This window comes from Periophthalmus magnuspinnatus, chromosome 17 (genome assembly GCF_009829125.3).
Source record: "Periophthalmus magnuspinnatus isolate fPerMag1 chromosome 17, fPerMag1.2.pri, whole genome shotgun sequence".
In the NCBI taxonomy this organism is placed as follows: Eukaryota; Metazoa; Chordata; class Actinopteri; order Gobiiformes; family Gobiidae; genus Periophthalmus; species Periophthalmus magnuspinnatus.
Window position 1 is genome coordinate 12932166 of NC_047142.1, and position 70443 is coordinate 13002608.

Sequence of the window (70443 nt, forward strand, 5' to 3'; positions counted from 1 at the left end):
TCCAAAGACTTTGATTCAGCCACTGTAAAAAGCTGTACACTGAAAAGGTTTTAGCATTTAAAAAAAAGTTAATAAATAAAAAAAAAAAATTAAATTAAAAATGATATTATATTATATTTTATGTTATACAGACATCGTCATAAGTATGAATACTGATGCAAACTGGTTTGTGAAGATCTAGGCTCAGGGGTTCAAACATTTACCCACAAATGATTGTCCTGGTCAGACAGTTCCACAGTCTGAATCCTTGGACTTCACCCCTTTGCCTCTGTCTGTGCTGTGTGATTCATGATGGTGCAGATTAGCATCCTTTAGCATTAGCATGTTAGCATGTGAGTAACATGCCATAACATAAACGTGGACAGAGAATAACTATGTCATCCATCTTTAAGTGTCCAAAAACACCATTTAAACCAAATGTATTTTTAAAGGTGCATTATGTAACCTTTCCACTGTCTGCTCGTCTCCATGGAGATGTTATTGCTTTGTGTGGAATGGTCTACTCTATAGCATGACATTAACCTTGAATATCTCTATGGAAACAAGCAGGTGAGTCTACAGTTACAGGTTAGATCAGTGGAGAGGCAAGCCTGCTAAGAATTTATTTTTTTTCAAGTGGTAATATTAATATTAATGAAGTAACCATGGAGATAAGAGGACCACTCCTGAAAATTTACATAATGCACCTTTAATAATTTGATCTCATCAAGATCTAACACTTCCAAAACACTGATAAATACTATTATAAAATGTAAATGTTCTCATAGATCCATCCTTCATCGCCTCCCGACCATCAGGAGATCATTATATATTGTCCTCTGCATTTGACCCATCCTTCATCGCCTCCCGACCATCAGGAGATCATTAGAATGAATGTTCATCCAGTCTGTCTGCAGCACATTTCTCCTGATCAAGACTTTGGTTTGTCAGAGGTAAAAGTACATCCTTGCAGACCTCCACTATCAGGACCAATACTCTCTCATCCCTACAGAAGAGCCACAGCAGAGGGGGGAGGACTCTTGGACTGTCCTTACAGAAGAGCCACAGCAGAGGGGGGAGGACTCTTGGACTGTCCTTACAGAAGAGCCACAGCAGAGGGGGGAGGACTCTTGGACTGTCCTTACAGAAGAGCCACAGCAGAGGGGGGAGGACTCTTGGTTCGTCCTTACAGAAGAGCCACAGCAGAGGGGGAAGGACTCTTGGACTGTCCTTACAGAAGAGCCACAGCAGAGGGGGGAGGACTTCTGGACCGTCCTTACAGAAGATCCACAGCAGAGGGGGGAGGTGCTACCACCTTCAACATGTGGACTTTCTCCTGGGGCTCCTTTTGTATCTGAGGTAAAATGTCCTTGTCCTCCTGAAAATGCTGGCAAACAACAGAATTTTAATTTAATGAAGTAAGTGATACTTAAAACAGAGCTGTTCTGCAAATTCAACTTTTTAGATCTTTTGACCATGTTATTGTTGGTTCCTTCTCATTTACCTTTTGAAGTTGTATTTAGAGTGATTCATGTATGTTCTTTAATCTCTTGTACTCAAGACCAGTACACGCTCACTGTCATGTACTTACTTGATAGTGTGATTTTAATTTGTTAATCTGTGATACATACGGAATACAACAGTGTTGCATTGTCATTTTAGTACAAATTTGGTACAAAAAAATCTGCTGCTCGCTAGTGTGATGTGCAGCTATCTATGGGAGGTGCCGACAGCTACTTAGCTCTTTGTTGTGATAACGTTTACGGCGATGCTGGCTTCGGTTGGACTCCGCAATTATGTGACATGCCAGACAATGTAATACAATCACCATGGAATTAAGTAACATTTCTGTTGGTGCACTATAGAAACTGCCAACTGTCTCCATGGAGATGTTATTACTTTGCCGCATCTATCCACTATTTGATTTGTTATGGATATATTTTTTTTAAACCTATAACTTTACACATGCAGTCTTACGGTGCCTGGGGTTGCCTTTCCATAGATCTGATTTGATACTTGTCCTGATAGTACTGCTTGCTAGTTTCCATGGAGATAGATAAGCTAAATACCATAATGAGAAAGACCTAGGCAAAGCAACAAAATCTCCTTGCAAAAAAGCAGGTAGCCACACTCCACCAGAAAAGTTACATAATGAGACTTGAAATAAATAGCACAGGATTTGACCGGGCCTTATTGTGAGGCGGGATATTTTGAAGGCACTGGCATTTTAAAATGATGCTGTGATTATTTAGAAATTTAGAAATGAAATGAAAGGTCTTGTACCAGATTTTTTTTCCATGTATGTGTCTTGTCCCTGCACAGATATAGTGTGTAAGCAGCTCTTGAGGTCTAAATAAGCCCACTGTGTGTTGTCTGTATCTAATTATAAAGACTTTTATTGTCCAATAATCAGGAAGTGTGTGTTAGCATGCTAGTTGTTGCACACTTAAAAACATTTGAACTAGTTCAGACAAATCCAGAAATCTTACTTTGGTCTAAACATGATATGAGAAGCTACTGACCAGGGAATGTGGCAGCTCCACTTTGTGGAACAACCTAAGGCAGGTCTGAGGCAGGCCACGGACACTGAACCAGACGACAGTACATAGAATTCCTGCAGACAAGAGGACACCGAACACCACAGTGACCCGCTTCTCCAACGACCAGCTTTCAGGACCTGGGGAGACAATCCAGAGTTAAAATACCAATCCTGTGTTAAAGACTCAGTTTGGACTACAGTCCAATGTCCATTGGCTCAACCAGGACTGATTTAAAGTAGACCTACTGTGCTCGTGTCTGATGTATAGTTATACTGCCTGGGCAAAAAAAAAAAGCCGCCACCAAAAAAAAAAGTTAAAATCCCAAAGATTCTCAATGGGGTTATGGTCTGGACTCTGTGGTGGACAATGCACGTGTGAAAATGATGTCTCATGCTCCTGAACCACTCTTTCACAATTTGAGCCAGATGAATCTTGGCATTGTCATCTTGGAATATGCCCGTGCCATCAGGGAAGAAAAAATCCACTGATGGAATAACCTGGTCATTCAGTATAATCAGGTGTCAGCTGACCTCATTCTTTGAGCACAGACTGTTGCTGAACCTAGACCTGACCAACTGCAGGAGGCTCGTATCTATTTGCTTAGTTAAATCCAGGTGGCGATTTTTTTTTTTTTTTTTTTGACCAGGCAGTGTCTAATCTATATTGAAATGACAGTGCACACAATGGGAGTGCACTTCCACTCCCATTGTGAGCTTTGCATGAGAGCCAATCGCACAGCATGAGTATGGAAATAATTTGTAATGTCTTGAAATCATACGCAGTCGAACAGGGTAAACCCAGCTTAAAGCAAGTGTGAGTGCAGACCTGGGATAGGGACACACTGTGGTGCTGTGGGGCTGCTCCTGGGGCCAGAGGGCAGCTCAATCTGTGCTTGGACGCAGTACTCCTCTCCCTCCAGCAGAGGAGGGCTGTCAAACAGGACCTGCTTTAAGCGAACCACCTTCTCCTGCACCTGAACAAGAAAACAGGTATTAGGCCTCAGGATATTAAGAGAATATATGAGCCACAAAAGCACAGAAATGAGGTACCTGGTCCCGGAGACCCCTTCTCCACAGAGACACTCGCACGAAACAGATCTGAGGTACATCCTCCAGAGACACAAGCACACTGTCCCCCAGCACGTCAAGCTTCATCCTCGGGGACAATAGCACCGCTGCACCGCAGAGGACAAATGTCACACGGGGAGATTTGAGTTCATATAAACAGCAGGTTAAGCCCCATTCACACACAGATCCCACAAAATTGCCAGGTAGAAAATGCCAGATCATAACCTGCATTTGGCTCTCTGTGCTCACACAGTAGCTCAGTGTAACAAAGGAATCCAAGCTCGTAACCAAGGAAACTAAGTGGTGATCCTTGGAATGTTCTGCCTTTATTCACACATAAGCCTTCTTTGCATATTTGGGGACACTGGGATATATATATATATATATATATGCAAAATGCAGGTACATCAGTAACTGATTTTAATAGGCTACTACATATAGAATCATATAAATAACACACTAAATGACATGTACAATCATATAGGCAGCAGGCTAATGGACATTTCAAATGTGGCATTAGTCACACCAGAGTTGCTTACTATCAATGCGATTGAAAGGCGGGACCAGCTGTTGCCATGGTGACCGGTCACGCCCACAGTGTGCACAGACCCTAAGGTTGTAGTCTGAGTCTGAGGCCAGCTCTAAGCTTAGATCACACTGGCACAGAGAGGTCAGCTGGCAGCGGGCAGCATTCAACCAGGTCCTGTTCAAGACCAGCCGCTCAAAGTCCCTGCAAAACAGACCGGATTTAGTCCAGGGTCTATGGTCTGACCAGGTTTAGTACTGGGGTCATAATTCAGATCTGGTTTAATCCCAAGTCCATAGCTCAAAACTTGTTTAGTCTTGGTTTAGTCCTGGGTCGTAGTTCTGACTCGGTTTAATCCTGGTTTTGTTGTAGGTTGTGGTTCAGACCTAGTTTAGTCCTAGTTTTGTCCTGTTTTGTGGTACGGACCTGGTTTACGCCTCAGTTATGGTTTACACCTGGTTTAACCTTGGTTTAGTAGTGGGTTGTGGTTCAGAGTTTAATCCTGGTTTATTCCAGGTTTAGGTCTGGTTCAGACCTGGTTTAGTCCTGACTTATGGTTCAGACCTCCTGATTTAGTCTTAGGTTGTGGTTCAGACCTGGTTTAGTCCTGGTTTAGTCCTGGTTTAGTCCTGGTTTAGTCCTGGTTTAGTCCTGGTTTAGTCCTGTTTTAGTCCTGGGTTAGTCCTGGTTTAGTCCTGGCTTAGTCCTGTTTTAGTCCTGGGTTAGTCCTGGTTTACTCACCCTTGGTACTGGACTGAATACTGCACTGTAGTGTTGCACTTGTCCTCTAGGGGGAGCCAGGTCAGAGTGTGTCTCATGTTGATGGACTTCATGAAGAGGCCAGAAGGAGCAGGAACTGCACACACATCTACAGGACAGAGAGAGGAAGGGAAAAAGAGAGAGGGGAAAGGGGTGGGGGCCAGACAAATAGAGAAAGAGAAAGAGGATGGTGTGAGGGAGAGAGAAAGGAGAACAAGAGAAGGAGAAAGAGATGAGAGAAAGAGAGAGAGAAATGGGAGTGAGAGGAGAAAAAGAAAGATGACAAATGGAGGGAGAGAGAGGAAAGAGAGAGAGAGGAGGCACGGGAGAGAGAGGGGGAGGATAGGGTGGGAGAGAGAGAGAGAGGAGAGAGAAAGGAAGTAACAGAAGAGAGAGGAGGAGAGGGAGAGGGGAAAGAGAAAGAGAGAGGAGAAAAAGATAGAAAGAAAGAAAAGAGAAAAAGAGAAAAAAAAGAAGAGAAAGCGAGGGGGAGAGAGAGGAGGAGGAGAGAGGGACAGAAAAGCAGAAAGAATGAAAGAAAGGGATATAAAAAATAGAGGGAGAAAGAGAGAACTTTACTGAAATGAAACTGTTTATTGATGGGCACCTGCTTATCCAAAGTGTGGAACATATTACAGCTGCATGACCCAACACACTCACAGACTCAAAGTATTTTGTATTGTTCTACACATGACATATTGCCTGGCCAGCTAGACAACAAGCTTTTTCTGTTGTAAAGTCTGTTAAAGCAGGTCCAGTACAAAGTGTGGGCCTTGTCATATGTCCACAAGTTCAGATGGACATGATGGACAGTCAGGAACATGCATGGACCTTCTGTCTCACAACAAACATGGACACTACCAAATACAAAAAGACCATATAAAACAGAGGACAGAGAGATAATTCTTCTTCAGAACCAATGAGTTAAGCACTGAACTGTTCACCTGAGGTATGTCATTGAAATAAACAAACCTGATTGTGCAGCTCTGTCTGAGTTTGACCTGAGACAGGAGGTGACCAGACTGACATGCTCTGTATGCAGAATACACACAGGGCTTCATAAACCATGCATTTATTGTGTATGGATTCTAAATTGTCTTTCTTGATATGGGAATCCAGAGCTAGGCCTCTGGATAAGTAATGATGTTAAAGCAGACCTATTCTGCAAAATCGACTTTCAGAGCTGTTGTAGTTTTTTTCCCTCAGGATTTACTCACCCGAAGTTGTATTTGTATTTGATATGTGCATGTTTAAGTGACCTTTAATCACTTATTTTCAAGACACCATATTGCCATTGGTATGTACCCACTGCTGTCTACTTACTTTGTTGTCTAATTTTATTTAATATTAATGAGTGATACACATAGGATTCACGCAGAGTCACGTAGTCATTTTGTTATAAATGTAAAATATCTGTGACTCACTAGGGTGACGTGCAGCTATTCACAGGAGGTGAGTCAGCAGCCCTGCTTTTTTTGTCATGATGTTTACAGCGACATCAGCAGACTTGTTTTTTTTATTAAGTTGTTATAGATCAATATTATGATTTGAAAAGCCCAACTTATACCACAATAATGCACGAGTGTCATAGATTATAACTATACAAACTATACAACTATACAAAAAGTAGTTCGGCCTATTGTCTTCAGGAAGCCTATATACACTGATTCACACCATCCACTGCAGCACAAAAGAGTTATTCAAACAACAACATAGGGCTAGGGACATAGGGAAAGTCCTCTCTGATTGTGGATATCCAAAATCGGCCTTCAATAGATCTAAGAGAGCTAAAAAACAGGACATCAGAGAATCAGCACCTAGAAGAAAAGGTGTAACCACTCCTTACGCAGGTAGTGTGTCTAAAAAGCTTCAGAGGATTTTCAGGCAGTATGAGATTCCTGTCTATTTCAATCCTGGAAAAAACACTTGACAGAAACTGGTCCTCCCATAGGACAAAACTCTGAACCACAAACAAGCAATGTGGTCTACTCCGTTCAGTGTAGTGAAGACTGCAGTGAGTGCTATGTAGGAGAAACTAAACAGCCACTCCATAATAGAATGTATCAAAACCGTCGAAGAGCTCCACTGGACCCCAGTCCGCCGTACATCTCCATCTCAAAGCCACTAACCACTCCTCTGAAGACAGTGAGGTTCAGACCTTAGCTAAAGAAAAGAAATGGTTTGAGAGGGGATCTGTTTGGAAAGACAATCCTTCTTTGAACTGGAATGTGGGGTCTTAGACATCATTTATCTCCTATTTAGAACTGCATCTTCAGATCTAAATCAAACCAGGGAAAACAATAATGATAGCCAACGTGCTAATAGGTGTGAGAGCACCCATTAGGGGCCTGAACGATTATAAAAATATGACTCAGGGACAGGCCACGCTTATAATAATAGCCAACAAACAGAAACAAACAAGTGTGTTAGTTTCAGTATATTTAGCTCTTCCCTTCAAATAAAATTGAAACCAGAAGTTTACATATGCCGTATAAAAAGGCACACACCCTAAACTTTTCCTGTTTCAGGTCAATTACCAAAAATTATTTCTATTTGCTAAATGCCAGAATAATGAGAGAAGGATTTTTAAGACAATTTATCAGCACCTTCTTCAAAGTCAGAGGTTTACAGACATTTCATTAGTATTTGGTACCATTGCCTTTAAACTGTATGACTTGGTTCAAATATTCTTGTTACACAACAGTTGGTTTGGTTATCTTTCACATTCCTGACAGAACTGTTCTAACTGAGCCAAGTTTGTAGGGTGCCTTGCTCACACATGTCTTTCAGGTCTGCCCCTTTCAATAGGACTGAGGTCAGGGCTTTGTGATGGTCACTCCAAAACGTTGATTTTGTTGTCCTTAAGTCACTTTGTAATCGGTTTGACAGTAAGCTTTGGGTCATTGTCCATTTGGAAGATCCATTTACCCTCAAGCTTTAACTTCTTTGCTGATGTCTTGAGATGTTGCTTCAGTATTTCCACATAATGTTCTTTCCTCATGATGCCATCTATTTTGTGAAGTGCATCAGTTCCTCCTGCAGCAAAACAACCCCAGAACATGCTGCTGCCACCCCCGTAGTTCACAGTTGGGACGGTGTTCTCAGGCTTGCAAGCTTCCCCCTTTTCCCCAAAAAATATGATCATTATGGCAAACAGTAAAATTGTAGTTCAATCAGACGACAGGACATGTTTCCAAAATTTAAGGTGTTTGTCCCTGTGTGCATTTGCAAATTGTACTCTGCCTTTCTTACGTTTCTTTTGGAGTAATGGCTTCTTCCTCACAGAGTGGCCTTTCAGCCCATGTTTGTACAGTACTTTTTTCACTGTGGATAATTACAAAGTATTTTGTTTTTGTTCTTGCTTTAATACACACATTTCATACCTAAGCACGTTCATCTCTGAGACACAACACCGTGTCCTGAGCAGTATGATGGCTGGACATTCTCAAACTTCAGTTTTTTATGCTCTTTTTAAACGGGCAGTATAATACATACCCCCTCTTTAAGGTATTTATGATGTTTAATAATAATAACAAAAAACACCTTTATTTGAATATAGGCCAGATAGATTACCTAATACTACACTAATCAGTCTCCTGTGGAATGTTGAGCTCTGTACCTTTAACACAGTCATTTCAGGTGACGTCAGAAAGTGCTTCTGATTCACGAGAAATGAACCACACCACCCATATAATAGCTTAAATATAATTGATATGACGATTAATAACATGAAGACGGAGGCACTCCTCACATTTACTAAAGACGATTGATGTGTGTAACTTTTCAATAGAATTATACTTCTCCATATTTTTACTCAAAAGAAAAAAAAGAACCATCCATAGTAACAGTATGTAACTTTCTGGAGGTGGCATGTCGCCTGCATGATTGCATGGAAATAGACAGTTAAAACATTATTTATAAACTACTTTTAGGGTCTGTACTACTTAAAGATGAACAGTTTGGCCACATCTTTACATTTAGGTTTCTTCTTTATTTCCATGATTATTTACATTGTGGATTTAAAACTGAATGACACATGTGGAATGTAGTAAACAAAAAAAATAAAATAAATAAATAAGGAGGCCAAGGGTTTGCAGTGCTGTTGATAAAGCAAAGAAAGTAGAAAAACATAAAAAATAAAATAAAAAAACACTGAATGAGAGGATGTGTCTGAGCTTTTGCCTGGTTGTGTATGAGTGTATGAGCAGTTGTACATTATAGCAGTATGGACACGGTTCAGCAGACTCACCGTCAAACAGTCCCAGCAGTAACATCAACAAGAGCAGTGCACCTAGGGCCATGTCAACCGCCACCTCCGGTCATCCCCGCTTATCCCAGGTCATAGGGTCAACAGCATCTTTAGTCCAGACTATTCCAGACTATTTCAGTCCAAAGAAACAGCATGCAACGGTGGTGTAAACACTGCTAACTCCTCTTAGCTAAACTAGTCTAAAATGTCAGGTCATGGGTTTGAGGTGGAATGTGTTGGTGCGTACTTTCTGTCATTTTGGACTCGTAGAACTGGTACTACTAGTTATAATTACATTTGGCAATGCACTGGAGTGTACTCATACTAGAGGATAAATACTTAAGTGTCACTATTTCTTTTATACAGAAGTGTGTTGCATTTACTTGAATAAAATTGTTTCTGCTTGTATGAGAAAACTTTCTGTTTATATGAGGAAAAAGTTTTTGTTTTTTTTCTGAGAAACCTTCTGTTTTTATGATTTCTGTTTTTTTTATATATATATAAATCCTGTTTTAACACATAAAATAAATCCTGTTTTTATGACTTTTTTATATTCATAGACCAATCATTAATAGGTCTACAGATAGCACTCATCAATCATCAGTTGAATGATTTATGAGACGTTATCAGATCTGACTCGCTCCAGTTACTCCCTAACATGGGTGTTTAAGAATGAACATGGCCTCCACAGACAGCTCAGGCTTAACAGAATGTTCAGCCTAACTTTTCCCATAAAAACAAGTGAATTCAATGAGCTGCTGTACAATTATTTTTAAAAAGTAAATCACATAAAAATATTGGCCTATATATGATATTTTCGCTGACTAACAAGCACAAAAAGGAACACTACATGAGACGCTGTTATGGCAAAACATGTTGTCAACAGACTCAAACTTCAGGTCATTTAAAGGTGCATTGTGTAACTTTTCTGAAACTTTTTTGTATTTATAATTTATACAGATTACAAAAGATGCAGAATTTCTGATATTATTTACTGAAATAAATAAATAAATATAAAATAAATCAATGAATGTACTTGTTTCAGGGGGTTTAATACATGTTCAATAAAGTGCTGCTGACTCAGCAGCAGCTGTAGTGCGTGTTTATTATAATGATCAGTGTATATATATATATATATACTTATACCTCTAGAGGGCGCCATAACCTGCCCTGAGAGAGACTAGAGAACAGACAGCTGTCATTTTGACCTCTATAGACTTTAATACAGGGTGTCCAAACTGTGGCCCGGGGACCAAATACAGCCCTCAGACCAATTTGTGTTGGCCCTAAGGCCTCCTGCTGAATTGGCAAACCAAAAATATTTTTATGAAAATTTAAGTATTTGTGTACCACTATAATGTCTGAATCCCTTGCAGATGATGCCATCAACATTCCCTAAGGGTGTGATGTTAACTGTAGGCACTGCTCTGTCTGAACCTTTGTTACTCAAGTTAGACTTTAATCTGAGCTTTGTTTTAAGACAATCTGGCCAGAAAGAACTGAAGTACAACAGGTGTGCTGATTTGTGCTGTTAAACAAGCCTTTCGCACACAAAAATTGCAGTCAGTAGTTAGCTAATATTTGCTTCAGTTTTTGCAGTTTGTCACTCTCCCCTGTTTTGTTGAAAGTCAAGCACATGAACAGGATCATGAACAGCTGCATTGATCACTGTCTGCTGAAAATCTGTTGTTTATATCCATTTTATACTTTTTCATGTGCTTTCTAATGTGCGCATAGTGTATCTGCTGAACATTCCACCATAGAGGTACATGGAGAACACCCCCAGCATGATGTCACTGCAAAGTATGGCTGGCAAGGGAGGTTATTTGAATTGAGCATAACTTCTATACAAAGTAATTCCAATTGATGCTTCTAGGTTTTCTACTATTGCTACTAATACCACCAGCTGCAACTACAACTACATGTAACCTGCTACTGCTACTATACTTCCCAGTGACAGTGTGAGGGCCGTGTTGAGCAGGAGACACACTCACATCTGAGATCAGAGTGAAACACAGTGACTCACCAAAACAGGAAGTGAAAGGACGCACAGATAATGCCCAAATATGGACAGTTTCATGTGTACTAGAGCAGGTGACCACTACAGAGGAAGTAACATTATGGTCTCTCTGTGACTTCTGTTGTTGTGGGGGGATGAGGGAGCAGGAGAAGTCATTTGTGATAGTTTTGTTGTTTGTTTTTAGGATCAAGAAATACCAAAAGTACAATAAAAGTACAATTAAGTGATCAAAGCAAAGGGTGGATTTTTTTTTGTTTTGAGTTTTATGTTTTGTTTTGTTTTTTAAACTACATTCCCCATGTGTCATTTGTCGTTTCGTTGAGAATCTACAATGTAAATAATCATGGAAATAAAGAAGAAACATAAATGAAAACGTATGTCTAAACTTTTTACTGGTTGTGTATTTGAGCATGAAGTTAACAACATTTCATACATTAAAGTCCACCATCTGCTTATCTACACGGAGATGTTATTGCTTCGCCTGGAATGTTACACAGTATGACATTAAACACATATATCTTGTATTTATTAAAAAAACAAAAAACAAAAGAAAAAAAAAACGCACATTCACACGGCTCATCTCTCCAAAGATCCGACCTGTAACTTGGCCTATAGCTTATTATGATTGTCTCCATGGAGATATTTAATGTGCAACATACCTGAAAAAGCAGCCATAACATCTCCATGGAGACAAGCAATCATTATTTTAAATCAATTCTGTGCTCGTTAAAATAATCTAAGTGAATGTATCTGTGCCATAATGTTTGCTAAATGTTTAGAATCAGAAGATGACACAAGGAAATTAAGTGAATTTAATCACATTAAAACATGTTAGTCTGAAGAGAAGGGACTTTTCCAAATCAGTGCCTGATGATGTCATGGGGGTGACAAAGACTAGATATTCAAGATTACTCAAATACTTATGTATATGTGAAAAAAACACACACTTTCTGATCAGGGAGCAATATAGTTATAACTAAGGTAGTTTGGAGTTTGACTGTGTCAATGTGGTGAATACAATGTTTTAGTCTTGGTAGACCTGGTTCGGTCCAGGGCTGGACCTGGTTCAGTCCTGTGTAAAACTTTGTAAATGAAACTCATGGAGTAAATGGAGCTTACAATCCATTTTCAATTTAAAATCAAAAATGAAAAAATAAATAAAAATCATCAGTCATTTTAACTAATTCTTACCGGAAAACACCTGACAACATTATAATATTACTTTCATAGTAATATGTAATAATAATAGTATGCATTATCCTGGCTGTATCCAAATGAGTACAGACTATCAAGCCTTTCCCTAGATATTGAAACTGAGTTTGTCATCTTTTTATTGTGACAATGCTAATCCTGGGAAAGACCACGCTTAGTCATAGGTTAGACCCAGGTTAGACCTGGGTTAGACCTGGGTTAGACCTGAGTTAGACCTGAGTTACACCTGAGTTACACCTGAGTTAGCCCGGGTCAGTTCTTGGTTTCAGTCTGCTGGTCAGTATCTACAGAGCCGTACACCGGACATGTGGACAGACCTGCTGCTGGTGTGAAAGCCGCATTAGTTTTATTGTTTTATGATGAGCCATGTTAATGTTTGAACGCGCTCAGTCCAAAGTCCTGTCTGTCCCTCCACATTCAGATCCATCTAACCCAGTGCACTTCGTTCTGTTCTCTTTTCACCCATTAGCACTATTTTAACAGAATCATATGAATTAGTCAGGTATGTGAGTAATGTTTTTAAGTCATTATTTAAAAAACAAATAATGACTTAGTTTCAAACACACTCAGTTAGTTGGCCTAATTTATTATAATTATATAGTTGCTCTTAGGCAATGGAGTGACTACATATCTCATCACACATAAACATAACCCTCTGAGAGGGAAGGTGAAGTGCAATACTGATATATATATATATATTTTTAATCCATAGTAATCAAATATGAATAGTATAGACTTAGATAAATGAATATTTTCTTATTTCCTTGACTTTTCTGATGTGTTTAATATAATTTAGCTTTAAAAAAGAACAAAGAAAGAAAAAATGTCATCTCGGATTATTCAAATAAACTTTGCTCAATGAGTAAAATAATGTAATATTAGTATTCTGAAAACAAGTATCAGTTCATTGAGAGATTCATGTTTGTTGTGCGTACATATATACATACATACACTCAGAGGACAAACACATAAATAGCCAAGGCAACAAAAGGCAAGTTTATTTGTATAGTACAATTTGTACACAAAGTAATTCAAAGTTCTTTACAGAATAAAAGACAATAAAATCACAATACAACAATCATACATAAACAATCATCATAACATTTACATTAAATGAGAAGAGTGCAGAAAAAAAAGCAAACAAAAACTTTCAGTCATATTTACATCTAAACAGAACTGTTCTGAGCCTGGATTTAAACATTGTAGAGGCCTGTCTCACATCTTCAGGAAGACTGTTCCAGGTTTTAGCTGCATAAAACTGAAAATACCAGATACAAGTTGTTCATTTAGCCCAGTTTCTCTGCAGTGTAATAATTCTCCGATAGAACCGAAGTAAAGAGAGAGAGAGTGTCCAAGGCGTGTCCTGATCATCTCCATCTACACTTTATGGTTTTATTGTGGCTAAAGTCCTCTGTCTCCCGCCTCACACCCACATTCAGCTCAGCTCCTCTGTCTGACCACAGCTCTTGTGCTGTTTCTTTTCTTCATACTCATCGTGATTCTTCAGTAAAGATGTCGACGGCAGTAGAGGCTGCGGGGTTCATCATGTGCCTGGTCAGTTGGCTCATCACCGGGGCAGCTTTGACTAATGACTACTGGAAGATCTCCTCAGTGTCGGGCAGTGTGATCATCTCCCAGAGACAGTTTGAGAACCTGTGGCACGCCTGCGCCGAGAACAGCGCTGGGATTGCAGAATGCCGTGACTTTGAGTCCCTACTCGGCCTGCCAGGTGAGTCTCAACCAAAGCAGTAAGTGTAGGCTTAAGAGTTACTCATGTTTGAACTGGAGTAATGTCATGGGGCGACAGTAGCTCAGTTGGTAAAGCGTTTGTCCACTGACGATGGTTCGAAAACATAAATGTCATTGGTTAATTGCTCAGATCCAGGTTGGCGGTGCGATTCCAGCTCCCACAGATGAATGCTACCGTTGTGGCCTTGGGCAAACATTTAACCCACCTTGCCCCTAGTGTCTGTGTACACTGGTGTATGAATGTGTGTGTGAATGGGTGAGTGGGTCCCTGATGTAAAGCACTTTGAAGGTGGAAAAGCGCTATATAAAAAAATGACCATTTACAATTTACCATAAGAAAGCCCTGTGTCCTTCTTGACCACTGACCACTTGCGTCCATCAAAATGCACTAACACAATTCTTAATACAAGTGTTTGATAGAGTTGAGTGTGATTTGGGCGCAAACATATGAGATCAAACTTGATATAGTGACCCAGAAGAAGAAAAATAATTTTGCTCTAATAAGAGGATGCCGTGAGGGATGTCTCTTATCTCCTCTTTTATTTTATTTAAACTGATTATCACCACAGACATGTAGGATAAGATGTTTTTATCTGTGTCTTAGTCTTGGCCTTCTTTACGTAACATCGGAAGATTGAAAATAACTGATTACTCATCCCATCAAAACAGCAAAGCACAACTCGAACACTTAACACCTAATGAAGACAAATTGTTTTAGAATATTGTAAACCATTGCTTTAAACAGAGGATGCATTCAAGCTTGTCCACTAGTTCCTCTTTTGTTCAGTTTAATAATAAATCCTTTTGCTTATACCCAAAAGAAACTATAGAAACAGGAAGTAAACAGCTGAAGTTTTTTACATGGTCCTGTTTAACCAAAGCCTCAGTAACGTCAGAGTGAAGTCATTAGAAATCCTGTGTCCTGTCCGGTTCAAAGTCCACCACTGCAGGCATGATACCGAAGAGAGACACTATCAGAGCCGGCGGCCATTTTGGCTCAGCTCAACAAAGAAACATGGTATTAATATCCATGTAAAGTGCATATGACAAGTTAGACTGGGCATTTTTTGAATACATAGTTAATATCATCATAATTAAGATTTTACAACAAATCTTGATTAAAAAAAATATAAAAAAATAAAAATAATAATAATAATAATAATAATAATAATAATAATAATAATAATAATAATAATAATAATAATAATAATTGGTTTTGGTTTATAATTTTTCTTCCTGGTTTGATGAGCAGCAGATATGTATGTTGAGTAAAAGAAAAATTTAGATCTGTCAGTCTGTGTTTTGTCCAGTTGACAGATTTTAATTTTACTTTCACCATGGATCACACCTGGACGACTGATGGATTACACAGATATGTACGTAGAGTTAATTCCATCCATGCTGTTAATAAGCACCAAAACATGCCCAAATAACACAATGGTTATGGTAAGACTAATAAAAAATAAATGAATGCCTTTATTTTGTTAAATGAATGTTTAAATTGACAAAAAAAATGCATTCCTTGTTTGTAATTTGTCTGTGCATTTTGGATGGGATTTTCGATGTTCTTCTAGGCCAACTATGTAACAGTATTGATGCTTTCAAATGGAGTTGTATATCAAAACTACTTCCATCTAATGACAACTTCCTCAAAAAGAGACTGAGCCCATGACTACCCAGTTAGTTTTGGACCGATTATTGATTTTTGGTTTACTAATGAGGCATGATTACACTGAGGCAATGACCCTCAATTAACTGATCCTTTAATTTGATTACTATGTTTGGACTGCATTTCCTTGGTATTCAACATGTTACAATTCAGAGAAATGGTGATTGCTTTGCTTTGGCTGAGTGGTTTCAGTTCAGTGTTTTTGTGTCATTAGGCGGGACACCCTAACCAATATGTGACTGTGGTGTGTGAGTTAGTGATTGGTGGTGGCCTGAGTGTCTATGGGTGCAGAAAGAATACTGGTATAAAGTTGTTTCATTATAAAAACATACCTGGATTTGTTTTGTACTTGTGCATGTTTGTACTGTGTTGGGCTGTCTCCTGCTCCATGTTTCAAACTGCTGCCTTACCTCTGGTTTAAGCTCCTTTGTGCTTTCAATTCTATTTAAACCTTAAGACACTTACTATATAACCAAGTGAGAATTAGCCCGTGTATTACTGATTGGTAAAGTTCACGTAAGGCCATAGTAAGACCACTGAAAAGAGACACCATGTTCTATTTGTTGGTCTTTATTTCGCAGTTGTCATTTATCTTAGGTTTAGGAAGTATATCGATTAGGTTTAGTCTGACAAATTAAAATAATCATTTCAATATTTTCACGTTGAAAATTATCAGAGCAGTTCTGTTAGTTAGTTCTGTTCCAAAATGATTTGCCTCTGTTGTGGATAAATGTATGCAATTTAACATATTTTACAGTCATTTTGTCGAGTTCTACTGTGAACAAACTGAGCTTTAAACAGTCTGAGTAACATAACAGTGGCTTCTGCAGGTTTAAACCAGGCTCACACTGGGCACGGGCCTTCCCTACAGTTAAATAGACAATTACACTAACACACATGCTATGACTGTAAGCGACGACACAACCCCTAACACACCTCAATATGATACCTCAAGACCCAGACCACCGGCACCACCAGCCTACAGGGACATTACACAGTGATACACTCCCAGGACCATGGCGCATATGGGAAAACTTTGGTCTGGACCAGTCAAATATTACTCATGTAAAACTACATCATTCTCTCATCAACCAACTGCAAACTAACAACACAGATGTAAAAGAGGCCACCAAGTGGAAACAGCTGAGGGCTGCTTTTATCTCTTGGGGCTGCACATAAACCTGTCACAATATTAAATGTTGAAGTGTGTTATATAGCTGAAGTAAAGTATTGTTAAAAAATATGAGCTGCAATAAATAAATAACAGAGCGTAACACTTAAGTATAGTCATAGAGTCATAGTTTTCAAGTTTATAACTCCACCATCTACACCTTAAATTTCATCATGGTACAGAAAAATAACCAAACATTTTACACCAATGTAAAGAAAAAGTACCACAAAAATACTGACCCCCAAAAATCACTGTTCCATTAATGAATGATAAGTCGTTATAGTATTTATGGTGACAGGTCCAGTAGATTGCCTCCAGCTACTGTCACCATAAATACTAATGCAAATAAACACCATAAATACACCATAGAAACTACTGTGATCTGCTCATTCATACTAGCACACATTCTCTTCTTGTGTTGAAGCCTGGTTTAGCTGTTCTAACCTGTGTGTACCATCCCCACAGCCCACATCCAAGCCTGCAGGGCTCTCATGATCATCGCTTTAATCTTGGGGCTGGGTGCCATGGTCGTGGCTCTGCTCGGAGTCAAGTGCATCAAGATTGGCTCGGCTACAGACCAGTCCAAGGCCAAGATGGCTGTGATCGGAGGCATAGTGAGCGCGATTGGAGGTAAAGTGCATTTGACTTGCTGTATGTCAAACACAAACTGTTGTAGTAAAGTTCCCAAATGTAGTTTTCATTTTTGTTGCAAAATGCTTTTTTCTCTGATATAAACTAGGACTGCAAGATTAATCACCATCAAATCTAAATCGCAATTTGAATTGATGCAATTGGCAAAATGCAAAGGCTGCAATTTTTTAAGTACCATACTTTACTCAACAAATAACAAAAGATCTGTACAAACATAAACAAGTATGAGATTAATTTTTCAATGATTCAGTTTTTCATATTTCAGTTATTTTGTCTTTTCTTTTGGATGTGTTGAAAATGTGAATTTTGAACAGAATCCTATTATTATAACATTATTGGAAATCTAATTGGAAAGAAAAAATCCAATTACATAATTTTCCCAAATTGTTGAGCCCTAATATAATCTAATAATGTACCGTGCTCATTAGACTCCAGTCCCATTCCAGTCCCATGCAGTGTCCTCCTCAGATGTTCTGCAGGAGACATGTTCAGGAGCGTATCTTATAACTGTGTTTGCTCTTACAGGTCTGTGCACGCTGATCGCCGCCTCGTGGTACGCCTTTAGAGTGGTCCAGGACTTCCACGACCCCTTCCAGGGTGGAATTCGGTACAGCTGAAACACACACATGTTGGATTTTGATGTTACATTCATTTTCTAACTTTAACCACAGTCACTACTTGCTTAACCTTTAGCTTTACATCAGTCGAAGACAAGACAGGAAGTAGCAATGAGTTCTAAACAAAATACCTCTACCCACCAGGAAGTAAAATTATAAACTTCACCAAAATAAAAATAAAAAACAAACAGGAAAAACCCATAAGATTTTCAGTAAATCTTGAACATATTTATCTTAATGATGTAAAATTAGTAATCTAACCTGTCACATGCAGTTTAGCCATAGTCACTAGTTTAACCTACTAACCCCTTAACCTATTTCAACCCAGATCTGAACTTTAAACTATGTCATTGATCTAATAATAATAAGTGTGTCTAAATGCTGAGTGGTGATTGGTTGAGCAGTAAAGATGGAGGGCTGTCATAGGCTCAGTAACATTAAATACTGTATTGTCAGTAAGATGAATCCTAATCCAAATTTTCTGTATTGTGTGTGCAGGTTTGAGCTGGGGACGGGGCTGTACATGGCTTGGGGCGGAGCTTCCCTGGCAGTGCTCGGTGGCGCCCTTCTGTGTTCCGCCTGTAAGAGAGCCTCCCCAAAGAAAGGGTCAGTATGACAATGGGTGACATGCACTAAGGTCAAACAGGGGTGGCCAGCGTTCAGATGGTTTTATATTTGAATTCTTGTTTGCAATACTGATTAGTATGGAGTCCATTTCCACCCATAAATAAAAAAAATAAAAGTCTTACAGGATGTCATAAGTATGAGTTATGAGTTGTTTAATAACTTCAAGATATGAGTTTTAATGACATTGCATTTACTAGAGCATTCAAATGGAATCACAATGAGCAAATGCACCCCTGAACTAATTTTAAGCAGTACATGTCTGTGGAGGTGTAAAAATAAAATGGATGTGGCTGAAGTGGCAGTGTTCATGGAACAACATCTGGAGACTCTGGTCAGTACCACTGCTGTCGGTGGATGTATCAAACATACTGACTGAACAATATTGTAACAGAGTGTTCATACTCAATTACAGAACAGTAAAGGTATTGATTTGTGTACATACTATGAAGACGAATATGCCACAGTGGGGGTTCCAACTATGTCGGCTTATAGACGGCTATGACAAGATGAAGCCATTTAAATTGCAATCAGTGGATGTATAGACAGTTTCTTCAAAATATGTTATGTCTCCAAGCCCACACAACAGTGACCCAAAGGTTATCGCCAACTACCTCACGGATGTTGTTGAGGTCCAGTCTTTGCCACTTTTTGCATTATTCTGAAACCCAAGCTGACACAGACCCAGTATCTTTACGTCCAAGCACTGGAAACCAGTGGACTGAACGATGGCCTGTGCAGTGAATCTGTTTGAAAAACTCACAAAAGATGGAAACTTTTAGATCACTTTTTGGTCATTAATCCAGTTCTGTTTCCTATGTAGTTATTAGGGATGCACGTTTAAATTTTTTCCCTTTAATCATTAATTAAAGCCCTTAGTGGTCAATAGTCAGTAGACCACAATGCACTACGAGAGAAAATGCAGGGCAATGGGACAGTAACAGGTCTTTATGCATAACACCGCTGAAAGACTGAAGATAGAAGTGCTGTTTAAAGCAAATCTTAATCATCTTGCATATTTCGTTATCGTAATACCAACTTAAAGGGGCAGTATTGACTGTTTCAACATGACATCATGGACATCCTTGTAGGCGCTTCCACACCTCTGTGGTGGGAGACACTAATTGCACACTGTAGTCGTGGATAAAATCAGTATGGACTCGATGCCTGAGCATAATTTGTACTTTTCATGATGTGTATCAAAAGGTTGACCTTCTAAATCCCTTTGAGAGAAACTAATGAATTACACCAGTGATAATGTTGTCCAGTGGATCAAACATGCACAGCCTAATAATAAATGAACAAAACACGCTTGTTACCTCATGATTCACTATCTCGCCATAGTAACTACATAGGTTCTATCTATTTCTATGGAAATTTGTTGTAAAAATTGATATTAGAATGAACTTTTTTTCATTTGGGTGAAAATCATACAATATCCATAACCCAGATGCTGTGCTCCTACACGCTGTTCATTTCATGTCAAAAATCAGGGTAACTTTCATAGGTAATGGGCAGCTAACCACATGTGTGTGTAATAGGTCTTCTCTTCTCTGACTGGAGGATTCCATTTCCAATTGACCTTCAGTGCACAATCCCACTAATGATACTTTGTAATGACATCACACTGGGGGTGTTCAGCATGTGTCTCTATGGTGGAATGTTCAGTAGTTATCATGTAGACACAATGCACACATTAGCAAACATAGACCAAAAAATTTGATTTAAACAGCACATTTTCAATAAGCTGTGATAAATAGGAGCATTTATGGTCCTGTTTAGGTGTCTGTAACTGACTAACTGAAGAACTGCTGGCTAATGCTAGTTAGCTTGTGACTATAATTTTATGTGTGAGAGACTTGTAATGCTGATCAACCACCATTTTCAGCACCACCAGCATACGCCCACTGCTCTATACTCATTTCATCACCCATGCTCCCACACAACAATTCTCCACAAATATACAAAAACATGATACAAAACTGCACACAACTTCACAAACCTGATGCGATGTGCAGTAGTTTCATTAGTGGGATGCACGCTCTGAAGGGGGAGTGACTTTGCACAGGAAGCAAAGGGAGGGCAGGTTCAGAGCGTCAAAAACAAAAGTGATTATTATTATATTATTATTAAAAGGCAACATGGTGATCTAAAGATGTTATGTGTTAACTGTTAATACCTCACAGAAGTAAAATACCCCCTCTTTAAAAACTTTTTAAAAAGCTTTGTCAGACCCAAGAGGGAGAAACATGAACTGACTTCCTGGTTTGTGTCTTTTCCAGGGGCTACATGGGAAATCCCCCTAAGAAGGTGTACACGGCCACAGCCAAGTCAGATCCAGACTCCGGGCGTGCGTACGTCTGAGCCTCCTGTCTGCTCCACTATCACCGCTGTATCTGTTTACTCCAAAGCTTTGTACTCACCTGTGTTATGTTTTATGAATAAAGTTTGTTATGATTTTCTCTTGTCTCTGTCTCATTGCCCCTTTATCCCTTTATGACCTGATCCCTCAGGAACTCCGAAGTTCCTATTTCATTCTATATGTTTAGCAATGTGTAGAAAAGACATAAATGCAAATAGAGCAATTTGCACATAAAAGTGGACAAAAGGAGCTTTACAAAGAACATATTCATGATTCTGCACTGGTTTCTGTTGCATAATGTAAAAAAAAAGACAAAAAATAAAACAAAGAGGACTGCAGTTGTTATGTACTTTTTCATAAATGTTTCATAAATAAACATGTTTGAACAAATGACAAATGTTTATTCTTTTGAGGATTTTAAGATTTCACCAACTCAGAATTGTATTACATTTTTTGTTTCAATATTTTTAATCAGCTTTTTAAGATTAACAATGTCAATTCTTGTCATATTTATAAAGTTCTATCTCAAAAGTATAACAGGTAGAAATATCTAATAACCTTTATTTAGTCTGAAACTTTTAGTTATTTACATTTGTAAAAAATATGTATAAATATTATACTTCTTTTTTGTGATTTTTGGGCTTTTAAGTTAATTAAAATATTTAATATGGTCTTGACTGTAACATACTTGAAATTTGAAGAGCAAAGATTGTACAAGTGTATAACAAAACTAAATAGTCCTCACAATGACACCACAGCATGTGCAGTAATGTTTAGGTGGACTGGTTCTGTGGCAGGTCATAAAGGGACATGCTGCCACAGAGACACTACACACACATGAACTCAATCTTCTACAGAGATCAAATGAATCCTACATTTACCTTGTTTTTGAGAAGTTTTGGCAGACTAGTTTATGTTTATTTACGAATATTACCTTAATGCTGCACTATGTTACTTTTCAGTGGGTACGTCACATGCTTGTCTCCATGAAGATACTATTTATTCCGTTCTACAATATGGCATTGGACTTATCTATCCTGCACTTATTCAGTTACAGGTATGTCACTGCCAAAAATGCCTTGGAAAAACATGCATTCTTACTGTGAGCGGTCTCGCCTCTTCACAGATCTGACCTGTCACTTGATCTGGTGTTGTCAGTCACGTAGGGACACATGGAGGGCGGGACAGACAGGGACATGTGGAAAAGGGGGATACAATAAGAGGCAGAGAGACAGTGGGACTGATAAAGAAACAGAAGGACTATAGACACAAGGACACATGAGGACACATGGGGACACAGAAGTGGAGAGAAAGAGGACAGGAGGTCAGATAAGGACTGAGAAATGGGGGTTAGTGGGACAGATAAGGACACAGAACAGTCGGGAACGCAGAGGATACGGGACATAGAGGACACAGGGGACATGGGGAATGCAGAGGACACAGGAGACACAGGCTACGCACAGGACACGGGGACGCAGACGACACAGGGGACATGGGGAACGCAGAGAACATGGGACTCAAATTACACAGGGGATATAGGGGACGCAGAGAACACGGGGGAAAGAGATGACATGGGGGCACGGGGGACACAGAGGGACAGTGGACAAGGACACGTGCAGTAGCAGGTGTAGTGAGTGCATTAGTGAATGAGGAGCATATATAAGCCTTAGTAATCTGCTGCTGACTCAGAGGCCCCTGCATTACTCTGTCTGTACTCCTCTGTAGTACTGTAGCTCTGAGAGGGACAGCACAAACACTTGCGTTTTATCAGTGCAACGATTCTTCGACACGTCCAGGCCAAAGTTGCTCTACAGAATTACTGCTACTAATGCTCCACAGCTTCAGCCCACAGGCACTCTGACTGGACTCTGTATTTTACTTTCACTACATCTACTGTTGCACTGAATTTCTTTCTATGTAACATAAAAATAAGAAATAAAGTCATATTAAATGCTGACCCCACAATAGTTTCTTCATTGTATGTACAGATATACCATAAAAAACTATATATATATATATATATATATATATACTTTAAATATTATGATTTAGATCTGACTGAACATATACTTTGGTTGACTTTATTTTACTTCCAGTCGCCTCCATTCTTGAACTGAACATTCACAGAGTCAAATGTATTCTACAGTTCTTCTTTGAAAGATGCTTCACTAAATTCTGGCCTTGCATAAGTCTTCAGGTAAACATGTCCCCTATACCACCGCAGTCCACCCCCACTGACCATTTAAACGCATTAGGACAGTCCCGGGCCAGGCACAGGCACTTTGATCAGTGAATGAGGCGAACAGTATAATCTGGTGTGCTGCTGATCAAGGGGAAAGCACAATCCTCTCAGCCTCATCACAGGAAGTGGAGCCACGCCCTGATTGGCTGTGAGGGAGTGGGGGGCGGGGCTTCAGGGCAGGTGTTTATAGCAGGGAACTGTAACATTCTTCACAGAGACCTCTAGAATCATCCCGACACACAGGTAAGTGCACATGACGTATAAGCAGTAGTAGTTGTAGTAGTAATAGTAGTACATTGTTTCCAACAGTGCATATTGTTATATCTTATGCGTGATTACTTGACTAATCGTGACTAGTCAAAAAAAGGTTGAGAACCACTGGCTTAATGTAAAGTGCCAACTGGAGATAGATGAGCATTATGTCAGTGTGTTGTATACACATATGTACATGTATTTAGTCACTTACTGTAGCATCTGAAATATGTGGACATGGTGAAAAGGCTTAATCCGGGCCTGCCTGTGATTGTGAGTAATTTCATATATGTATTTCCACAAGTAACAACACAACACAATACAACACACATTTGCACATTACATCATGTTAGTATTTATAAAAACAAAACAAGTTAATTTGTGAATTTACTTTTGTGATTTTACTTCCATTTGTGTACCTTGCTATGCTTTGGTTCACTTAGCCGACCAGCGTAGTCTCCAGGATGAGCCCCAAAAATGTGGTCTTCAAGAAGGTCTGCAAGGACAAGTCGGTGAGTGCTGCTCCTCTGTGTGGCCAAAGTGTGTCTCCCAACCAGAGGTGAACAGGGAGTACATGTACTACAGAGGCTACTTACTACAGACGTTACTTGTACTACAGGGGGTACTTTATTACATGCCTTTTCTTATTTGTTTAGTAGTTTCCTCTAACACTTTTTCAATCTTACTTGTGTAGTTTCTTGGTCCACCGTATATCAGACACACAGAGCAGGTTAAGAGAATCCCTCAGGGACTAGACTTTGGTGCAGTCATGTTCTTCATATGGACCTCAGTGTGACTGGAGCCTGGGGGAGGTACAGATCTGCTCCTCAGTGTTCCTTTAACAACATCAACAATAATTGAAATCCTCTTTTGGGATGTTTAAGTATTAAAGTATTCAACTTTGTTCATAAGTTTGGTCTTGAGTTCCCTCACATGCTGTACAGATTTGACTTCAGTTTACCGTCCTCTCTCATCCTCTCTCTGTCCTCTCTGCTTTCTGTCTCACCTCTTGTCCCCTCTTGTCATCTTTTATCCTCACTGATTTCTGTTCTCTCTGTCTCTCCTGTCCTTGCTCACCCTCTCTTGTCCTCTCCCACTGTCTCTGATCCTCTCTCACCCTTTCTCACCATCCCTCAACCCCTCTAACCTCTCTCATCCTCTCTCACCTTCTCCCATCCTTTCATTCTCTCCCATACTCCCTCACCCTCTCTCTCATCCTCTCTCACCCTCTCTTGTTTGCTCATCCTCTCTCACCCTCTCCCATCCTCTCTCATACTCTCACCGTCTCCCATCCTCTCTCATACTCTCACCCACTCTCATTGTCTCTCATGTTCTCATTCTCTCCCATACTCCCTCACCATCTCTTGTCCACTCATCTTCTCTCACCCTCTCTCATCCTATCTCACCCTCTCTCATTCTTCACCCTCATACTCTTTCATTCACTCTCATCCTCTCTCACCCTCTCTTGTCCTCTCATCCTCTCCCATCCTCTTTCATCTTCTCTCATCCTGTCTTCTCTCTTGTCCTCGTTGTCTCTCTGTCTTCTCTGTCCTCTGTCCTCTTTTGTCTTTCTGTCCTCTCCCACCCTCTCTCATCCTCCTTCTCCCTCTCTCCTCCTCTCACCCTCTCTCATCCCCTCTCGTCCTCTCTTGTCCCTATTGTCTCTCTGTCTTCTCCTCTTTCTTGTCACTCTGTCCTCTCTCCTCTCTTTCTGCCCTCTCCCACCCTCTCTCATCCTCCTTCTCCTCTCCTCCTCTCACCCTCTCTCATCGTCTCTCATCCACTCTCGTCCTCTCTTGTCCCTATTGTCTCTCTGTCTTCTCTTCTCTCTTGTCTCTCTGTCTCTGTCCTCTCTCCTCTCTTTCTGTCCTCTCTCACCCTCTCTCACCCTGTTTCGTCCTCTCATCCTCTCTCATCGTCTCACATCCTCTCTCCTCCTCTCTTGTCCTCATTGTCTCGCTATCTTCTCTCCTCTCTTATCTTCCTGTCTCTGTCGTCTCTTCTCTCTTGTCTTTCTGTCCTCTCTAACCCTCTCTCATCCTCTCTCATACTCTTTCATACTCTCATTCTCTCTCATACTCTGTCACCCTCTCTGACACTCTCTTGTCCTCTTACCCTCTCTCATCATCCCTCACCCTCTCTTGTCTACTCATCCTCTCTCATACTCTTTCATACTCTCTTCTCCTCTCTTGTCCTCATTGTCTCGCTATCTTCTCTCCTCTCTTATCTGCCTGTCTCTGTCCTCTCTTGTCTTTCTGTCCTCTCTCATCCTCTCTCACCCTCTCTCTGTTCTCTCCTCTCTTGTCTTTCTATCCTCTCTCATCCTCTCTTGTCCCTGTGTCCCAGGTGACAGTGTACATGGGTAAGCGGGACTTTGTGGACCGCGTGGACTCAGTGGACCCTGTGGGTGAGTCCTGTCTCTCTGAGCTCCAGTGAGTGAAATGCTGCATATTTATAACAGGTCTTATGTGGTCCTCTAGATGGCGTCATTTCTGTGGACACTGAAGCTTTGCAGGGAAGGAAAGGTGAGTGACACAGGTCTCTACAGCTGTACTCAAATGTACACACTGCAACAAAACCATTATTAAATACGACTTGAATTCTACTGCTAATATTAATTGGTGATGTAATTTCTAATCTCAGAGAAGGACATCAGCTCATTCTAAAATTAGAAAGTAATGACTTTTTAAAGGCACTATGATCGATTTCACCAATGTATTTCATCAAAAAGTTTATTGTCTCAGTACAGATTGTATAAGCAGCTCTTGAGGTCAAAATCATTTTCAATAATTTCACATATAAGTCTCATCTGAGTATAAGTCGCCCCCCGGCCAAACTATGAAAAAAGTGCTTATAGTCCAGAAAATACTTATACTTTTGAAGTAACAGTAGCCTACTCCTAAACATACTGGCCCTACCCTCAGTCTGAGAAGGCTCTATACAAGTATGATCATTCACCGATCATTCTTCTGTGCCCCCTAGTGTTCGTCACCCTGTCCTGCGTGTTTCGGTATGGCCGGGATGACATGGACGTGATGGGGATTGCATTCCGACGGGAGCTGTACCTCTCAACGCGGCAGGTGTACCCCCCTCTGCAGGATCGGGACAAGGCCGTGCACACCAAGACCCAGGCCAAGCTACTGCGCAAGCTTGGAGACAATGCCTATCCATTCTTCTTCGAGGTCAGGGGGTAGACTGGGTTTGGTACTTTGGTTTGATTTAGTCTGGATTTAACTGGTCTAGAATTGTTTTAGTCCTGGTTTAGTTTTGGTAATTTAACTTTTGTTTATTTATGCTAACAGAGAAGACACTGCCATTTATTTATTTATTTTTTTAATATCATCAAAAACATGCCTGAAGAGGTTTTATACGTCATCCATGCATGTTTACGTAATCTAGCGATCTCTCCCAGGCCCTATTTGAACCCTCCTTAGGGTTAGCAATACGATCCTGTACAAGGCTCCGCCCACAAGTCTACATCACTCATGCTCCCACATAGCCTTTTGTTTAATGAATACTGTATACAAAAGCATGATGCAAACAATACAGTACAACTTCACAAACCTGAAGCAATGTGCAGTAGTTTCATTAGCGGGATGCATGCTGATTGCGTTGTGATAGCAAGACAAATGACATGATGTATGACCTCCTACCTAGTGCAAACTGTTGTTGTGTCTTTGAGCAAAACACTTTCATGCCCCCTACTTTAACGTTGTCTTGTCTTTATCAGTTTCCAGATAACCTGCCCTGCTCTGTGGCCATGCAACCGGCCCCCTCTGACGTTGGAAAGGTAAGCCCCACCCCTTCCCCTCTCCCTGGGTTTGGTTGTGGTCTCTGGTGGGTGTTGAGGATGGTGTGGGTGTGGGTCCAGTTGTGGCCCTGGGTTTGGTTATGAGATCGGGTGGGTTGTGAGGATGGGGTGGTTCCGGTTGTGCTCAGATCCTCTGTGTCTTTGCAGCAATGTGCCGTGGAGTTTGAAATCAAAGCCTTCAGCGCAGAGAGGCAGGACGCCAAGATCAAGAAGAGGTGAGAAAATCACTATGGAAACCAGATTTGGAAACTGTCTCTTTTGTGTATGTTAAAAGATTAATATTCTTTTCTACATTAAAACCTCAAGTCTCTTCATCTACTTCTACTCTACTCATACATGTACAGACTTAATATATTTGGTGCATATTTTTTTTGTCATAAAAGTACCTGTAGTAAACTATGAAAAAAAGTCTAGAGCCTACTATATGTCAATAATGAGGTGCATTATTGTGTGAGGTTTATACATAAAAAAAAAAATATCCATTATAATCGTACGCAATGATTAAAACATTGTAATAAGATGAATTTGAAGACGTATATATATATATATATATATATATATATATATATATATATATATATATATATATATATATATATGTAGGTCTACCAGAGGCCTGGGAGCTTGAGGGTTCTGCGCAGTATCTTTGCTGTTCCTAGTACTGCACTTTTCTGGACTGAGATGTCTGATGTTTTTCCTGGGATCTGCTGTAGCCACTCCTCCGGTTTGGGGGTCACTGCCCTGGCCTGCTCCTGTGCAGCCAGGATGAGTGCCGCTGTCCTGTATTTCAGTCCAGCTTTCTCAAGCTATTGGTAGGATTTCTTGATATCAGCCACTTCAGTTATGTTCCGGTGGTACATCCCGTGCAGGGGCTTGTCCTTCCATGATGGTTCCTCTTCCTCTGCGCTCCACTGTCTGTGACATTCGTTGAGCACATCATTTGCACATCATCTGCCTTGTCCTTGATGTACTTATGGATCTTGGATGTTTCATCCTGGACTGTGGCTCTCACACTCACTAGTCCTCGGCCTCCTTTCTTACAGCTCGTGTTCAGTCTCAGGGTGCTGGATGTCACCCATGTAGAGGAGATGACTCATGGTGGCCCCATTCCTGAGTCAGTATCCATAGCCAGTGCTGTTGATGATTTGGCTGAGGGGGTTCAGGCCTATGTAGAACAGCAGTGGGGACAGTGCATCTCCTTGGTCTATGCCACATTTGATGGTCACTTGTGCAAGTGGCTTGCCATTGGCCTCAAGGGTGTTTTTTCTACAACCTCATCGAGTTTCCCCTTGAAGGCTCTTAGAGTCCTTTTGATGTTGAACAGCTCCAGGCATTCAGTGATGCATGTGTGTGGCATTGAGTCGTAGGCTTTCTTGTAATCAATCCAGGCAGTGCACAGGTTGGTCTTATGGGTTATGCAGGTCTACCAGGAGCTAGCCTTTGGCTCCCCTGGTATCTTTATCGATGCCCTTCTGCGCTGTGCTCATGTATTGATTCATGTGCTATCTTAGTCGTAATGATGCCTGACATGAGCTTCCATGTTGTGGAGACTCAGGTTATTGGACGATAGTTGGATGGAACTGTACCCTTTGAGGGATCGCCGCCGGGGATAGAGGGATAGAGTATTGTAACAGCCACTGTCATAAAGATTGTTGTTGCATATTATGCTCCCCTTAACTATAAATATTAATTCAATGTATATTTAAATGTTCACAAACAGAAGTCCACACAGCCGGAGGGACAGTCCTGTTTAACAAGTCAGTCCATTGTGTCTGTGTGTGTCAGGAGTGCGGTTCGTCTGATGCTGAGGAAGGTCCAGTATGCTCCAGAGAGCCAGGGCCCTGCTCCATCTGTGGAGGCCACCCGTGAGTTCACCATGTCTGACCGCCCACTGCATGCCAAGGCCAGTCTGGACAAGGAGGTGAGACCACAACTCTAAACTAACCCTAACCTCAGCTAACCCCTCTGTGCAAAGAGACCAGAGTATCGCAGATATTAAATTGATCAAAACTGCCTCATCAGGCAAACAAGTCAAACAGCAGCTCTGCAGCACCAAATACACCTGATCCGAGCCCAATTCTTTTACTTGCACCATGGACTGTGCAGGTTGGCCTGTGGTCAGCTGTGTTTACACTCACCCCATTCCAGAATGTGGTGGAGCCGGTCCGAGACCTCCTGTTCCTGCAAATCAGAATGCAACTGTTGGGTTCACACCTGCCCAAGCTCACTGCTTTCAGAGTAAATGCTCTTTTATTTTGACCCAAATAGTGGCAGTGTGAAAACTACCTTATTTATCTCAGGTAAAAGAAGTTAGATATTTTGTTCGGGATGATACGAGAATTTTGTAGACGAGGTGTCTTCCACATTTGAGACACATGTGATACAAATGAGCAGGTGTGGTTGGAGCATCTTTAAACAGGACAGAGGTTTGTCACACTCTATGGTTCTGTTCCAGATCTTTCTATTCTAACAGAATTCTAACAGAATGTAGAAATAACCAGCCGCTCTGGCAAGATTACAGCCAAGTGTTTCTGATTACAAACACCTGGCTGAAGGGGTGGACTTTGAATTGTGGAGACCTGCTAGACCAATCACACTGTTCTTTATACCTCTAGAACTTGTCTCATCACTCTCCCCTTTAGTGCTCAAGACCCCGCCCCTCGTCCTTTAGTCCTTCAGACCTTGCCCATCTTCCCCCCTCTTTCTACCCTTTAGTCCTCTAGTCTAGCCCCTCCCCCTCACTCTCCCCCTTTAGTCTTTCAACTGTTGTACTCTAGACAAAAGCTTATATTTCTTATTGAGTGAGTGTATTAGTCTTATTAGCTGCTATATAAACACCTTATCCTTGCTCTGCTCAGGTCTACTACCACGGAGAGCCCATCAAATTGCACCTGCAGGTCACCAACAACTCCAGCAAGAACATTAAGAACATCATTGTTTCTGGTAGGTTCCTGTGTCCTCCTCTGACCTTCACTATAGCCCTGCTCCTCTCTTGTGACTGAGACCTTCTGCTGTGCTTTCAGTGGACCAGGTGGCCAACGTGGTGCTCTACTCCAACGACAGCTACACCAAGTCCGTGGACATCGAGGAATGTGGGTAAGTCAATTCTGAATGGACAAGGGCTGTGAAATGACTACAGTGAACTAGCCACAGCTGTTTAAAGTGAGACAGAACTCTTACAATTTGAACATGGTGTTATAGTAGAGTTTTTTATTGCTCCAAGTTCATGTTGTAGTGCAAACAATAAAGCTCAGCAGTGGCCACCCACCCCCTGGTTCCGGAAGTAAATTTCTCACAATTTTTTGCTATAGACTTTCCAAAAAAAAAAAAAAGATATTAAAATAAATATTAAATGGCTGCTATGTAGAAACTTAAAGCAGTTTGCCAAATCTTAAACGTGCTTTTTGGACTTAAAACAACCACATTATTAGTTAGCACAGGGCTGGTCTCGAAATCACATGATGGTTTCACTACTACTGCTATTACAAGTCATGCTAACATCAGTAGCATAGCCTATATCTCACCATACAAACGTGCAAAAGTTGGATAGATCCTCTGCTGTAGTTTCTCATTTTACATATCATGCAATTTCATGATCATTTTGTATCCCGTTTTAACAAGAAACTATCACATAATTTCCTGTGATTTTGAGATAGCATCATGCCAAAACGTAATACTGCTGATGTTTTTTTGTTCAGATTTGGCAGTTGTACGCTGATATTAAAGATTGTAAAATTACAAATTCTGCAATGAAGAATAAACTTATATTTGAGTTGTCCATGACTGTCAAAGTCGAATTACTCTCGCCTGTGAGTCTGACGCGGACGATAAATCTGTGATCGTCTGTTCAAGTATTGTTTTGATGACATATTTAAAGAAAATAACCGAGCAGGTGAAGAAAAAAAAAAATGAGCGGGCGCAGGCAGAAAGAGAGAGGGCACTGGAGGGTAAACAGTGTGCGGAGACGCCAACACCGGGCACTGTCAGACACTCGCTTTCACATTTTCACCGCTCACTTTTAGTTACTGCGCCTTTCGATTTCTGTCTACGCCAATAATTCTCTCACTGAGCTGCAGAGGCTGCACTAGCACTCATTAATGACTGACTGCAGGTGCGGGGGGTTAGGTAGTGAGTCTGCTTTCTGATTGGATAATTGTGTTGAGAACCAAAACACCAAATTATAACAAAAAACTTGGACATCAGGGCCAAGATTTTTATGTCGTATCTGGGGACACAGATAAGTCAAGTTTCTGAAATTTTAAATAACAATTTTACAACTGGCTCTTTTAAAACCAGGTCTAAACATTAGAACTAAACCAGGTCCAAACACTAGATCTAAACCAGGTCTAAACACTAGAACTAAACCAGGTCTAAACATTAGAACCAAACCAGGTCTAAACACTAGAACTAAACCAGGTCCAGGCACTAGATCTAAACCAGGTCTTCTTTCAGGGATTCTGTGCCCGCTGGAGACAGTCTGAAGAAGACTTACACCCTGCTGCCATTGCTGGCCAACAACAGGGAGAGGCGTGGCATCGCACTGGATGGAAAACTCAAGCATGAAGACACCAACCTGGCTTCCACCAGCATGTGAGGCCGACAGAATGCTCTCTACAGCTCTGACAAAGTACATACTGAAATGCAGATCTCTGGTGTTTCTGTTATCGGCAGAGTGAAGGAGGGCGCGCTCAAAGAGGTGATGGGGATCATGGTGTCCTACAGGGTCATGGTCAAACTCATCGTCGGAGGGTGAGTCAAATACTCTACATCAGTGGCGATACATACAATGTGAATGTAGATATCCAGTCATATTAAACGCTTTATTTAATTCATTTGATGCTTACTTGTGTGCATGTTTGTGACTGCATGATCTGCACGAGCACTATGGCTGCAGTGTCTGAGTGAAAAACTACTACTACTAAAATTATTACTACTCAATCTACTACTACTACTACTACAACTACTAAAACAACTACTACTAAATCTATTGCTACTACTAAAACATTTACTGCTAAGCCTGTTACTACCACCAAAAGTATGATTACTAAAACTACTACTATTAAAACTGCTACTGCTAAAACTATGACTAATAAAACTACTACTAAAATTATTACTACTAAATCTACTACTACTACCACTAAAATGACTAGTACTAAAACTAATACTAGTAAATCTACTGCTACTAGTAAAACAACAACTACTACTAAAACTACTAAAGCTACTACTACTAAAACTACTACTATCAACACTACTAAAGCTACTACTACTATCAAATCTACTACTGCTAAAACTTTATTGGTATGTGCACCATTTATGACATCAACCTGTCCGGGGACTGGAGGTAGAATTTACACCTTCCACAAACATATTACCCATTTGTGTAGGTCAATGTTTTTATGTACCTAAAACTACTACTACCAGTACTAGAATGACTACTGTACTACTAAAACTATTACTACTAAACCAATTACTACTAAAGTTACTAAAGGTCATTTACGTGTCCCCTTTAAATGCTCTATACATTGTTAGATCTGAGTGTAAATTGTGTTCTAACCTGCTCCTTTGCGCCCCCTGCCTGCAGAATGATGGGCTCCAGGTCAGTGCGTTTGGTTTGTTGTGATACATGTGTTCATCATTATCAACTGGAATGGATTTAACACTGTTTGTCTTTCTCCTGCTGCAGTGAAGTCGGACTAGAGATCCCCTTCAAACTCATGCACCCAAAACCAGATGCAGGTAAACCAGGACTAAATCAGGACTAAACCAGGACTAAACCAGGACTAAACCAGGACTAAACCAGGACTAAACCAGGAATAAACCAGGACTAAACCAGGAATAAACCAGGACTAAACCAGGACTAAACCAGGACTAAACCAGGAATAAACCAGGAATAAACCAGGACTAAAACCAGGACTAAACCAGGACTAAACCAGGAATAAACCAGGACTAAACCAGGACAAAAGTAGGGCTTAAATAAGACTAAACCAGGACTAAACCAGGACTAAACCAGGACTAAGACAGGACAAAAGTTGGGCTTAAATAAGACTAAACCAGAACTAAACCAGGACTGAGCCAGGACTAAGCCAGGAAAAAAGTAGGGCTTAAATAAGACTAAACCAGGACTAAACCAGGACTAAACCAGGACTAAGCCAGGACTAAACCAGGACTAAACCAGGACTGAGCCAGGACTAAACCAGGACAAAAGTAGGGCTTAAATAAGACTAAACCAGGACTAAACCAGGAATAAACCAGGACTAAACCAGGGCAAAATCAGGGTAAAACCAGGACTAAACCAAAACTAAACCAAGACTAAACCAGGGCTAAACCAGAACTAAACCAAGACTAAACCAGGGCTAAACCAGGACTAAGTCATGACTAAAACAATACTAAACCAGGACTAAGTCGTGACTAAAACAGTACTAAACCAGGACTAAAGTAGGCGTAAACCTGAACTAAGCAGGCCAAACCAGGATTAAACCAGGACTAAAGTAGGACTAGATCAGGACTGAACCAGGACTGAACCAGGACTAAACCAGGACTAAACCAGGACTAAACCAGGACTAAACAATAGTTAAAAATGAACTAAACCAAAACTATTCCTTGACGGCTTGGGACCTAATGCTAATAAAAAAAACTAAAGATGGATGAAATCAGGTCTAAACCAGGACTCAACCAGGTCAAAATATGGACTTTACCAGGACTCAACCTGGGTCAGTAATGTCTTTACTAACTGTTTCTCTTGTGTTGTGCTGCTGCAGTGAAGGAGAGGTGAGTTTCAGTACTTTCTACTGTTACATCAATGTACGCAGAATGAATTAGGGGGTAAACTAAATTTCTCAAAGTAGCCACCCTTTTTGATAAGATTTTATTATTTTGGTCCCTCAGGCTAGTCTAAATGCTTTAAATGTAACACACATGCTTCATTTTGAACATAGGATTTCAAGTGAATCAGAGGAGCAGGGGGTAGGCCTACTGAGCGACTGGTCATCCGGGGGGGGGGGCGTAGGGCTCAGGGTGAGGGCGTAAGTTGAAAGCCTGAGGCGAGAGCGTAGGGTAAGGCATAGGGTGAGGGCGCAGGTTGAGAGAAGAGGGACTCGGGGTGCGGGCATAGGGTGAGGGCATGGGGTGAGGGTGCAGGGTGAGTCATGGGGTGAGGGCGTAGGGCCATTTGAACTAGGGGCCTAAGTGTAGTCTGTGTTTGAACTTTGGACCTAAGTGTAGTGTGTGTGTGTGTGTGTGTGTGTGTGCAGCGAGTTGGAGGAGGAGCTGGTCTTCCAGGAGTTCAAACGCACTTACCTGAAAGGCATGCTGGGAGATGATGATGATGAGGAGGAGGGCAACGTGTCAGGAGGAGATGACATGGCACCCAAAGAGAAGTAACCCAGCAGCTCCCAGGCACCCAGCACCCACCCATAAAGGACTTCCAGAGTGGTCTTTGTTGGGTAAAATTCTGGTCCAAGTGGCCAGACTTTCAATCAGTGAATGCAGTATCATAGACAACTAGTGTTTAAGGGGGATAGTTCAACATTGGGCTTCTTATCTCAAAGCCAAATTCATAATGTTTGTTTTGTTTGGTTTTTTTTGCTAAATTTAGCTTGATGTCAGTCTGGTCCCCACTTCCTCCATTGCATCTCAAGCCCGGTCCAACGTGCTGTCGAATTTGTTTTTATTTAGTAACAAATGTGAAACAAAGGAGCTCATCGGTTATCTGTCCTTTACAAACAAAATCACATTTCTCTCATCTCAGATTAACAGAATTCAGTGCTTCGCTTATTCTGCAAAACTCTGTAATGTTTTTTCAGCCCCTAGTGATATTTTTTTCCTGTATTTTTTACGATACACATGGCCCATGCCTGTTCCTGATTCGCTAATCCACCTGTCAATCACGTCCATTTGAAAACGGGACGATTCACCAGTGACCAGACTCACATCTTCATAAAGTATTGAAGAAGTGTATGTTCTGAATCCCAGGCAAGAGATTTGCATCATTAACCTGCAGATATAGGACACATACAAGTTTTTCTCATTCTCAGTGTATGGACAAGCTTCATGTGAAAACCCAGAACCTCCAGAATTCACTCAGAGGCTGCACTAGCACTGATTCATGATTGGCTGCCGGTGCTGGGGTTTAGGTAGTGACCATTCAGATCAGAGAAAGACCTTTTATGTTTAAAGCAACTGGATTTCAGACTTACACAAGCTATATTTGGTTTGAACATGTTTACCTTGTATCTGGGGACACAGTGAGGTAATGTTGGTGATATTTACAATCATAATCTTACATACAGTTCCTTTAGGTCCAGACAACATAATCAGACTCATTCCATTTTTGATGTCACTACAACTGTGTGCACGGATTAGAATGCACTCATAAGCCTACAACTACCTGCTTGTCACCATGGAGATTTTATTGTATTGCATGGCATTTTCCACTGTAGGGCATTAAATTCATCTTCTACAGCTTCTCATTTGAAGACCAAAATAAAGATAAGGTTTCTTGAATTTCATTTTTACCATTTTTAGCTTTTTGGGAGCCCAAGGAAAAATATGTTCAGTCCCCCTTCTTTACAAAACTACAATGGACTGATTAAAAATGGAAGTAAACCCTAAATCCTGTACATGGTGTTTTTTATAGCACCATCAACTGTTCCTATTAAGTTTTTGACAATTAGGTAAATGTGCTGTTTTGTGTTCAAAAACATTCGACAGAGTGTGTGCTGCCTCCAGAGGCCACTATAATTTCAAGTAGTATGTGACATCACGTGGGAGTGCCCTGATTACAGACAGGTGTTTCTGATTACTGATCACCTGGCTGCAGGGATGAAGTTTGACGTGTGGATACCTGTTAGACCAAGCACACTTCTCCTTATACCTCCAGACCCTGCCCCTCTTCCTGCCTCATTCTCGCCTTTTCCCCCGCACAGTTTAGCAGCTCTATTTGAAACGTGGCTGTATTTAAGTGTTTTGTCCCACTTTAGTGCTCCACAAATGTACTGTTTGTTGCAGAGTTGTAGTTGTGTGTGTTAGATGTATACATCATTCTGGAAAACATTTGAACTTGTTGGGTGTTTTTGCTGTTATGATCTGACAATAAAAGCTACAAAAGCTACTTTGTGATGATTTATGTATATATTGATGAACAAGCTGTTTAAATGCATAACCAATGTCTCAAAGTTCAATGTATTTGCTGTTATTATTGTAAAATATAGCAGGTCTTAAAAATAAAAATAAATAAATAAAGAAAAACAAATAAAGAAAAGAAAAACAAACTAAATAATAAAACAAATAAAGAAAAAAAAATTAAAATAAATAAATAAATAAATGAAATGAAATGAAAAGAAAAGAAAAGAAGACACCAAAATGGCTTTAGTAGGGATTTATTCTGGACAAATTCACAAAATTCACAAAATCATCAAATCATTCATAGTCAGAAGCACAACCAGATAGATCACAGCTTAGGTTTCATTTCTACAACTAAGGTTTCTCTGATTCGCTCATGTGCAGCAGCAATTCAATGCTATATCGTCTGGACAGGCCTATTCTACACAAGAAACAGCTCTCATCATTAACAGGTCACATACTGCTCTTTTATTCTAATATAGGGGCTTTGTTTCATGTTTCACTTTTTGTCAGGAAGTCAAAGCAGGGTTCAGACTGAACAGCTGCAGATTACAAATTGAACAGCTGCAGAGTTCAGACTGATCAGCTGCAGGGTTCAGACTGAACAATCACAGTCTTGTATCCTACTTTCTTTTGTGGAATAATCAAGGTGCATCACATTCTTAGACTAACGGACAGACAGAGGAGTGTGAGGCCTGATCGGATTTGATTTATTTTCATTAAGTAAATAAATATAGGTAAATTTATTTGGTCTTCTTGCTCAGATGAATTCCTGTATATGTATAATATGTAATTAAGACTTTTGATTAGTAGCATTTAAAGTATTCACTTGGTAAATAAATTAAATAATTTATAGTGGTTATGGAAATATGGTTAAAGTGGTCTAAATAAAATCTCTTTATATATGGAAAGTGCTTTTTTTATGCTTGCTACAGTCCCTGCATTCTCCCAGCCTAGACATGAGGACCACTGGCAGTCCACAGTGCTTAGAGACAAACTGAAATATGCAGATCTAAAACAATATTCCGTGTACCTGTAGAGACTTTAGTTTGATCCATCCATTTTAATCCCAAGGAAATGTTAAACCTGTGACATTTTGTAATGGAATGAACTCTCGAATCTCACTGAAGTCACAGGTGTCTGGGTGGAGCAGCCAGCCGGAGAAGGTGCTAGCCATCTCAATGCCAGCGAACATGCCGTTACTGTTGCTGTCTTTGACCTGCACCCACACCATGTCACGCGCCGTCAAGTGAAGCATCACCTCCTGACTCACCGTGGTTGTATCGGTGGTCTTTGTCATCTTCATAACTGCCTCAAAATTATGGAATAAGCCCACTACGAGCTTTTTGTCTTTGACAATCGCATTAAAGGTGAAGACATAAGTGCCGTCTACAGGGGCAGTGTAGATACCAAGAAGAGGGTTATAGTGACTCTGAACATTACAGATTATTTTGCTGAATTTGACTGGCCTATCAGGCACTGGGAAGGGTGTGGCCAGAGCAACGGAGAAAGCTGATTGGATAGCCAGCGAACATGGACCAGGCATCCCTGGAATCCCCATGTCCCCCTGCTCTCCTTTATGGCCTATGTCTCCCTGAGACCCCTGTACTCCAACGTCTCCCAACTCTCCCTTTTCTCCCATCTGTCCCTTCTGTCCGTCTGCTCCGTCGACACCGTTGGTGCAGTCACATGGGCCTGGTGAGCCCTGCTCACCTTTCAGCCCAATTAAACCATTTCTTCCATTAAGTCCTCGGTCTCCCTTGTCACCTTTGTCTCCAGGCATGCCCTTAGAGCCTGTAGAGCCTGGTAAACCACGGGCACCGGCTGGCCCTGGGGAACCTTGTACCCCAGGAAGTCCAAAGACAACCTCGCAGAGGCAAGAGCCGGGCACACCCTGAGGCCCCAGAGGTCCTGCAGGGCCACTATCTCCATGGTCCCCCATCTCCCCTGGTAAAACAAGCACAAGATGGTACACTGATGTTTGACTGTAAACCTGTACAACTGGATCTGATAATATAGTTTGATCTTGAATATTCTAACTGTCTGAGAGTGCACTGATCATATTATACTGAACCAATCCATCTAGCCTGCTACTTGGAAGTTGCTGTTCAGCTGTGGCTTGGCCTTTTTGCAGCACATAGATGGCAGCGTGCAGCAGAGGGTGATGATGTCCTACCTTTGATTCCGCACTCGCCCTTGATCCCCAGGAGGCCGATGGGTCCCGGATAGCCCTTTTCTCCCAGTTCTCCTTTCTGGCCTGACAAACACACATTTTCACAGACAAACTACAGACACAGATGGGTGGAAGTGGACAAACTATGGAGGGCTCAGGTTTTACCATAGACTCTATATATAAATGGACATAGCTAATTTCAAATATGAAGTGAGCATGGGTGCGTGTCAGCTCCATTCACTCTTAAAATGTTTGTATTAACCCCCTCTACCCCCTGATCCTGCAGTTTGTCTTTTGCTATTTTGCCTATAAATCAATATATTGACATTAATAACCAGTAAAGTACCCTCTTTCCCTGAGGTCGCTCCCACCAGCATTAGTAACAGGTTTGATTGACAGCGTTGCTAAGTGGGTTGTCCACCTTCACCAGCCTCGCTCCTGATTTGCTCTTTGATTGCTAAGATACACACACTCAGATTTCTAAATATGGATCTTGGCTCCAAATTAGCTGCTATAACTGCTAACCTCGATTTCCAAATAATAAATACCACATTGACTCTGAAGGATCTAAAGATATTTGAGAGGAGATGTCTTCCACTACTGTGCTACAAACAAACTTCTGGTAAGGGTTTAAATAAGTTTGGCCAAGTTGAGTTTTCAGTTTGATTTTGAAATGTTTGGATTGTTTGAGAAGAGGAGTGAAGAGTAAATATGAGGACTCACCTTTCATCCCCATAGGACCTGTCAATCCCCGAGGTCCTTTGAAGCCCCACAGGCCCTTTGGACCGTCACTGCCCTTATACCCTAAACACAAGACAGGCAAGGACAAGTGAGTATAGGTGAGGACATGTGAGTATAGATAAGGACATGTGAGTATAGATGAGGACATGTGAGTAGAGATGAGGACATGTGAGTAGAGATGAGGACATGTGAGTAGAGATGAGGACATGTGAGTATAGATGAGGACACGTGAGTATAGATAAGGACATGTGAGTAGAGATGAGGACATGTGAGTAGAGATGAGGACATGTGAGTATAGATGAGGACATGTGAGTAGAGATGAGGACATGTGAGTAGAGATAAGGACATGTGAGTATAGATGAGGACATGTGAGTATAGATGAGGACATGTGAGTATAGATGAGGACATGTGAGTATAGGTGAGGACATGTGAGTATAGATAAGGACATGTGAGTATAGATGAGGACACGTGAGTATAGGTGAGGACATGTGAGTATAGGTGAGGACAGATGAAGACAAGTGAGGACATATACTTTCTCTCATTCCTAAATTCTTCAGCTTTATGCATTTCACTTTTGAGTCACATTACACCCAGCATGTGTTTCACTAATGAAACTACTGCACATCACATCAGGTTTGTAGAGCTGTAGTGTACAGTTTTGTGTCCTGCTTTTGTATATTTGTGGAGAAATTGGAGCATGGGTGTGAGCAGAGCATTGCAAAGAATCTTACAGCTAACAGTAAGGAGAATTCAGACAGGGTCCAGGAGAGATCACTAAAATACTCAAACAAGCATAAACGACATCTAAAACCTCTTTGTGAATGTTTTTGATGAGGGAACAATGTTATAACATGGTAGAAAGCACCAAAAAGCTGCATAATGCTCCCCTCTATATCCATATCAAACAAAAAAAATGATTGAGAGTACTGATTGTTATAGAATGAAACATTACTAAGCGAATAAGTATTTATGAAATCAGACAAAAGATACTAGTAAGTTGTAGTACACTAGTGACTTGATCTTTTAACAGTAAGAACATCATATTTTTTAGGTTTTCACAAGCTAAACGTGCACAATGCTGTTATTGATTTGCCTGAAATGTTAAAAAGTACGGCATTATACATATCTATCTCTATGGAGACAAGCAGGGTAAGACACAGATCAGATCTGTGGAGACGTGACCCCACTCACAGTAAGAAAGAATTTAGTTTGAACCACTTGTAACTGAATTCATGTGAGATAGATTAGTTTAATACCCTACTGTGGAACATTCCAGACAAAACAATAGCATCTTGAAGGACACAAGCAGGTGATGGAACCTGGACAGAAAAATTACATAGTGCTTCTTTAACGTAATGATTATTTGTATTTAAGAATAGGTCAAATGTATTTGTCAAAAGAATCTAAAAAGAATCTATCTATACATCATATACTTGAGTTAGTGTCGTGTGCACATGCCTTCGAAGCCCTGGTCTCCGCGCTCTCCCTTACGGCCCGAGGTTGTCTTGCAATGGGAGCAGAGGCAGAATAAGGGGATCTGGTCTATGTAGATGGACTCTGAAGAGCTGAGCAGCACGTCACAGATGGAGGTATCGGGGAACATGACGGCTATGTCTTCAGGCACAGTGCTGCCGCTGGGCTCAGACGGTAGCAGGCTCTTCCCTAACCCCACACCGCCCTGGGCCTCTGCTGGCAGCCCTTTGTTCGAGAAGTTGCCATATTTATTGAAGAATTTGGTGTTGTCTGTGGTGTTATGGTGCGTTTCTGGTGGGAAATGCAGCATGGAAGAGCAGAGCACGCACAGAACCATCAGCCCCAGCAACCTCAGCAACATCTGCAGCAGACAAACAATCAGGCTCAAGCATTTTCTGTTCACCAACCCCAACCTGGACCAATTACCAACTTTGCGTCAATCATGGCTCCTGATAATATTGACCCGGAAACACACACTAATCCCTCTAGCTAGACCCGGTGTCCTCATCTGTGGACAACACATTTTGGGCTGTTTAGGCCACAGTGCAAATTTTTAACAGCAACAAGAACATGTTCAATTTTGAATATTTCTAAGAGTTTAGAATATTTATTTTTTCTTTTCTTTTATTTTATTTTTTCTTTTATTTATTTATTTGTTTATTTATTTTGGGTATTTTTATTGTATTTTAATTAATGTATTTTTTACCATTTATTTATTTTATTCATTTTATTTGTTTATTTTTTCTCATTTTGTTTTTTACACAAAATGTATGTGTTCAAGCACTTAATAGTTTTTGCAAATAAAGTCCTGCAAGAGCTCAGGTCCCAGGAGGTTAAGTTACAAATAGAAAAACTTAACCTGTACATCTGTTATTCCTCCAGACAAAGCCTTTTAAAGGGCCTGTACTACACATTTTTGATCTATGTGCATATAGTGCATATTTATCCTGTGTTCGTCTCTCAAACTGAAAAAGTTGCCCCACCTCCATACACCTTCACTAGAATCATTTGAATAACTTCAGCCATGGAATTGTCAAAATTGGTAAAACTAAAATATTTGGAAAAAGACTAAAAAAAAAAAAAAAAAAGGAAGGAAGAAAGAAAGAAAAAAAAAAGCAGAATTACTCAAACATGTGTAAATGAAACAAAACACATCTTTTTGACAGTGGTGGAAAAATATTCAGTTTTGTTACTTAAGTACAGATACTGGAGCCAAAAAAAACAGTAAAAGTAAAAGTATCACATGAAAATCTACCAGTTTTTAAATTAAAATTAAAAAGTTGAAATATTTTGTGCATAGATCTAATTAAGCGTCAAATGAATTTTGTTCAACAGAAATAATTGAATGGATCATTTCTTCTAGCTGTTTATTTGTATATTTTATTTGCTTAAATTGTGAGATTTTGGATCGACTGCTCATTTTCATTTTGTCGATTTATAGATCACAAAATGAACTTACGTAATATTTCTGTATGTACACATGCTTTATAAATGAAACCCCAGATACCTAACATGTGTACTTAAGTAGAGTATTTTACTACTTGTACTTTGTTATGTTCTACCACTGTTTTTTGAAAAAGTAACGATATTCCAAGTTGAGTTAACTTTGCATAATATAGGACCTTTAAACATTGACGCTAAATTTACAAAACGTGCTGTTATTTGTCTCTGATCACTGTTTTGTTTTGCTGCAGCAGTGACGTAGAGCAGAGGTTTCGTGATAGTCCGCTCCTCCGTTAATGACCCGACCTCATTTTGCTCAAAGATCGTTTACACTGTATTGTATTGTCTGGACGAGGCTGGGTCCACACGTTCTTTTCACTGCCTTTGTCACCGCACAAGAGGCGTCGCAATGTAAGACAATCTGTGGGCGAAGTCAAAGCACTCATTACCGAGATACTTAGCTTTTTATGGGGACAATACAAAAGACACATTGAAGACGTAGCTTGGCGATTGCACGATAAGAACAAATATGGAACGTGGAGTATGTAAAAGCTGATGTTTTGGGTTGTTTTTTTTTACAACTAGCAAAACATATACATGCACTTTTCAAATCAAGTCAGTTTCGGCGAGTTGGTATTCCACCATCTTGCGAGGTCTTCAAATGGTTATTTACATCGTACCAGATTTATTCCAGCGCAAACTAATGGTCAAAAATGTGGCTTTGTAGATTCTGACAAACAATAAAATTTCAAAAAGTCGTAATCAATAATAATCAACAACTGCTATTGATAAAAGTGTAAAAATATAAATTTAAATACCAGTTTTCAAATATCTCTGCTGTCAACTTGGTTTGTTGGAAACTCACCTTGGTGCCGTGTGCCTGAGTCCCAGTCCCGTGCGAATGAATAGCTTTACAGTTGGAGCAGATCTTTTATAGACCTCGCCCAGATCTTGTCCTGGTTTCTGCCCGGTTTCTTTCCCAGACAAAGAGGAGCAGATCAGGTGGGACAGTCCTCTTTGTGCTCCACCAGCGTTGAGCCTGACCTAGGTCTATCCTTACATCTCTCCACCCTGCGCTATCACCGCCACAATCTGAAAATCAGAAGGCAGTAGGAGCAAGTTCATCTAAACAGGCCTTAGAAAGTTCAAGTTTGTTCTGCCCTTTGCTCAAGACCTGTCCTGTCACTAGACCAGAGATAGTTACATTTACTCAAGTATAGTTACTACATTGTGCTTGTGAGTAGTTTCCAGACGTCATACTTTTACACCTACTTCAGTAATGTATTGTACAGTGTAACAGTACTCTTACTTGAGTAAAAATGCGGTTCCTCTTCCTACTGTGAGTAAGTCTACAGGTGACAAAAGCTTTATGTCGACAATATGAAATGATTTGAACATGTGTGTGTTTCTTGCACAGATATGATTACATTTTTCTCATTTTTGTGTCTATCCTTTGAAAATACAAAACTTTTTGTGTCATGTAATGTTTGTAAAGGTGTATTTTCTGATTTTTTGGTGAAGGGCCTGCTACCTTCTGGCATAGGTTAGCGCTCTCGCCTCAGAAGGTTGGGGTTAGGGTTAGGCCTGTGTAAGTTTCCTCCAAGTGCTCCATTTTCTCCTACCACTAAAACAATAGGATCAGACTCCATGAAAAAAAGATTCTTTATCTCCACAGAACTATCCTGGTTAAATAACAGTCAATAAATATATAAATGCTTTTGCCTGGTCAAGCAGGTGACACCAGCAGGCCAAGTAACAGGTCAGATCTGTGAAAAGTTAACTCCTCCCATTGTAAGAATGTATTTTGTATAAATACATCATGGATGAGTTTAATGTCATACTGTGGGAAATTTCAGATAGTCTCTATGGCAACAAATAGGTGCCAGATCCTCCATCAAAAAAGTTACACAGTGCACCTTTAATATTTCCAATTACATTAAATTATAAATCAGGCAGACGGAGTATTTCTCTTCACTATTACGCTAACTTCAGTAGTCGCTTATTCAAGTGCTATTTGTAGGCCTACTTTAACGTGAGTAAAATGTTAGTTTGAAGGAACAGTACTCTAACTTGAGAACTCTACCCACGTCTGCAGTATATGTCTGCAACATAAGAACATCTCTCCAGATTATCTGACAGATTACACCCATAACAATGCAACACCGTACTAGATATGTGTAGTCAACGGTCAGCACTTACTAAATTACACTGAAATTCCTTTATAGATTTCTTAATGATCCATTTATTCTCAAATCACAGCACTCAAAGTTGGAGGACAGCAGGCTCATGTATCAGCTAGCCTACATTCATCTCGCTCGAACATCCCATCGGGGAGGGCATCCTGGTTTTACTGGCAGCTTCACATATCAGGGCCAAGACACATCCAGGAAACTGCCACTTCTCAGCCAACAGTGTAAGGAAAAAACGTCCTCTCCATCTCCTTTTCAAACCACGTGCCACAAAAGTATGTTGAATTGAACCCTATGTCATACTCTGTAAATGCAAAGTATCTCTGCACCCCATCACCATGTAAACTACATATTTGCATATGTATTTATTTACTTTTATTTTACAATCTATATTTTCATTGGACATAAAGTAGGTTTGTGTAACGTGTTCACTGTTCATGTGCACCAACACGCCAACTATGCACCGTTTCTCTGGGAGGCTTTAAAACGGCTCTGTAGTCTGTACAAAACTTATTTACTGCAAAGATCAGCAGCACCATGTGAAATAATAATATATAGGAGAGAGAATGAACAGCTGCAGGAGTGGAAATGAACAGCTGCAGGAGTGAGACTGAACAGATGCAGGAGTGAGACTGAACAGATGCAGGAGTGAGACTGAACAGATGCAGGAGTGAGATTGAATAGATGCAGGAGTGAGACTGAACAGATGCAGGAGTGAGACTAAACAGATGCAGGAGTGAGACTGAACAGCTGCAGGAGTGAGACTGAATAGATGCAGGAGTGAGGCATGAGACTGAACAGTTGCAGAAGTGAGAATGAACAGCTACAGAAGTGAGAATGAACAGCTGCAGGAGTGAGAATGAACAGCTGCAGGAGTGAGACTGAACAGATGCAGGAGTGAGACTGAACAGATGCAGGAGTGAGACTGAACAGATGCAGGAGTGAGACTGAACAGCTACAGGAGTGAGACTGAACAGATGCAGGAGTGAGACTGAACAGATGCAGGAGTGAGACTGAACAGCTACAGGAGAGAGAATGAACAGCTGCAGGAGTGAGACTGAACAGATGCAGGAGTGAGACTGAACAGATGTAGGAGTGAGACTGAACAGATGCAGGAGTGAGACTGAATAGATACAGGAGTGTGGAGTGAGACTGAACAGTTGCAGAAGTGAGAATGAACAGCTACAGAAGTGAGATTGAACAGCTGGAGGAGTGAGACTGAACAGCTGGAGGAGTGAGACTGAACAGCTGCAGGAGTGAGACTGAACAGCTGCAGGAGTGAGATTGAAGAGCTGCAGGAGTGAGATTGAACAGATGCAGGAGTGAGACTGAACAGCTGCAGGAGTGAGACTGAATAGATGCAGAAGTGAGAATGAACAGCTACAGAAGTGAGATTGAACAGCTGCAGGAGTGAGACTGAACAGCTGCAGGAGTGAGAATGACAGCTGCAGGAGTGAGACTGAATAGATGCAGGAGTGAGGCGTGAGACTGAACAGTTGCAGAAGTGAGAATGAACAGCTACAAACGTGAGAATGAACAGCTGCAGGAGTGAGACTGAACAGCTGCAGGAGTGAGAATGAACAGCTGCAGGAGTGAGACTGAACAGCTGCAGGAGTGAGAATGAACAGCTGCAGGAGTGAGACTGAACAGCTGCAGGAGTGAGAATGAACAGCTGCAGGAGTGAGACTGAACAGATGCAGGAGTGAGACTGAACAGATGTAGCAGTGAGACTGAACAGCTGCAGGAGTGAGACTGAATAGATGCAGGAGTGAGGCGTGAGACTGAACAATTGCAGAAGTGAGAATGAACAGCTACAGAAGTGAGAATGAACAGCTGCAGGAGTGAGACTGAACAGATGCAGGAGTGAGACTGAAAAGATGCAGGAGTGAGACTGAACAGATGCAGGAGTGAGACTGAACAGCTGCAGGAGTGAGACTGAATAGATGCAGGAGTGAGGCGTGAGACTGAACAATTGCAGAAGTGAGAATGAACAGCTACAGAAGTGAGAATGAACAGCTGCAGGAGTGAGACTGAACAGATGCAGGAGTGAGACTGAAAAGATGCAGGAGTGAGACTGAACAGATGCAGGAGTGAGACTGAACAGCTGCAGGAGTGAGACTGAACAGATGCAGGAGTGAGACTGAACAGATGTAGGAGTGAGACTGAACAGATGCAGGAGTGAGACTGAATAGATGTAGGAGTGTGGAGTGAGACTGAACAGTTGCAGAAGTGAGAATGAACAGCTGCAGGAGTGAGAATGACAGCTGCAGGAGTGAGACTGAATAGATGCAGGAGTGAGGCATGAGACTGAACAGTTGCAGAAGTGAGAATGAACAGCTACAGAAGTGAGAATGAACAGCTGCAAGAGTGAGAATGAACAGCTGCAGGAGTGAGACTGAACAGATGCAGGAGTAAGACTGAACAGATGCAGGAGTGAGACTGAACAGATGCAGGAGTGAGACTGAATAGATGCAGGAGTGAGGCGTGAGACTGAACAGTTGCAGAAGTGAGAATGAACAGCTACAAAAGTGAGAATGAACAGCTGCAGGAGTGAGAATGAACAGCTGCAGGAGTGAGACTGAACAGATGCAGGAGTGAGACTGAACAGATGCAGGAGTGAGGCGTGAGACTGAACAGTTGCAGAAGTGAGACTAAACAGCTGCAGGAGTGAGACTGAACAGATGCAGGAGTGAGACTGAACAGCTGCAGGAGTGAGACTGAATAGATGCAGGAGTGTGGAGTGAGACTGAACAGTTGCAGAAGTGAGAATGAACAGCTACAGAAGTGAGATTGAACAGCTGCAGGAGTGAGAATGAACAGCTGCAGGAGTGAGACTGATCAGCTGCAGGAGTGAGACTGAACAGCTGCAGGAGTGAGACTGAACAGCTGCAGTAGTGAGACTGAATAGATGCAGGAGTGAGGTGTGAGACTGAACAGTTGCAGAAGTGAGAATGAACAGCTACAGAAGTGAGACTGAACAGCTGCAGAAGTGAGACTGAACAACTGCAGGAGTGAGGTGTCAGACTGAACAGCTACAGAAGTGAGACTGAATAGCTGCAGGAGTGAGACTGAACAGATGCAAGAGTGAGTAGTGAGACTGAATAGCCACAGGAGTGAGGGTGAGACTGAACAGCTGCAGGAATGAAACTGAACATCTGCAAGAGCGAGACTGATTTGCTGCAGGAGACTGAACAGCTGTAAGAGTGAGACTGACCAGCTGCAGGAGTGAGACTGTACATCTGTAGGAACGAGACTGAACAGCTGCAGGAGTGAGACTGAATAGATGCAGGGGTGAGACTGAACAGATGCAGGAGTGAGGAGTGAGACTGAACAAATGCAAGAGTGAGACTGACCAGCTGCAGGAGTGAGACTGAACAGCTGCAGGAGTGAAACTGACCATCTGCAAGAGCGAGACTGAACAGGTGCAGGGGTGAGACTGAACAGATGCAGGAGTGAGACTGACCAGCTGCAGGAGTGAGATTGAACATCTGTAGGAGCGAGACTGAACATCTGCAGGAGTGAGACTGAACAGATGCAGGAGTGAGGAGTGAGACTGAACAGATGCAGGAGTGAGACTGAACAGTTGCAGCAGTGAGACTGAATAGCTGCAAGAGACTGACCAGCTGCAGGAGTGAGACTGACCGACTGCAGGAGTGAGACTGAACAGCTGCAGGAGTGAGACTGAACAGCTGTGGGAGTGAGACTGATCCGGTACAGGAGTATGGTTTATCTGCTGCTGGTCTGATGTTCAGGGAACGGGTGGAGCTCCTGACACTTAGATCCTGTGAGCTTCGGCCCGTAACTCAAACCTGAGCCATGTGATGTCTTTGTGTGGGAATTACAGCTCACCCAATACAAAAGCTAATCCTATCACAGATCAGTACAAGGATGATACCACGATACCACGTCATATAGACTGGCTTCAATAATGATGATACACTTTAAACTAAAAACATTTACAGATCACTACACAAACAATTTACGGTCATACTAGTGGCTTCAAAACATCTTAAAGTGGTGGTTTCCTCTTTTCAGCGTGCATGCAGTCACCTATAGCTCTGGGACATATACTATACACCTCATTGTCTGGGTCAAAGAGCTCATTTGTCTCGTATAAAAAAGAGCCTAGGTGGAGTTGTAAAGAAGGGGTTCCCCTGATCCACAAGTGTCTCTCTGTGAGACACCTGCCTATGGGCAGGTGCACCCTGACCAGCAAGAACCACAGAGCTCCTGTATGGTCAGGTCTGTGTGTCTATGATCTCAGCCTCTGTCATTCAGTAGTTTGGGGTTTGACTGGCTTGTAAAAGAATAAATGTAGTTTGCTGATCCCCATGTAAAATGTGGAGTTAGACTCTGTAAGTATAGGTGACCTCTGTTACTAGGATACATCGTAGTATAGTTCAAGATGTTTGCGTCTATACTTGGACTTAAGAATGCCATACATGTACAGAGAAGTGTAGCTTCTTGCTCTCTGTGTTCCTGTTGGTCATTGTTTTATATCCATCAGCACTCGATTGGTTTATTGGAGGGGGTAAGGAAACAACGTCCTCTCCATCTGCTTTTCAAACCACGCGCCACAAAAGTACATTGAATTGAACCTTATGTCATACTCTGTAAATGCACAGTATCTCTGCACCTCACCACCATATCAGCTACATATTTGGATATGTATTTATTTACTTTTATTTTCCATATGTTTTTAGAATGTGCACATAAAAATGCTGTTGACATTAAAGATTCACACCACTGTGAGGGGACAGGGAGAGAAACAAGACACAATATTTAGACATTCTAGGCACTGCTCCTGGAAATACAAGGTTGTTTTATATTTCTGACACGAGCCGCCCTGTAGGGTCCAGAGGGAACGTTTCTCAAGTTAGGGCTGAATTATTCACAGGTGACAACTGTGAATAGACTTTACCGCTAGTGTTTGTGCTGTGGCCAGTCAACAGCATTAGTGCTAAAAGCACAAGCCACATGTGGCTCGTTGAGCTAAAGTCCAGGATTAGTCAGAGTTTAGTCCTTTTCCAGTTACAAAGAGCAGTATTCAGGTGTGCGGATGATGTTCTGTCACAAAGGGTCTCAGGAGAGACCCCCCCATCCACCCTCTCCCTCTCTTGTGTCCTACTGTTTTGTGTGTGTGTGTGTGTGCGTGTGTGTGTGTGTGTGTGTGGGGGGGGGTGTGTGCGTGTGTGTGGAAACCAGGACACGTATTAAGGGCAAAGCATTCAGCGTCCAATGCTTTTGTGGCTGCCCTGTGTACTCCTTTGTGCCATGTTACTTGTTTGTTTGTTACTTGTCTCTGCATAAAAGCTGGATATGGGCCATAAAGAGGAGCGTTTCTGGTGTCAGGAGCAGAACGCAGCAACACAGCACAACAACACGTAAACACAACAGCATCTGAGTGTGCTTTACACAGCACAACAAAACAACAACTCTGAGTCCGCTCTGTGTCCACTGTGTCCTCCCAGTGTCCACTCTGAGTCCACTGTGTCAATTCTGTGTTGTCTCTGCGTCCATGTTGTGTCTCCCCTGTGTGTTCACTCTTTATTTTATCCCTACCATAATTTTTTTCAATGCTTTTTTGATACATGATACCCACTGAAACAGAATACCCTTTATTTCCTCTAAATATAAAGTCAAAATTGATCCACATGTATTATGTAACTGTTGTTTATCCTCTTTAAGGTCATTTTCATACATGTTCCTGCACTTTGTGGACCAACTGCAGTGGCACTAGCTCTGCTGAATTAACTTTTGGGTTGGTCCTCATATGTATTCATATGTATCATTCACCCCAAACACCGCACCATGACCCACGTGAGAGGCCATCAGTTGATCGCCTATACAACAGGCTTATAATTATATGGGGACAGTACTTTACAGAATAAGAAAGACATTAAAATCACAATACAACACAATAATCATCATAAAATTAACATTAAAGGAGAAAAGTGCAGAATAAAATCCTTTCAGTCGTATCACAGATAAACAGAACTGTTTGGAGCCTGGATTTAAATATTATCAAAGTAGAGGCCTGTCTCACATCTTCAGGAAGATTGTTCCAGGTTTGATTGCAGGAGGCCTTTCCCTGAAGTCCTCAGAGTGTGAACATGATTCATGTGGCACTAACATGTGGGAGATGTGCTTTGGTGCTGGTCCACGGAGAGACTTGTTCACAAGCAGAGCTGCTTTAAAGTCTATTCTCTGAGCCACAGGAGACAGTGCAGAGACCTGAGCACAGGACTTATGTGCTCGTACTTCCTAGTTCTTGTCAGGACCTGAGCAGCAGTGTTCTGGATGTACTGCAGCTGTGTTGAGGCTCGTTTGGAGAGGCCAGAGAGCAGGCTCTTACAGTAGTCTAACCTACTGGAGACAAATGCATGGATAAGTCTCTCTAAGTCTGGTTTTGACAGTTTACCTTTGATTTTTGCAATGTTTTTAGATAGTAAAAAGCAGCAGATGTTATTGATTTGATGTGGCTGCAGATGTTATTGATTTAAAGTTCAAGTCTGAGTTATTATTATTACCCCTAGATTTCTGGTCTGATTTGAAGGTTTTAGAGAGAGAGACTGGAGGTGACTGCTGACACTTTCTCTATGTTTCTGTGGACCAAAGATGATGACTTCAGTCTTGTCTGAGTTTTGCTGCAGAAAGTTGTTTTACATCCACACACTGATCTGTTGGGTGCAGTGGCAGAGTGAATCCACTGGTCCATATTCACCTGCTGCCAGTGAGACACATCTGAGTGTCATCTGCATAGTTGTGGTAGGACACATTATTGCTGCGTATTAACTGGTCTAACAGCAGCATGTAGAGATTGAACAACAAGGGTCCCAGGATTGACCCCAGGGACATTTTATCTGAGACACATTTCAACAAAGTACTCCCTGTTTTCTAGATAGGACTTGAACCAGTTGAGTGCCGTACCAGAGATGCCCACCCAGTCCTCTAGTCTCTGTAAGAGAATCCCATGATCGACAGTGTAAAAGGCAGAACTTAGATCTAAAAGTATCGACTTTGTCTGCATGAGTTCGGGCGGATGTCATTTGTCACCTTGATAAGAGCAGTCTCAGTGCTGTGGTGGGTCTAAAACCTGACTGGAAAACATCAAAGGAGTTGTTCATTTGGAGAAAATTAATAAGCTGTTGGTAAACAACTTTTTCAAGGTCTTTCCCTAAAAACAGCAGATTTGAGATCGGTCCGTAATTGTTCAATATCATGGCATCAAGACTGCTCTTCTTTAGGAGAGGCTTGATAACTGCAGTTTTCAAAGCGCTTGGGAATGTTCCAGATTGAAGGGACATATTAACTATGTGAGTGAGTGGTGACAGCAAACTGTTGAGCACAGACTTTAGAAATTTAGTGGGTAACACATCGAGGCAGCATGTAGATGAACTCAGACTGGTGATGATCTCTTGGACAGTTTTGTCAGTTACAGGTGCAAAGTGAGTCAGCTCTAAGTGTCTAGGTGGGTGCTGGGTTGTTATTTGCTTTGTAGAATTGATGGAATTTTTAATACCCTGAACCTTGTCATTAAAGAACAATGCAAACTCATTGCACTTACATGTGGAAATAAGTTCTAATGGCAGCTCCGCTGCCGCTTTCTGCTTATCTTTAACCATTTGAACCTTCATCGGGGCAATGGTGTCCAGAACATTCAAAACACTCGAAGTTACAGAGTTCAACAAATCATCAACATTAGAACAGGAGGTATTTTCAAAGTGTTTCATTTCCATGAACAGTGCACCTGTGTTATCATTTATGTGTCTCCTTTGAACAACTGCAGGACCTGCCGCTGGTTTGGGAATAACACAGGTCAAAAAAGACACAGAAATGATCAGACAGAGCAACATCCTCCACATTGACATTTGAAATATTTACTCCTTTTGTAATGAGCAGGTCCAGAGTGTCCTCTGTTGTGGGTGGGCTCTCTGACGTGCTGAGTTAGACCAAAGGTTTCAAGGATAGAACTGAGCTCTTTAGTGTTTCTGTCAAACACATTATCCACATGTACATTAAAATCACCTGTAATGACTAAACCGTCAAAGTCTGTGCATACGACTGAAATCATCTCAATAAAATCATCAATAAACCTCAGATAGTGCTGGGGAGGTTTGTATAAGACTAAGTAGAGTATGGAGGGGGATTGTTTTAGCTCCATTTTAAAGAAAACATACTCAAAAGGGATAAAAGCTTTTTGAACAGCACACAGACAGACCCTGAACTGTCCCAGACCCAGGCTCACCTGCACAGACAGAGGCAGGAGGAGACGTGTCGTTGATGTTCAGGTGATCAAAACTGCCTTGTTAGACAAACTGCAGCACCCATTTATACAAATATATCTCATCTGAGATCTTTTTTGCACAATTCTAAACACTTGTACTTGCACCTCTGACTGTGTAGGTCAGCCAGAGGTCGGCCGTGTTCACACCACACTTGTTGCAGAGTCAGAGAGGAGCCACTCCAGAGAGAGAAAGGAGTCGTTCTAGACAGAGGAGTCACTTCAGAGAGAGAGGAGCCTTTTCAGAGAGAATGAGGAGCCACTCCAAATAGAGAGACAAGCCACCCCAGAGAGAGGAGCCACTCCACAGAGAAGGGAGAGAGAAGCCCCTCCAGAGAGAGGAGCCACTTCAAAGAGAAGGGAGCCGCTCCAGAGAGAGGGAAGTGCCGCTCCAGAGAGAGGGAAGAGCCGCTCCAGAGAGAGGGAAGTGCCGCTCCAGAGAGAGGGAAAGCCGCTCCAGAGAGAGGGAAGAGCCGCTCCAGAGAGAGGGAAGAGAGAGAGGAGCCACTTCCGAGAGAGAGGAGCCACTTCAGAGAGAGAGGAGCCACTTCAGAGAGAGAGGAGCCGCTCCAGAGAGAGGAGCCACTTCAGAGAGAGAGGAGCCGCTCCAGAGAGAGGAGCCACTTCAGAGAGAGAGGAGCCACTCCAGAGAGAGAGGAGCCGCTCCAGCGAGAGGGAGGAGCCGCTCCACAGAGAGAGAGAGGAGCTGTTCCAGAGAGAGGAGCCACTTCAGAGAGAGAGGAGCCGCTTCAGAGAGAGGAGCTGCTCCAGAGAGAGAGGAGCTGCTCCACAGAGAGAGAGAGGAGCTGTTCTAGAGAGAGGAGCCACTTCAGAAAGATAGGAGCCACTCCAGAGAGAGAGGAGCCGCTCCAGAGAGAGAGGAGCCACTCCAGAGAGAGGAACCACTCTAGAGAGAGAGGAGCCGCTCCAGAGAGAAAGAGGAGCCACTCCAGAGAGAGATGAGCCACTCCAGAGAGAGAGGAGCCGCTCCAGAGAGAGAGGAGCCACTTCAGAGAGAAGAGCTGCTTCAGAGAGAGAGCTGCTTCAGAAAGAGAGGAGCTTCAGAGTGTCTCTCTCTCTGAGGTTTCTCTTCTTTCATGAGCATATGCCTTGAGTTTGAGTGAAGAAAATAAGATCCACACAGCTGTATTTGCTGCCGATAATTATTATGTTTTTGCATTCACAGAGAAGTGACGTTTCAGTCCTTCATCATGATCATTCATCAGCCCTTCATCACGACACCCATGTCTTTTCTTTGAACCACTGATGGATCCTCTGCCACCTCCGCAGTCACCAGTGGGGCCGCCCTGTCCTTTGGAGGGACGTCTCAGTTGTGGACACTTTTGGACAGACTGTGGACTCAGAGTAAACAGTGCAGTCAGTCATTAACATCTGCGTGGACACAAACCGCAGCAATACCAGACAAATCTGCGCTTCTCTGCATTTCTGCGTCTCAGTGAGTAACCCCCTCGTGTCCTCGCACAAGGGACATTTTACCAGAACTCAGAACTTTGTACACAGAACGTTAGCTCGGGGTTAGAGGTCAATGTTCATGGGATCACACAGAGACCCAACTGTTGTCTGCTCTACTGTCACTGATCAATAGTCCAGAAAATAGGCCAGGGCTTAACCTGTGTTGACAATGTTGACAATAAATGTGAAATAAACTGCAGCGCTGCTTTTGAGACACATTGATAGCCTATAGTTCAGAAGTTTTCTTTGATTTTCTAGCTTTCTGTTGGTTAAGTCAACAATTTTGAGGAGACTTACGAGGTGACTTCTGTTGTGATTACAGAATAATGTAAAAAATATATTGAACAGAGTAAACTGAAAGAGGTAACATATTTTTATGATTGTCACTATCAAGCGATCAAATCTTCTTGCCAAAGCCTGATCGTGCCGGATATCAGAAGCTAAGCAGGGCTGGTCCTGGTTGGTACTTGGATGGGTGACCGCTGGGACTAGCAGGAGCCACAGTGGGGCGGCAGTGGCAAAAAACTTTTGTTGTGTCCATATGCAAGACACTTCACCCACATTGTCTAGTATGAATGTGGTGTGAGTGTTGGTGGTGATCGTTGGGAAGCGATGGCGCAGATTAGCAGCATTTAGTGAATAAATAATGCACAAAATTGTAAAGCAACTTTGAGCATCTGGAAAAGCATTATTATTATTATTATTATTATTATTATTATTATTATTATTATTATTATTATTATTATTATTATTATTATTATTATTATTATAAGTCACATTTAAGGAGCGGTCCCTGATTTTTATGGTCTTAAAAATGAAAAATAAAACTAGTTCATTTTAAATGGTTGGCAGTGGTCCATAGTAATTCCTCACTTGCCTTATACATCCTGAGAATCCTAATTATAAACTGCTTATAAACTGACCGTGCTGAGTTTATAAGTACTTTCCACAACTCTCAAAGACCAGAGCAGAGTGTCATGATGGTAAAGCTAACAACAACTAGCATGCTAACAGCACACTTCCTGATTGCCAGACAATAAATGCTGTATAATTAGATACAGACCTCAAGAGCTGCTTTTACAAAACAATACAGTTGACACTACCAGACCAAATTACAGGTCAGATTTACCTTTTATGTACTGAGAGAAGTCCCTGGAAAGTAAACTGTGTAATCACCTGCACCCATCCTTCTGAACATAATTTGTGTCCTCAGGCAAGACACAGCTCTGTTTCTTTTGTCCAGTGTCCCTGTGTGTGTTTAGAAAGGATTCAGTTTAAATTCCACAAACATGACCTGAGTCCCGTTATAAGACGTAAGCATGCCATTGCTCATTACAACTGACACAGACACACAAAACATATCAGGCAAAAGTAGTTTACGCTGTAATTTCAGAACTAACAATAAATCCCCCCCACCCCCTGGATTTTCACACTCACCTTGTGTTTGTACAATTACCTCATGAGATCCTATAAGCAAGGATTACCCGCATCTTTAGCTACAATTGACAAGGTAATTTAAGATGCTGTAACTTTGTAGTTTCCTCTTTCATTTGAGGAAATCTGTGTGGTGTTGTTTACTACTAAGCTGTTTGGGCCAGTGAGTGGAGCTAACTGGTCTTTTGAATCAAAAGTAAACATTGCTATTTGCAAATGAAATAGTTATGTTTGGTTAGTTTTAAATGTCTTTCCTGACACTCCATCTACATTTTAATGCACTGTACATGCATACACTGTAAAACATTCAAACTCCTCCAACTCCATGTTAGATCGTATTTTGCAGTACCTGTTTTGATTGGCTGCTGTGGCGTGATGTCCCGCCCCCTGCTGTATGTTTTACTGTGCTGCTCTATGTGGACCATGTCTGTGCGCAGTTTGTCAGGTGGGTCACTTCAGCTCAGTTAAAACTATCCTAGCAGTGAACCTTATAGAAGTCTGCCAAACTGTACAGAATAATGTCCTTGTGTCCAAACATACAGTGTTCTCTGACGCCCGCTCCGCCCACTCACTGCTGCGCACCCGCAGAGCCAACTCTTTCTTGGAGGAGCTGAAGCCGAGTAACCTGGAGCGCGAATGTGTGGAGGAAAAGTGTGACTTCGAAGAGGCCCGTGAGATCTTCCTCACCAGAGAGGCCACAGTGAGACCCTCTTCACTCTTCGGGTTACTCTTAAGATAGTGATAGTGAAAAGTGCTGACTGTGTGTCTGTTCTCAGCTGGAGTTCTGGACTGTCTATACAGGTATCACCTTGTACTTTCATCACATCATAACCAAGGTGTAATAACATCATTAAAACATATTTGGACTATAATACACATATAAGTTATAACTAGTACATGAGTCAAAAGTGTGTGTTGAATAGATGGGAATCAGTGCCGCTCCAACCTGTGCGTCCATGGCACCTGTGTGGACCTGTTCCAGGCCTACGCCTGCAGATGTGACCAGGGCTTTGAGGGACGCTTCTGCGACCAGCGTGAGATTATATCACTGTTATGTCTGTCTGTTACATATCTGTTACATATATGTTACATGCCTGATACATGTTTGATACATGTCTGTTACATGACTGTTACATGTATGTTACATGACTGTTAAGGTTAATTCATACTTCTTTAGAAGCAAGACATTTGCTCTTCACCTCCTGCTCTGCAGTTCCTACAGCTTGTGTTTGACACATTGGACTGTCACAGGACTGTCCGATAATTTTAAAAGTGGGTGTGGCTAATTTTAAATGTATATATATATATATATATATATATATATATATATATATATATATATATATATATATATATATATATATATATATATATAACTTTGTTTTTTTACTTAAAGCTCTAGGTGTAAGAACAAACCTCATATTAAGTACAATTACATGACTGTTGCATGTTTGTTACATCTATGGGTGACTGTTACCCTGTTACTCTCTGGTACATGTCTGAATGACTGTTACATGTCTCTGACTCTTAAACGTCTCTGTGACTGTTACATCTATAGGTGTCTGTTAAATTTCTGGATGACTGATACATGTCTCTGTGGCTGTTGCATGACTGGTACATCTATGGGCATTTGTCACATGTCTGGATGACTGTTGCATGTCTGTTATATATGTGGGTGACTGGTGGCTGTGTAGAGCAGCAGTGAGCCTCTGTTCTCCATGTGCTCATGTTCAGCCCAGACCCACAGAAACTGCTCTGTGGACAACGGCGGCTGTGACCACAACTGTGAGGAGAGTGAAGAGGGGCCCAGCCGGAGCTGCAGCTGTGTGGACGGGTACAGACTGCACGACGACCAAAAGAAGTGTGTGCCTATAAGTGAGTACTCACACTAAGTGTGTGCCTATAGGTGAGTACCCACAAGTAATGTGTGCCTATAAATGAGTACCTACAAGAGTGTGTGCCTATCGGTGAGTACCCACAGGGGGTGAAATTGCTTCCTTCCTGTTCCCTGTACCCTATCTATGTGAAATTTGGATCTGCACTAAAAAACAACCATTACGCGGTTTAGTACACTATAAAATTAAGTTATGAAATATGTTTAATACTGACAACAGTTGTGGGCAGTCGTTCCACAATACAGGGCGTGCCTCTTAGAGTGAATGGAGTGTGTCCCAAACCTGAGTGCTGTACGTGGCAATAAAGGATTTATTGCAAATGTGTTCCCAGTGAGAGTAGTGTTACAGGGTAAGAAGAGGGAAAAGGAATTGTTGGTTTGGAAAAGTTTGTAGAGTGTGCCTACAGGTGTGTACCTAGAGGAGGTTAGAGCCCATTGATCAACACCAGCAAGAAGTGGGTGTCTACAGGTGGGAAAGATAAATACTTACAGCAACAACATCACACATTTTCATATCTATTCACTTTTTCATAGATTTTAAATATTTTGTACTCTCTGTAATTACAACACAGTAACTACACATCTAGTCCATCTTTAATGCATTCATTCTGTGTGTATGAAAAAGTCTTGCTGTGTGGTCTGAACAGAGGCCTGGTCTGACTGGTTCTAATCCTCTGCAGACCACTCGTCCTGTGGTCAGCTGCTCATCAGCCGTTCATCATACTCTGAGCCTGTCACTGGTCTGCAGCCCTGGGTGGTGGGGGGCGAGGTGGGCAAGAAGGGGGAGAGCCCCTGGCAGGTGAGACCCTCCTCTCATGTTAGCTCAGTACAGTACATGTGAGGGCTGCAAGATATGAGAAAAAATGCAATATTAGGTAACTATGTTTTGTTTTGCGATAACAGTAGTATTGCAATATTTTAATATACTTTTTTACCATAATAAGTTCATATGCACAGGCCTTTACAAGTTACAAACTATGTCAAAATAAAACATAACAAAGAGTAAACCAAGACCATTTCACTGTCTATAAAAAGTACACTTCTATAAAAAGGAGAAGTGTGTTGTGATATTTTTTTCTTGTGATATCGATTATTGCATCAGTCCATGCAGATATCCATTTCACAATATAATGCAGCAGTTTTTATAGCTATGTGTGAGATAATGTGATGATGTGATAATGATGGTGCGAAGATGTGATGTGATGATGTGTTGATGTGATATTGTGATGATGAGATGTGATGAAATAATGTGATTATGCCATGATAATGTAATGATGTGATGTGTGAAGTGATTACATGATTTAGTGATGTAATCATGTGATGTGTGATGATATGGTGTGATGTTGTGATGGTGTGATGTTGTGATGATGTGATGGCGGTGTTCAACAGGTGATGGTGCTAAACGCCCGGGGCCGGCTGCACTGTGGAGGGGTCCTGATCGATCAGAACTGGGTCCTGACCGCGGCACACTGTCTGCGGAAAATCCATCGCTTCAGGGTCAGACTGGGTAAGAACCATCAGGTCCACCTGGAAAACCACCTGAAACGATAAGGTGTTAGTCTGTCCACGTGTGAGGACATGAGAATGTTGAGCATTTTAAGTTAATCTTTATGTTTCATTATGATCATGCCATTGCAGTTACTAGCACATATCAATGTACAGTTGATAAAACTTAACAAATGACAGTTGTAGTTCAATTCAATTCATTTATTTTTGTAACGCCCAAAATCACAACAACAGTTGTCTCGAAGGGCATTCATGTTTTGGTTGATGGGGGAAACCGGAGTACCCGGAGGAAACCCATCCAGACATGAGGAGAAACATGAAAAACTCCACACAGAAAGGCCTGGGCGACCAGGGATCGAACCAAACCTTCTTGCTGTGAGGCATGAGTGTTGCCACTCAGCCACCGTGCTGCCTACACACAAAAACAAACAGGAAAATCAAACAACAGGAAAAATCAGACAAAACAAGAAAAAATCGGCCAGGTGAGGAGGAGGGAGGGGGGTGGAGGAGGGCCAGGCGAGGAAGAGGAGAGGGTCCAGTTGTGGTAGTAGCATTAGGCGGGGGAATCAGCTTTGGGAATTGTAAAAAATAAATAAATAAAAATAGTAAAACACAAAATAATATATAAGAACATAATATAAGAGTAATAATCATAGTATTAAGAATAAAAAATAAAACAATACTAATCTGAAAAAAGAGAGAAAACAATTGAATAAATAGTAATCATTTTGAAACAAAAACTAAATGTGTATTGTGTATGAGTATTGATGGGAAAAGGTTATTTGGTCTGTTTAATTATTGTAAACAACTCATTGATTATTCAAAAGAATAATCACCAGATTAATCAATAAGCAAAATAATTATTAGTTGTAGCTTTAAATGAAACGCATTTTACACCCAAACCCTAAGTCTCTGAACCATAATGCAATGATTATAACTGATTACTGATTATGAGACAGTACTGTATACTTGAGCTTAACAGCATATCTAGTGTTTCAAAATGAATTTGTACCGTTCAATGTGTGCCAGGCCGTGTGGAGTAGCGTTATAAACCGAGTATTAAAAGATGTCCAGGGCCCATGTTGTAGCAGTGAGTTGGGATGGTGTCTCCTCTCTCCGTCCGCTGTAGGTTTACCCCTCACGTTCAGACTGAGTGTGTGTGTGTGCAGGGGACTATGACCGGCTGCGTGATGAGGACAGCGAGGTGGTCTTGCGTGTGGTCAAAACCTTCAAACACCCTCAGTACAACAGCCACACCATGGACAACGATATCGCCATGCTGCGCCTCGAGGGCCCTGCCCCCCTCTCCAACTTCATCATCCCTGTGTGCCTCCCCCACCCCGACATGGCCCGCCGCGTGCTCAACCGCAACGGCACCCTCACCGTGGTCACCGGTTGGGGCAAGGAGGAGGTGGACAGCCTCCGCTACAGCTCTACCCTCAACGTCATCAAGATCCCTCTGGTGGAGAAGTCTGTGTGCTCCCAGCTCATGACCAACAACATCTCAGAGAACGTGCTGTGCGCTGGAGTGGTGGGGAAGCAGTACGACGCCTGCGAGGGGGACAGCGGGGGCCCCATGGTGACGCTGTACAAGAACACGTGGTTCCTGGTGGGGCTGGTGTCCTGGGGGGAGGAGGGCTGTGGAAGGGAGGACAAGCTGGGCATCTACACCAAAGTGTCCAACTACAAGCAGTGGATGGACGAGGTGAGACAAGAGTGGGAGCGAACTCAGCCGTCGAACCACCCACACGCCATCTGACCATCAGAGGGTACGGAGAGTCAAGATGCAATCAGCACACAATATTATCAATTTGTCAGTGCAATTTTAACTGACAGAATTTCAGTTTTATGTTGGTTTACTTCTGGGGTTGTACTATATTCTATGCACTGTACAGCTTATACTTTAGTCAGAATTATTGCATACTCATATGATAATTCCAAATGTGTCAATAAAAACTGATAATCTTGTTGGGAGTGTGGCTTTGTTGGAGTTTAGTATTATTATTGGATAGTATTTTTTATTTTTTTTTATTCCAATTACTTTTCTTTCAGTAATACTCTTCCTAAAAACTTTTTACTTGAGTAATGTCTTGCATGACCACTTTTCTACTTGAGTAATATCATTTTGAAGTAACATTACTCTTACTTGAGTACAATTTTTGGCTACTCCACCCACTGTCATAGAAATACAGTTTGAAGTGTGATACTGCCAAGGAAAATATTGCGACATACATTAACAGGCTATTTTAAGGTGCACAGTGTACATTTTCTAGTAGAGGCCTGTCACTTGCTTGTCTCCAGGGAGATGTTATTGCTTCACTTGAAATGTTCCACAGTTTGGCAATAAGATCTATCTGCATCAAGGTGAGCAGGAGATACCATCAGATGAAGTTACAAGTTATATCTGTGGAGAGGCAGCCACATTCACAGTAAAAATGCCTTTTTTCAAGATATTTGTTCAGCAATATAAACACCTGTATTAAAATAAATACAATCAGTACAGATACAGTTCAAATATATTATATAAGCTGCTCTTTGGGTATTTAATTATAAGGTTTTGATAGACAAACTGGTGAGGTGAGCTTCATCGTAAAACTTGTATTTATTTTAATTTTTTCCATTTAAGTTAACCAGGTAGGTCAATTGATTCTTATTTAAAACAGAGCCCTGTGTTAGAGGTAGCTACACAAAACAACAAATGAACACAAACCGGTCATATATTGTACAGGAGCCCAGGACTTGACTGTGGTACCCCCTGGAGGTACAACCAGGAATGGCATCTGTTATCATTTTGAATACCTCGAAGCCCTAGGTTCCATGTTTTCACTGCTCGGACTACTACAGTCTTATTATCTGAGTTTATCCTCTGGCTTAGTCCCTGGTTGGCCAGTCCATTTCCATATCCAGTATTGCAGCATTGGGTGCAGACTGGAGCCACCGTGAGGAGCCGTGAGGAGCCATGAGGAGCCATGAGGAGCTGTCAGGTCTGCCCTCGCCTCTGTCTCAGCTCCTCCTCATACTTTTGCAGCTGCAACATGAAGCCTGGGTTGGGTTCGATCACATGACGTGCTTCTTTCACTTTCTGTAACAACAAATCACAATTTAAGTAAATAATCCATTACTGCCACATATTTCCACTTAAAGGAACACTATGTGACATTTCTGGAGAGGGGTCCACCAAGGGCTCACATGGAGATGTTATTGCTTTGCTTGGAATATTCCAAGGCATGGCATTAAAAATATCTATCTTGTATTTACTCAATGACAGGTATTTTATTGCTCAAAAGGACATTAAAATAACATGCATTCTGTGAGTGGCCTTGCCTGTCCACAGGTCTGACTTGTAACTTGGCTTTGATTTGTCACACTTGTTTCCTTAGAGATAGATCAGTTTAACTGGATTCTTCTGACATTTGTGAGTTCACAAACTCACAAGAATCCATCCGGACCGGCTCCTGCTGGTGCGATAGATCCAGCAATGACCCAATCACAGAGCATCAGGGCCAAAGGTGAAGCTCCCAAACGAACCAAAACAAATACGGCAAAGTCGGCAGATGTACTTCAGCCTATATTAACTGAAATACAGACTATGTTGATCATGAAAAGGGAAGTGCTTTGTGCATTTGTGGACAGTGAAGACGTCTGTGCTTTTTTCTCAACTGGATTTAACAAAAGTTTGTTGGCTTGTTCTGCTGTTGTGACACTTTGACCCATCAGCTTGGAATATTCGAGTACATCCTGATAAGTCCTTATTGCCATCCTTGAGTGATTATGTTTAGAACTCAATTCTTTGATAAAAAAGGTCTTTGTGTTCTAGTAAAATGGATATTGAAATGATATTAGAAGGATTTAACCATAATATGGCGTCTCCAGCTTTGCAAAAAGTTTCTTTGACATTTCCGACTAACCTTAGATGGGGTGCAACTAGATTATATCAAGTATATGCTCCATTATATAAATATGATACAGCCCAAGATCCATGCACAACATGCTAGCTCCACCCACAACACACTAGCTCCACCCACAACACACTAGCTCCACCCACAACATGCTAGCTACATGTGCACATGTGCACACACAGAAGCCTCAGGGCCTGTATATGCTATTTTCTGATCTGTTATCCTGTTGTTTCCTCATTACAAACACACCTGCAGCTGTGTTTTGTTTCATTAACACACAGTCCCTGCATATTTAGGCTCTCAAACAGAAAACACTCTGTTCCACCTAGTGATGTCATGTGGCAATACAGGAAGTGCTCCACTGTGATTTAAACTCCATACACCTTCACTAGAATCATTTGGATAATTTCAGCTCTGGAATTGACAATCTTTACAGAACAAAAGGTAAAAATTGTAAATTTTTTGTTGTTAATCATCATCTCAAGGTTCCACTTTCCAAGCATTCTGTATGTGGATCTGTACATGCAGAAGCTGGTCTCATGTCGTCTCACCTGCAGAGCTCCCTCTAGTGTGAGCTGCTGGTACTTGAGCAGGTAAGCGGCGCAGATGGTAGCAGATCGGCTCCGCCCATTCTTGCAGTAGACCAGCGTTTTACCTCCACGCTGCGCCTCCGCCTCGATAGCATCTGCACAGCTGCCAAAGTGCGTGTACAGATCCTCATGTGGATCATCAAAGACCGACACCTGCATCTTAGCGACCGTTGTCGAGGGAAATGGCTGCTGCCTGGTGACATTGATGCACTGTGTGACCGCCTCTTGCTGGAGAAGCTCAGTACTACAGGCAGAGCGGGCGTTTGAGATGAACAGTGAAGGGGTGACTTTACACAGCTCCAGCATTCTACGCAGAGGAGAGCAAGTGTTCAGTACATTTAGCATGAAGTTATATTTTTATTTGTAAGATTAAAGAGCAGGTATTATCTGCTAACCCATCACGTATTTAGATCACCATGTTACCTTTTATTGTTCTGAAAATGCTATATTCACCGAAAACAACATATTAACGTGTTTAAAAAGTTTTAGTTTCATGTTTGAGTCCCCCCCCCCTCCCTTAGCTAATTTCTCTAATGAAAATACTGCACATTGCATCAGGTTTGTGAAGTTGTAGTGGATTATGTATTTTTTCTATTATACTTTCATATATTTATGGGAAATGGCTGTGCAAGACCATATGTGATGTAGGATTGTTGGCTGAGTCTTAGACAGAATTGCACTGCTAACTAGAGATGTCCTGATCTCTTACCAGTATCGGTATCAGCCACCAATACGGGCACTTTAAGAGTATCGGCTTGGATGGGATTTGATGAACAACATAGAGCTTTCATGAATGCTGGAGCTTAGCATTTATAAAATTGACAAGCTTTCTTGGAGCTTAAAGCAACACTATGTAACTCTTCTGGTGATGTCTTTATCGAGAGGTTGTTGTGCTTAGAATGTTCCACAGTATGGCCTTAAACTGTACAAAAGATTTTTGTTTAAAATTTCATGAGTATGACCTATCTGTGTCCCCAGATACGAAGTAAAAATGTTCAGATCAAATATAGGTTTCACTAATAACAATTCTAACAATTCTATTCCAATAAAAACATTGGACATGATGACAAAGTTGTTTATGTTATAATTTGGTGTTTTGGTTGTCAAGACGATTATGCAATCAGAAAGCAAAATGTCCCTCATGTCTCCAATTTGTGTTGCCAGTTTCAACGCTGAAATCCAGTTGGTTTAAACCTAAAATGTGTCTCTCTGATCTGAATGGTCATTATCTAAACCCCAGCACCAGCAGCCAATCATGAATCAGTGCTAGTGCAGCCTCTGCAGCTCGGTGAGTGAATTCTGGAGGCTCTGATTTTTCACATGAGGCCTGTCCATAAACTGAGAATGAGAAAAACTTTGTGTCCTCTATCTGCAGGTTCCGTTGTTATTGTAGTACCTTTTTAAACTTATCCATCTTATAAGAGCCTACATTGGAAAACCTGCATTATTCTTACCAGTAGTTCTTTTCCTACTTATCTACATTTGGAAAATGTATTGTAGCTTATATACTGTGGATATTTTGGAAACAAGCCAAACACTGATCAATTAATAGCTTAACTGTAACAAAAAATAGGCAAATGCAGGACAGGAAAATGCTGTCAGTGTAGTGTAGACTAATGTAGCAGAAATAGGAGGATAAAAAAGTCTGTAGGCGCAAAGTCACACTCTCCTTCACAGGTTTATGGGGCACAGCAGCTGTATAAACCCGGTCTTACCTGGAAACACGGTTTCTAGTCCGGCTCAGGTTTGGGCTCGGTTTGGACACAGCGGTGGAAGGGTAACCCGCTGAGACCACAGCGCGGGCGCATGGCGCGTTTGGCACCGGTCGGCAGCGCTATTTTTACTGCGGCGTCTCCGTGGATCTCTGCGCGCCTGTCTCTGCACCTCTCCGGGTCCTAGTGCCCATACGTGATCTGCTTTTTGGCGCCCTCTTTTGGCTAGAGGTAGACCTCCAGAAAAAGATGTCCTTTAAAACTTAGATGACAGGCTTGCACTTCTTACAGGAGCTACTACTGTACAATCACAACTGATCCTTCACCTGCAGATAGAGGGCACGTACAAGTTTTTCTCATTCTCAGTTTATGGACAGGCCTCATGTGAAAGATCAGAACCTCCAGAATTCACTCACCGAGCTGCAGAGGCTGCACTAGCACTGATTAATGATTGGCTGTAGGTGCTGGGGTTTAGGTAGTGATGATTATGTTTAATCTAACCGGATTTCAGCATTGAAAGACCAGCACTGGCAACCCAAATGAGGGACTCATGTGAGGCTCATTCTGTTTTCTGATTGGATAATCATCTTGAGAACCAACACATCAAATTCTCATCAAATTATAACAAACAACTTAGCCATCATGTCCACTGTTTTTGTAATCAGAAATAAATCGTCTTTACAATTGTTATCGGTAAAAACTGACCTTGTGCCTGAGGACACAGTTAGGTCATATTTATTGTATTTATTTTTTTATTTAATTTTTTGTTTTATAATACAGTTCATATAAAACTTAATTTAAGGTATCTAATACAAAACTACCGGGCACACCAAGATAGAATAACTGATGTGGTTAAATTCACAATTACTGATAGAGCAGACTTCAGAGAGAACGAGCAGCAACTCCACAGAAAAAATGTTCACAATTTAAACTAAGGGCATGGATCTGTATTGCCTTCAGATCAGCTGAAGTCCAACTAAAATAATTATTATAATGATTATAAGTCAAGCTATTTATCAATTAATAATATAATAAAAATGAAATTAAACATTGGGAGGGGGGCAGCTCTTGAAGGCTCACATATTCTGTGTGTACTACCTTATGAATATATTAAGTAATTCAGCAACATTCAGCAATTATAAGCACTAGTCACACTGCAAGAAAAAGTATGTTCTTTTTTTTCAAATTGTGTCCCTCAAAAACAAACACACTGAGAGTCCGAGTCCATTTGGAAGTGGCTTTATTGTCGATTGAAAAGCCCACACATGCAACAGGTGAACCAAAGCATGTCCCTCACTGTACAGCTCAAGTATATGCTACATTATGTAAATATGATACAGCCCAAGCTCCACCCACAACACGCTAGCTCCACCCACAACACGCTAGCTACATGTGCGCACACGGAAGCCTCAGGAGGGTGGATGCACACGGATTACAATGTGGACATGTCTAAGGAGAGATTATTGGAAAAAGTATGTCTGTGCTGAACTGAAGAAGCTCAGAGTGGACAATATGGAAAAGTAGGTGGTAGATCTTGGGTATTTAATGTGGCCATTTATAAGTGCATCAGTTATTTCAGTTAGCTTTGGTTTTGATAGGAATTGCACAGAGGAACAACTAGAACTTTATTTTAAATACTTAAGAATTATTCCAAAATGTTCCCACGGTAATCTGGAGAATTTCTGTAAAACATTGATTTGTCAAATTTGTCAGAATTTGCATTAGTATAATTCAAAAAAGCGTGTATGGTTTTTTTAGTCTTTCACATTTTGAAGAGAAATACTGGAATAAAATAGCACCCGAGTACTTTTTAGATTTGACTTGTTTAGAAACTGTATGCATTTCTCTCTTAACACAAAATCGACCCTTGTGAGCTTGTGATAATGTTGTTTCCTCATCAAAAACAGACCTGGAGTTGTGTTTTGTTTCATTCACACATGTTTGAGTAATCCTGTATCATTAGGCTGTCTACATCTCCAAAGCTCAAAATGCTCTGTTCCACCTTGTAATGGCATGAAAGGGTAGTTTTCAAATTAACAGCTATCGTTTATCTTTTGTCTACTAGAGATTAGAAAATCCAGAACTGAAATGATCAAAATGATAATAGTGAAAAGTGTATGGAACATGTGTGCATGAAAAAAAACACACCACCAGGTATGTTTTTGACAAGGAAACAACATTATAAGATAGATCAGAAATTAGCATAACATGGGCGCTTTAATGTCAAAATGATTGATTTGGAAAATTGTATGACACATGACATGGTCCACTGTATTGCTTTCTATATTCCATATCGGTGACTGCCCCCTGGTGGACACATCAGTGGAAGACAGGGGCTGGGCAGCGTCTTCGTCAAGTCAGGATTTTTTTTTACTTCTTGAGTAAGAGCAGAAACATGTGGAAAAGGAGAGGAACACAGAGGAGGACTGGGGTGCAAAGTAAAACGAAGCTTTCTCAAGAAGGTCAGTCAGTGTTTCCAGAGTTAACAGAGGAGACTATGGTGGCCTTTATAGTCTAATTATCCCCTCATATTCTCAAAAGAAGCTGGACAAAAGTGGTGATAGAAATGATACTTAAAGCTTCCAGTATTGTCACACTGATACAGATGTGACTATATTTAATTTGTTATCAGTGGGGGCAATAAGTGACATTTATACTACCTAGGGCTGTAGTCCTTCGGTTGATGCCATCTCGTCTTAGTTGACTCAAATTTGTATTCAAGGATTTGTATGGAACAGGAGCACAAAAGATAATTTAATAGGAGAGAACTTAGCAAGTTTGCTAAAGATTTGCTATTTTTTGGTATTTATAGTACGTACAAAGATTAAACTCATGACTCACAAGTTTAATCTGTCTTTACTTTCTCTGCATGCATAGTAGTTTTTGCATGAACTCCTGTGCAGGTGCAGTCTTGTGAGTGCAGTTTGGGTCAGATACACAGAGATGTGTAATAGTTTTGAGAGGTTTTGACACGCCCCCTTTTTAATTGACTAATCAATCATCAGAATTTCTGCGATTACAGTCTTAGTACCACCATAGTTCCAGTATAACCTTTGGGAAACACTGGGTCAGTAATAACTTCAGTGAGATGGAGCTGTACTGTCAAAAGTGACTGCGAATGCCACACACAAGCTTTACATGTGATACTTGCTTTCAAATATTAGAATATTATTATGATTTTTACATTTTACAAAATGATAAAGCCTATGGTGAGTTAAGTTGATAGAATTATTAATAAAATAGAAAATAAAAGATGCACCTGATCTGCAATAAATATTTGCCATTTCATTGTGTCATCGGAGAAGTTGTCCTTCTTTCCTGCAGTCTAAGGCACCCAACTCTCCAGGTGCTCTTGGAGAACTTGCTGAAGCCTGAGGAGAAGAGCACCCAAAACCAGCGGTACACCCAAAGGAGTCACATGCACTGTCACTGCAAACGCCTTCGCCTTTGTTCTTTCGGTCTGCTTGTTGAATCTCAGTTTGGACCATTACGTAAACATGGATGCTTAAAAGGTCCTGTATTACGCAAAGTGACTTGTCAGATTTAAGCCATGTTTGAATGCTGTTGCCTCATCAAAAATATACCAGGAGTAGTGTTTTGTTTCATTCACACATGTTTGAGTAATCCTTTATTATTAGTCTTACATCTCCAAAGCTCAAAATTCTCTGTTCCATCATGTGACATCATGAAGTGGTAGTTTTCAAGTTAACAGCTCCTTTTACCTTTTGTTCAGTAGAGATTGGCAATTCCAGGGCTGATTGTAGTGAAGGTGTATGGAGTTTAAAAACACAGTGGAGCACTTCCTGTATTGCCACATGACATCACAAGGTGGAATAGAGTGTTTTCTGTTAAATAATGCCTAAATATTACGTGTTTTTCATTTATACATGTTTAAAGCACAAAACCAACTACAGGTATGTTTTTGATGAGAAAATAACATTATAACATAGATCAGAAAACAGCGTAATGTGGGTGCTTTAACTGAAAGAGCTTTGTTAGTAGCTTTAGTGTTGGCTCACACGTACACCCTGTTTCTGCGTGAGGGAGGGGCCTGAGGGGTGAAAGGGCAGGACTTAGAGGCCTGTGGTCCAATCAGGAATGCTCCATTGGTTCAGTGCTGCCCTGCTCGGCATCCTGACTCTCCATGTCCTCTGGCTCCTCCTCCTGTGGGCGTGGCCGGGGCGTGCTCTGCTGTGATTGGCTGCTGGAGGCTGTCCTGTCCCTCTGCTCCCTCAGATTGCGTTCCATAGACGCCTGTATGGAGGAGACCATCTCCTGTAGGGCTCTGCGCTGCTGCTCCATCACCTCAGGGTCCAGTCCTCCTCGCCCGTCCTTCATGGTCACAAACCCCGGAGCCATCCGCACCAGCTCCCGCGAGGCGTTACCCTGCCAACCACACAAACACACACCCTTACTTAGGTCCTATATTACGCAAAATTAATTCTTGTGAGCTAATGTCAAAACATACCTGTAGTTGTGTTTAGTTTCATTCATACGTTTGAGTGATCCTGTGTCTGTCTACATCTCTAAAGCACAAAATGCTCTGTTCCACCTTGTGATGTCATGAGACGGTAGTATTTAAGTTAACGGCAACATTTTACCTTTTGTTTAGTAGATATTGAAAATTCCAGAGCTGAAATTATCCAAATGATTCTAGTGAAGGTGTATGGAGTTTAATAAAACAGTAGCGCACGTGTGAATGAAACAAAACAAAACTCCAGTTATGTTTTTGATGAGGAAACAACATTATAACATCGATCAGAAAATAGCGTAAGGTTAAAACAGGACATAGAAATAGGACTCTGGTGCACCAGTAGTAACTATTGGAAAAGCAACTGCTCTAGAAGGTCAAGCAGTAGTGGTAACTGGTCTTTGGCTAAATATACATGTGCCAGCTCTCTGTAGTAGATGTACAAGGATATCATCATCATCATCATCAGTAGTAGTAGTAGCAGTAGTAGTAGTATTAGTAGTATTAGTATTGGTAGTATTAGTATCATTATTAGCATTAG

The 70443-nt window shown here is 41.3% G+C and overlaps 8 protein-coding genes across 8 annotated transcripts in view; 3 read left to right on the forward strand and 5 right to left on the reverse strand.

Annotated features, from left to right (window-relative positions):
* Nucleotides 1-571: 571 nt before the first annotated feature.
* Nucleotides 572-9331, reverse strand: crfb16 (cytokine receptor family member B16). The gene is made up of 7 exons (XM_033981883.2): nt 9121-9331; nt 4854-4980; nt 4126-4316; nt 3569-3693; nt 3345-3492; nt 2502-2656; nt 572-1366 (listed from the first exon to the last, which is right to left on the reverse strand). Exons 1-7 carry the CDS (start codon nt 9170-9172, stop codon nt 1256-1258), a joined length of 909 nt encoding a protein of 302 aa, XP_033837774.1. The 5' UTR covers nt 9173-9331; the 3' UTR covers nt 572-1255.
* A 4458-nt stretch (nt 9332-13789) lies between these two features.
* Nucleotides 13790-21295, forward strand: cldn15la (claudin 15-like a). Its single transcript, XM_033983042.2, has 5 exons — nt 13790-14081; nt 17407-17571; nt 18118-18199; nt 18708-18815; nt 21116-21295. The coding sequence occupies exons 1-5, from the start codon at nt 13865-13867 to the stop codon at nt 21195-21197; spliced, it is 654 nt and encodes a 217-aa protein (XP_033838933.1). The 5' UTR covers nt 13790-13864; the 3' UTR covers nt 21198-21295.
* A 2830-nt stretch (nt 21296-24125) lies between these two features.
* Nucleotides 24126-35014, forward strand: saga (S-antigen; retina and pineal gland (arrestin) a). Its single transcript, XM_033983043.2, has 15 exons — nt 24126-24201; nt 26036-26096; nt 26170-26214; nt 26672-26871; nt 27420-27479; nt 27648-27715; nt 29286-29421; nt 30359-30443; nt 30524-30596; nt 31953-32090; nt 32172-32249; nt 33082-33096; nt 33184-33236; nt 34259-34268; nt 34751-35014. Exons 1-15 carry the CDS (start codon nt 24154-24156, stop codon nt 34878-34880), a joined length of 1200 nt encoding a protein of 399 aa, XP_033838934.1. The 5' UTR covers nt 24126-24153; the 3' UTR covers nt 34881-35014.
* A 2437-nt stretch (nt 35015-37451) lies between these two features.
* On the reverse strand, nt 37452-38563 carry LOC129457044 (otolin-1-like). The gene has a single exon (XM_055228727.1). The coding sequence runs from the start codon at nt 38560-38562 to the stop codon at nt 37684-37686; it is 879 nt and encodes a 292-aa protein (XP_055084702.1). The 5' UTR covers nt 38563; the 3' UTR covers nt 37452-37683.
* Nucleotides 38564-38728: 165 nt separating this feature from the next.
* Nucleotides 38729-43333, reverse strand: LOC117384731 (otolin-1-like). Its single transcript, XM_055228629.1, has 4 exons — nt 43316-43333; nt 40993-41368; nt 39517-39597; nt 38729-38877 (listed from the first exon to the last, which is right to left on the reverse strand). Exons 2-4 carry the CDS (start codon nt 41366-41368, stop codon nt 38729-38731), a joined length of 606 nt encoding a protein of 201 aa, XP_055084604.1. The 5' UTR covers nt 43316-43333.
* Nucleotides 43334-54269: 10936 nt separating this feature from the next.
* On the forward strand, nt 54270-61199 carry proca (protein C (inactivator of coagulation factors Va and VIIIa), a). Its single transcript, XM_033981885.2, has 9 exons — nt 54270-54379; nt 56177-56275; nt 56373-56530; nt 56607-56631; nt 56754-56864; nt 57565-57705; nt 58405-58523; nt 59114-59231; nt 60400-61199. The coding sequence occupies exons 2-9, from the start codon at nt 56206-56208 to the stop codon at nt 60987-60989; spliced, it is 1332 nt and encodes a 443-aa protein (XP_033837776.2). The 5' UTR covers nt 54270-54379; nt 56177-56205; the 3' UTR covers nt 60990-61199.
* Nucleotides 61200-61816: 617 nt separating this feature from the next.
* dusp28 (dual specificity phosphatase 28) lies at nt 61817-65589 on the reverse strand. The gene is made up of 3 exons (XM_033982044.2): nt 65435-65589; nt 63681-64026; nt 61817-62312 (listed from the first exon to the last, which is right to left on the reverse strand). The coding sequence occupies exons 2-3, from the start codon at nt 64023-64025 to the stop codon at nt 62211-62213; spliced, it is 447 nt and encodes a 148-aa protein (XP_033837935.1). The 5' UTR covers nt 64026; nt 65435-65589; the 3' UTR covers nt 61817-62210.
* A 1065-nt stretch (nt 65590-66654) lies between these two features.
* The window catches only part of vcpip1 (valosin containing protein (p97)/p47 complex interacting protein 1), a 22500-nt gene continuing 18711 nt past the window's right edge, over nt 66655-70443 (reverse strand). The window contains exon 10 of the mRNA XM_033982042.2: nt 66655-69817. Within this exon, the coding sequence (XP_033837933.1) occupies nt 69524-69817 (294 nt within the window). The 3' untranslated portion in view covers nt 66655-69523. The remainder of the gene's footprint in view (nt 69818-70443) is intronic.

Coding starts and splice junctions, on each gene's coding strand:
- dusp28 (XM_033982044.2), bottom strand. CDS start 64,025: ATGCTGGAGCTGTGTAAAGTCACCCCTTCACTGTTCATCTCAAACGCC. Junction 62,313..63,680: donor CACTAGAGGGAGCTCTGCAG/GTGAGACGACAT, acceptor TTGTTGTTACAG/AAAGTGAAAGAAGCACGTCA.
- saga (XM_033983043.2), top strand. CDS start 24,154: ATGAGCCCCAAAAATGTGGTCTTCAAGAAGGTCTGCAAGGACAAGTCG. Junction 24,202..26,035: donor AGGTCTGCAAGGACAAGTCG/GTGAGTGCTGCT, acceptor CCTGTGTCCCAG/GTGACAGTGTACATGGGTAA. Junction 26,872..27,419: donor CCTATCCATTCTTCTTCGAG/GTCAGGGGGTAG, acceptor TGTCTTTATCAG/TTTCCAGATAACCTGCCCTG.
- LOC117384731 (XM_055228629.1), bottom strand. CDS start 41,368: ATGTTGCTGAGGTTGCTGGGGCTGATGGTTCTGTGCGTGCTCTGCTCT. Junction 39,598..40,992: donor CGGAGACCAGGGCTTCGAAG/GCATGTGCACAC, acceptor TCTTGTGTTTAG/GGTATAAGGGCAGTGACGGT. Junction 38,878..39,516: donor AGGTCCTATGGGGATGAAAG/GTGAGTCCTCAT, acceptor TGTGTTTGTCAG/GCCAGAAAGGAGAACTGGGA.
- cldn15la (XM_033983042.2), top strand. CDS start 13,865: ATGTCGACGGCAGTAGAGGCTGCGGGGTTCATCATGTGCCTGGTCAGT. Junction 14,082..17,406: donor GTCCCTACTCGGCCTGCCAG/GTGAGTCTCAAC, acceptor CCATCCCCACAG/CCCACATCCAAGCCTGCAGG. Junction 17,572..18,117: donor CATAGTGAGCGCGATTGGAG/GTAAAGTGCATT, acceptor TTGCTCTTACAG/GTCTGTGCACGCTGATCGCC.
- crfb16 (XM_033981883.2), bottom strand. CDS start 9,172: ATGGCCCTAGGTGCACTGCTCTTGTTGATGTTACTGCTGGGACTGTTT. Junction 4,317..4,853: donor TATTCAGTCCAGTACCAAGG/GTGAGTAAACCA, acceptor TCTGTTTTGCAG/GGACTTTGAGCGGCTGGTCT. Junction 3,694..4,125: donor GCCTTTCAATCGCATTGATA/GTAAGCAACTCT, acceptor TCTGCGGTGCAG/CGGTGCTATTGTCCCCGAGG.
- LOC129457044 (XM_055228727.1), bottom strand. CDS start 38,562: ATGGGGGACCATGGAGATAGTGGCCCTGCAGGACCTCTGGGGCCTCAG.
- proca (XM_033981885.2), top strand. CDS start 56,206: ATGTCCCGCCCCCTGCTGTATGTTTTACTGTGCTGCTCTATGTGGACC. Junction 56,276..56,372: donor GTCTGTGCGCAGTTTGTCAG/GTGGGTCACTTC, acceptor CCAAACATACAG/TGTTCTCTGACGCCCGCTCC. Junction 59,232..60,399: donor TCGCTTCAGGGTCAGACTGG/GTAAGAACCATC, acceptor GTGTGTGTGCAG/GGGACTATGACCGGCTGCGT.